The 72089-nt window shown below is 38.1% G+C and overlaps 3 protein-coding genes across 4 annotated transcripts in view; 2 read left to right on the forward strand and 1 right to left on the reverse strand.

Annotated features, from left to right (window-relative positions):
- Window positions 1-2460, forward strand: part of LOC146003713 (uncharacterized) — a 6507-nt gene extending 4047 nt beyond the window's left edge. Inside the window, exon 3 of the mRNA XM_083142099.1 lies at window positions 945-2460. Within this exon, the coding sequence (XP_082998225.1) occupies window positions 945-1878 (934 nt within the window). The 3' untranslated portion in view covers window positions 1879-2460. The remainder of the gene's footprint in view (window positions 1-944) is intronic.
- Window positions 2461-31870: 29410 nt separating this feature from the next.
- LOC146003714 (uncharacterized) lies at window positions 31871-47773 on the forward strand. Its single transcript, XM_083142100.1, has 3 exons — window positions 31871-32072; window positions 38399-38963; window positions 43573-47773. Exons 2-3 carry the CDS (start codon window positions 38446-38448, stop codon window positions 44450-44452), a joined length of 1398 nt encoding a protein of 465 aa, XP_082998226.1. The 5' UTR covers window positions 31871-32072; window positions 38399-38445; the 3' UTR covers window positions 44453-47773.
- A 15578-nt stretch (window positions 47774-63351) lies between these two features.
- The window catches only part of LOC146003716 (uncharacterized), a 10960-nt gene continuing 2222 nt past the window's right edge, over window positions 63352-72089 (reverse strand). For both annotated transcript variants that reach the window (XM_083142104.1, XM_083142105.1), the window contains exons 2-3: window positions 70301-70859; window positions 63352-67974 (exon numbers count right to left, since the gene is read on the reverse strand). In XM_083142104.1, coding sequence (XP_082998230.1) covers window positions 66837-67974; window positions 70301-70812 — 1650 coding nt within the window. In that variant the 5' untranslated portion in view covers window positions 70813-70859 and the 3' untranslated portion in view covers window positions 63352-66836. The remainder of the gene's footprint in view (window positions 67975-70300; window positions 70860-72089) is intronic.

Raw genomic sequence — 72089 nt, forward strand, 5'->3', positions numbered from 1 at the left:
ACCCAGGCAGGTGCATTTCACTCACTGCAACACACGGAAACACAATGCGTCTTACCGTACTAACAGTTCGGAGTGGTTGCGAGTTGCACTATTCCCATCCACGCCGCACCGCGGTGCTGCTGTTTCTGTCTGCTCTGATGGTAACGTCTCAACTGACATCTACCATGAGTCACATGCCAGGCACTGTTCCATATTTCACTGGTCAACTGGGGTGTTCCCAAACTTTTTTTGATGTGTGTAAAATGTACATATTGTAGTCATACCAAACAAAATAAAGTTTCCAAATTATTTGTGTAAATACATATTTTGGAGTTAATGCATACAATAGGCAAAATATGCGGTAAATTACTATTCAAATTTGGACTCCACAACATACCGATCACTGTTGTCGGTGTTGTTTTGTCAAGCATGTGGCAAGGTAATTCATGCAGACCACTGTTCTCGAGTCACCGAGCATTTGTCAGGAAACAACAGCAGCTTTACATGTGCGTTCAAGACAAGTGCTAATAGGAGCCCCGTGTTCAAATGAAGGACATTCTAAGTGTTCACAATATTCTTTAGATTTAAGCAGAACTTTGTCATATTACATACAATTTGCACCACCTGATGAATCCACATTACGTAAACACTACCTCCCACAACAGTTATTTGAAGAAACTTTGCAAAAAATTAGATCTGTGTGTAAACATGAAAAAGTGCAGGCCAGTTGGCCATTTTTTTAGGTTTAGCCACACATTTCTGCTAGATTTACAACAAAAAAATTAATATTTTCCAGTTTTTTAGCACTTAAAAATCTTCTCTCTACTGATCACTACTTCAAGGGCAGAGGTACACACATAGTGGTGGATCTTCTGCTTGGATTATTCACAAATACTTCTTAATTCTGTGAGGCATAGATTTTTGAGTCAATTAATTTTGATTTGCACCCTTCCTTTACATTACAGATTGACGAACAAACCAGCATCAACAGATCAAACGACAAGTGATACTGAGGAAAGGCAACCAGAAGCCAACACAAAAGGTGGAAACATGTTGCTCCAACAATACAACAAAATATTTCTTGCAAGAATGCAGCCTGCCGGCTTAACGAAGTCTAGAAGAAAGAGGAAATCACTCCATCCCCAGAAGCACGTAGAAAAGCATCCCCTCCAGAAGCCACATTCCTGTCCAATTTGTGAAAAGACATTTTCAGAGCGACGTTTGCTCGATGCGCACGTTAGAGGACACACCGGCGAGAGGCCATTTTCGTGTGAAATTTGTGAGAAAGTCTTTTCAGAAATAGGTTATCTCCGGAAGCACACGAAGCGGATGCACTGTTTAAAGCTGCATTGCTGTACGTATTGTTCGAAGACTTTTGCCGAGAAAAGTTCACTTGTGGCTCACGCAAGAACACACACGGGTGAAAAGCCGTTCGCATGCTCACTGTGCGACCAGGTTTTCTCTCGACGGGAAATCCTAAGCATGCACATGAAACGAAAGCATGTCGAAAAGCGCCATTGCTGTCAGTACTGCGAGAAGTCATTTGCGGAGAAGAAAGCCCTTGAAGCGCACATCCGAGGCCATACGGGCGAAAAACCTTTTACTTGTGAATTTTGCGGCAAATCTTTCACCCACAAGTGCGACCTGTACAAGCACATAAGAACCCACAGTGGCGAAAAGCCTTACACTTGCGTGTATTGCAAGAAATCGTTTTCGCAGAAAGGCCATCTAAGCATACACGAAAGGATACATACTGGCGAGCGCCCTTTCGCCTGCACGCAGTGCCCCATGGCGTTCCACATTAAGCATGCCCTTACAAGGCATATGAAAACACACATGGCTAAAGACAATTCACATATGACTATTATAAATAGTCATCACATTGCAAAGATTATGTAACAAAACAAGGTGTAGATTTTAAGTTGCATGTTGTGAAATATGTGTTTCAAGTTTTGGATAGAGCTGATATTTATCCAGAATTTTTTATTATGGGTGTGTGTCTGTTGGGGGGGGAGGGAAATAAGTATAAATTGAGCCTTTGTGAAACAAAAAAATAGGGGTGTTGAGGAAATTCTGTGGGTGTATGGATAAATCACTGGGATAGAGCCAAGTGCATAAGATGTGCATATGGCATATGAACCTGTGAAAGTATGGATGCTTCTGTGTAAAAATTCATCTTATCGAGGAAGAAAAGTGAGTTCCCAAAACCTCTGTTTTAAATGGATCCAGTGTTGACTAGCTTTACAAGAATATGTGCAATATATTGTCATACTTAAAAAAGAACTTTTATGAAAAATTAAGTTAAATTATTTTAAACTGCAACCCAGTGAAAAAAACTGACCAATGATCATATCAACTTCGTGATAATGTTTGTTATGTGCAATATATATATATATATATATATATATATATATATCTTAATTTTTGTATTATAGTAATGAGTTTTATTATTTTGTTGGTTATTAAAATTCATATTTAGTATTCAGTAAAATATCTAATTTTTCAGACACCCCAAGTTAACATTTTAATATAAAATTTCCACCACATCAATAGAATTAATCATAAATGTTAGTGCTGGAAACTTGTGGAAGTGATACCGAAAACAGAGATTTCATTCTTGTATTGTGATGAATATTTTGCCTACTAAGAATTTTGATTCTCAGTTTTGAGTTAGATTTAACTCCACATGTAAGTATTTAGAATTCCAAGGTTTTAAGTCCTGTTTTGTAACCAGTGTAACATTTAAATCAAGACGACTTAGGTGGGCATTTCACGTGGCACGAATGGGAGAGGAAAGAAGAGTTTACAGGATTATTGTTGAGAAACCTGTTAAGAGTTCTGTAGGAAGGTCAAACGGAGATGGAGGGATAACGTTGAGATGAACCTAAAGGAAATCAGTAATGATGGAAAAGATTGGATTGATATTGCCCAGGATAGGGACAGATGTAAAGCCTGAGTTGCTGTAGCCACAAACCTTCGGGTTTAAGAAGGCTAGAGAGTTAAAGTTCAAATCACCAACCCTGAGACCTTCTGTAAACAAAACCACGTGCATGCAGAAAGCATTGCAAACTCGTAAGTAAAATAATCCACACGAAAATCCAGCGTTGTTACAGGACTCATTATGTAAGGTAAGACAACGGCCAATTTGAAGTAAATGACATCTCACTTTAAACCCAATGCTCTTTCTTTTGTACTCATTGCTTTACCTTTATGGTTAAATCTTTGCGGTAACAGTTTAGTATATCGGAGACACATTTCTTCAATTTTACAGAAGAAACTACTTACGGAAATGAGTTTCTCCAAGGTTTACAATGTTCGTCGAGGTATTTTCTTTCATCGTGGAATATATTTGACTGGAAAATCATGTATTTTTCAAGAGAAATATCTCACCGATGCACAATTGCCATTGCTTTTATTTGCTTCCCCTACGAGAACCGGATGCTGCGTACGTTTGATGACGTAAGCCCCTGTCAGTGTCCCCAACCCCTTTTTTTTCTTAACTATGCTTGCCAAACCTAACCTTATCAGAAATGGTTTGTGGGGCTATCCGTCAGCTACCGTACATAATGGTTTGTGGGGTTATCCGTGCATAATGTACAATTTGCACACGTGACAAACACGGTAGTAGGTATTTTTCGGTGAAGAAGTTTGGAAACACTGCATACCCACAACTTGAGTCAAGATGTGCCCGCCATATTGTGTGTTAGGGAAGCGAAGAAAGGAATAAAAAAAAATCACTGTATGTGAAAAATTGTGTTAATGGCACCTTGAACTATGTTCCTCAATACACAATTGGTAAGTACAAACTATTTGAAACACAAAATATTCGACTTTAATGTGTCTCCGATATACTAAACTGTTACCATCTTTGCACCAGTAATCATTTCCCATAAATTTGGCTTCTTTCATGCATGCGAATTGAATATATTTTACTTGCATTTTTTTAGACAAAATGATATAACATGGTAATGTATATTTCTAAGGTTTGATATAGATAGGAGTGTATTTGACATTTGTTTGTAGATTTTATGTAAATTGTATCTTACGTAAATAAAATATATAATGGACATAAACAGCCATATGCAATGCTGTAAGTCCAATAAATATATTGATGATGATGAAAACAAGACAAAGAAAAGTTCGTAAATTTATTGCAGTAGGAAACTTTGATAAGCATCCTAATAACAATTTTTGTTCCGCCAAATATAGTGCACTTTGTAAAATAACTTGGTGACAAGGCAAGGTAAGTGTGAACATTTTGTAGGAATATGCATTGTAAGTTTCAATGAACTTAGAGATTTGTGTACATAATGATATTTTATAACATTGGTTATTTTCTAAAAATAATCATGTGAACAGCAAGGAAGTAGTGCCACTTTCAACATGGTGAGTTCTATGCGTGCGGGAAGGTTTCCCGTGTTCAGTGATACATCGAATCGGTGAGACGGTTTGTTTACAGAAGGTCTCAGCGTTGGTGATTTACACTTTAGTTAGCATCACATTCAGCTGCCAAGACTAGATATCTATGCTCCCAGACAATGCACCAGGGTTTTCGGTTAAAGCAGTACAGTTTGCAACACTGGCACCAGACATATTTGTGACACTGTGCTTAACAAACGTGCAATTTCCCATCTACTTAGTTGAAGCTGCTCTTGGCTTCCACTGTATCTTTTGCATAACGAATTACACAGTTTGCAAATCTGTAGTTCTCAGTTGAGTTGTAACAAATCAGGCACATTTGTCATTTTGTCCATACTGTTGTACAGGAGGGTACTTAATTGCAAAAAGGGCCTGAAGCACCTCCACCATGTTGTAATCCTGTTTTACCTGGGATCTGAGGTCACAGGGAAGTTTCATTTAAACATTTAGGTAGAGCTTAATAATATCTGTTGGCTGAACCTGCTCCGATTAGGAGGGTAGAGATATGGAAAGTTGGTGTAAAGGTTATTCACGCTTGTTCATACCTGGTAGGTGTGTGGTGTCTTGTCCTGATGCTTCTTGCAGACCGAATCGTGACAGGTGCCAAGGTTCAATCCAGCGACCCTCAGCTCACCAAACCGAGCAATCCCTTGCGACTTGTAGCATGCTAGGCAGCGGTAACTCCGTGTTCCATCGTCGTAATTCAGCAGTGTAATGTGTTGTAACGTAATCAGACTAGTTATCCATGTAACGTCGATGAGTGTCAAAATCCAAAAGAGAGCGAGCTCCGGGTAGGAGCTTGCTTTTATAATCTCAGGCGTCGAAAGGTTGTTAAACCTTTCAAACACGATGGATCCACGCGTTTGCCTTTCAGTTCCTTGTTTAACGGAAGTTACAAGTTAGCGCATTCTTGGGATCACTCGCTGGTCAGACAAGTTCAGGAAATAAACAAGTGTGAATATTAACATGACAATGTTTTCTCGGTTTAATAATCTCCATATCTCTACATTCCCCTTGTTGAAATAATCGAACCACTCTGTGATGGTCGACTACCTTCTCCGGAGTAGGTTATATTTAAAAATTATCATTTATTAACATATCAAACTCGTAGAAAACCAATACATCAATCCAATAACTAGAAGAATCACATCACCGTAAAAAAAAAATTGAAATCACCAGAATAGTCATATCATCAAAAATATCGTAGCACCAAACACCGTTGAAAAAGAAAAGAAAAAAATATATAAAACACGTAGAAAAAAAATTAAATTGCAAGTCAAAGCCTCAAAAGTACGAGCACCAGTAACTAAGTCTTGAGGCACATATAAAAATAATCGTGTTCTATTGACACATAACTAGGTTTTGAATGAACGATGACAACACGAAAATATAAAAACACATGTCAGCACATTGTGAAGAAACGCCGGAAAACGCACGTGGTTGTATTTACTGTTTGCGGAGTTCAAAGTACACTCGGCATAACACACATGAGGTTGGGGTGGAGCCTTGAGATAAAGTTACCATGGCAACGCTGTCGACTTCATGTCGCCATATGCTGGACGTCCTTTGCAGCTGACGATAAAAAAAAACAAAAGAAAGAGACGTATCTCTAATCCAGTATGGGCAGCACCCATGGGCACAAACTTTGGCACTGTAAAGGACATACGTGTGTACTAATTGCGTGTGCCTGACGGTAGTTGAGGTAGCTGAGCACCGGAACACTTTTAGCCGATGAAAAATAACATATGCGTAACATATGACGTCAGGACACAAGGGCAGTATGCACTCAGTGGGAGGGGCCTTGCCGATGTAGGTCGCCGTGACGTCATGGAAGGGCAGTCTGGAAGTCAAGTTTGCGATGGCGCTTCGGGGCAAGAAACGTCCTGAGTAAAGCGCTCCAGTTCTGCATCGCGGTCCGGAAGATGGGAAAAGTCAGCCATGGGGTCCAGATGGGAACGGGTCCTTTGGTGCTGGAATTCCACAAGATCGTCGTCGTTCTCGGCGATGAGCCTAGGTCTGTCGCTCGGTGGCACAAGCAGGTGGTCGTCATGAGTCCGGTAGCATCCGTGGCGATGAGAATGAAACAAGCGCAAAAAGGGAAAAATGTAGAAGGTAGTGGAGCAGATTTACAATAAATGATGACGGGTTATAAAATCGATAGAAAAGGGACTTTCAGATAAAACTGGTGAATTATTTGGGGGGGGGGGAGGGGAGGTAATATCTGAACGTAGTGACGGCGAAGGGGCGTTATTAGTGATATGACATAGAGTTTTTAAGGGGACCTGTTTATGAGTGTCAGGTTTACATGAGGGAAGTTCGCCGAGGGGGAATAGGTGGAATAATCGGCCTAGCCGGAATAGGGGCCGGGGGCGGCGGTGGCTTGACTTGAGGTGCCGGAAGTCGGCGTCCTTTCGAAAGAATGGTGGTACATTGAGTTGGATTATTTATTTGTTTCGTACCAGAGGTGAAAGGGGTCGGGGGAAGAGGGTGTGGTGTGGGAATGACTGTTGTCTCTGGGGCATGTGAAAGTGATTGTAAGGCAATTGGGGTACTAATGGAAGGTTTCTTTAATCGTTGTTGGGGTGTTGTGACAGGTGATTGGGGGAACAGCAGCAAGATATAATTAATAATGCCAATAAAATAAGTATGCCGAGAAGAGCTATCACGATGAATGCGATAATAGCATAATGGGCGGGAGACATCTTGTTGTAGGAGTCTGAAATGAGAAAAGAAAGGGGAGTTCAGCGATAATAGAACGAACTAAGTGATTACGAGACATTTCCTTCTGTAATATGTGTAAATGTCGTTTATAAAAGCAATTTCAAGAATTTTACGTGTATTGTGGACAAAGGTTTAAGCGCCTTCGATTCGCTGCTAATAAAAAAAATGAAAAAGAAGTGAAAAAGAGTAAGTAATATGTTTATAGAAACTTCATGGAAAAAGAGAGTAGGTTTTAATTTCATGGGATATAAGCTATACCATGTTGTATGCTATCAATATTTGAACTATAAAAAGAGAGAGTGGGAACATTTGCCTATATTTATTATATGCTTTGTTAACATATTTAGTGCATTGCAGCTTTCAAAGAAGCAGTTCGCGTTACACCTAAGCGTAAATAAAAAAAAAATTGCTATGGCCAAAAAGCCAATAAGTTCAGCAAGTTCTACGCAGTTCATTTGTTCTTTAAATCATTCATCTTGTTCTATCTTAGTACTTTCGTACCAGTAAATGGGGAAAAAAAATATTTGCTAGTTAGAATCATAAACACACTAAGTACTTATTAGTCAAGTCAGCTAAGTGATATGTTCTGACTATTACTATGCGTTTAATCGCAAATTATAAAATAACATTAAAATATCAGTAGAAATTAATTAATAGGCAAGAGATGTATCATAAATGTTCCGACGATTGAGATAGCATTCTATAATCCTGGTCTTGTTAAAAATAAAAATGAGTTCATTCTAACGCAGAAATGCAGTGCGAGCACGGGAAGTAGAAAGAGGGGGGGGGGGGAGTCGATGAGCGTGAGAAAATGCTGGATCATGGGATGTTAGCATGTGCAATGTACGCAACGAGGAGGCTAAAGAGAGTGATAACGGAGTGGAGTGGTAATGAATGTTAGCGTATATGTTAGTGGGGTTTTTATGGCACTAGTCGTAGCGGGCTTTAAGTCTAGAAATAGTAATAGTGTCAGATTTCTCCTTGTTTCTGCCGTCGATGTAAGTAACTTCGTAGGAATTCTCATTAACTTTGCGAAGAATAGTCCCTTTATACTTATAAGAGGACGCAAAAGCTTTTGACACGCCTGGAGTGGGAGTGGCATCTAGAATCCATACATGTTGTCCTGGTGAGTACTGTATTTGCCTAGAAGTGCGCTCTGTGTACTTTTTCTGCTGTTCGTAACGCTTGTGTAACTTGTCGTGAGCGGTCTTACGTATGGATGTCAGGAGTTCAAGTCTCTGTGCGTTTGTCTGGGAGACATTGTCGGGGTTCGAAGGAAGGACTGTGTCCGCTAAAATCCTTGGGTTGTATCCAAACAAAGTAAAATACGGGCTTTGGAGGGATCCAGAATGGATTGTAACGTTGTGGCTGAACGTCGCACTAGCTAAATAGTCACACCACGAAGCCTTCTTTTCTAACACAAAAACTCGCATAACTTTCTTTAAGTAACCAAGGGCCAGTTTTTCAATGTCATGTTAATCTTTCTGTTAACTAACTGCCAGTTGGAGATAACAGCCAGTCTTAACCAGCACCGGGTTTTTCAATGTGAAAGTAACTGCCAGTTAACTAAACCATGGTTCGTTCTCCGAAACAGTGTGTTGGCAATTCTGAAGCACGGAAATTACAGGAAATCGATCTGCGCGCCATTTGTTAGTATAGTTTCAAACCGCGTCGACTGGCACACAGCCTGGCGTTTAAATATAGAACTACAAGCACGCCGCGCTCGAAAGCACGTTATTGCATTGTGAAACGATAGGAACAATGGCTGCGCATCCATTTTGTATGCTTACGAAATAAATTAACGAAAGACAGCACTACAAATTTGGTTTTCTTCTAATAAAGGCCAATTCCACGTGGGAGAAATGATGTTATGAGGCGCAAGCGCAGATACTTTCTTGTAGAAGAAGCGTGAAGAACTCGAAAGTCGAGACATTAATAATAACGGTTTGTTGATATAAACACTATTATTATTATTATTATTATTATATGTAAATATTGTACATTTGACTGCATGCTTTGTACCTCTCTATCCATGTTGTTGAGCGAAAAAACATGAGCATGCTTTCTAAACTTCTAAAAATATGAAGGTACGAATAAAAATAATTTTAAAATTCACTCTAATATTAATCCGAGAAGATCATTCAACAATAAAGCGTGAATTAAATGCAACACACGTAATCAATAATTGACAAGAAAAAAAATACCCGTGACCAGGACTCGAACTCGTATTACAAAACACAACACGCTCCGAAAGGTTGTACTGCTAACCACTACACCAAATTACCGATTGGAGATTGCCCCGCCTAGTAGACCGGATATCGTGACCACAAATTCTCTAACACAACCTTACCAAACGAATTCTAGCAACTATGCTGCTTAATTTCCATATTTGCATGGATCTTGGCCAGCTCTGCCAAACAAAACGAGTCTTTTTCTGTACCAATTTAAAAGTTTTATGAATCATATCTTGTTTAATCTGACAGTGAAGTTGCGAGTGTGGAACTTTGATAGCTGCACGAGGCGTCCATGTTGCATCGCAACTTCCAGTTAGGCTGGTAACTGCAAGAAGAAGCACCAGTAAAGATAATCGCCACCAGAGTTCCAGTTACGAGCTAACTGTACATTGAAAAACAGAAATTTTCACTAACTTCCAGTTACGTGCTAACATGAACCTTAACTGAACATTGAAAAAACGGCCCTAAATGAACTTTCAACTAATCCATTCGTGAAATGGGCACAAGTATCTACATATTTTAGTTGTACGCCTGTAATATTAGCTAACTCTCGTAAGAGTAAACTTGAATTGGGTGTTGAACGATCTAAATAGATCGTTTCCGGGATGCCATGGACTAAAAAGACTTTCTCAACTAAAGCTGTTGCTATGTTTTGTGCATCATGATTAGCCAAAGGAGCTGTAATGACGTATCTTGTGCAACTATCAACTACTGATAGAAAATATTTGTATTTGTGCGTTTTTGAAGAGACTAAAGGACCACATACGTCAATATGAATTCGTTGGAAAGGAATTTGGGCTGGTTGAAATGTTTGCAGCGTATGCGGTTTAGAACCTTGTGGTTTCTTTGAGATCTGACAAGGGATGCAATGTCGAACCTTATCGTACACAAATTTCTTCATATTAGGGAAAAAGTAGCGCATAAGCATTAAATTATATGTCTTTTGTGCACCTTGGTGACTTGCATTCATTTTGTGTGCATGAATAAGATCGAAAACTTGATTTCTTAATGCATGGGGAATACAAAGTCTATCCCTATAGCCAGTTTTGATTTTATTAGTCCTGTATAAGACTCCATTTGTGAGTACATAAGAATACGAAAGCTTTTCTAGTTTAGGGTCACTAGCTTTGTCTTTGTTTTCTAAAACGTCAATGATGTCTCTTAAATAGGGGTCTTTACATTGTTCTGAACTAATATCAAAATCTGCTGCTTGTGCATGAAATAGTTGATGAAAGAATAAGTCATCATGATCATCATCTTTATCTTTCTTGTCATGATTAGTCTTGTCAAGCGGTAAACTTGCACGGGAGAGTGCATCCGCAAGTTCATTTTTACTAGCGCTGACATGCCTTATTTCGAAATCAAAATTCTGAAAATAAAGAACTCTTCTTCCTAAAATAGAACTATGGTGTTTAGTTGAACGAAGATAGGACAAGGCTTTGTTGTCTGTGAGAACCACAAAATGTTGATTCATAAGAAAAAATTGAAAGTTTTCAAAACATAATATGCACCTGCAATTTCGAGTGAAAATGTGTCAGCTCTTTTCTCTGTGTCTGTTAAGGCTCGTGATCAATAGGCACATGGATGTAAATTTCCTTCTTCATCAGGCTGTAACAATGCTCCTCCAATGCCAATTCCGCTCGCATCAATGTATACATATGAGGGGCGCTTAGGGTCATAAGGGCGGAGGATAGGGGCGGAAGTGATCATTTCTTTCAGTGTTTCGAAGCTTTTCTGGTGTTCATCAGTCCATTGAAACTTATCATTCTTTTTAAGAAGCTTGAATCAACATTCTGTGGGTCCTGCAAATCCTTGCACAAATCGTCGAATGAAATTTACAAGTCCTAGAAAACTACGAAGCTTGCGTTTGGTGGTAGGGGTGGGATATTCCAAAATAGCTTTAAGAATATGTTCTGAAATCTTAACTCCCTTTTGAGATACCAAGTTACTTTTACTTCGGTAAAAGCTAGCCTACACTTAGAGGGTGATAATTTAAGGGATGCTTGTCTTAACTTTTGAAACACTCTGTCCAGAATGTTGATCTTGTGTGGGAGATTTGAACTGTAAATAATAATGTCATCAGTGTAAACAGAAAGTTCTGAACTGTCTATTCCGCTAAGGGCAAGTTCGCTTACGCGGTTCATTACACCGGGGGATGTTTTCAATCCCTGGCATAACCTAGCATATCTAAAACTGCCAAGATTGTTAATGGAAAAGGCGGTAATGTCCTTAGAACGCTCTGTTAATGGAATCTGAAAGAATGCACTGGACATGTCTAAAATTGAGTAGTATTTCTTACGAGCCATCTCTGTCATGATGGTTTTTATGTCTGGGGATTGTAAGGAAATCGGAGCTATTATTCTGTTTAAGTCGCGGAGATCAGAAATAAAACGGTAAGTCCCATTGGGTTTCTTGACTAATAGAACTGGGTGTCGATAGGGACTCCCTTTACAGCGTTCTATAACACCTTGGTCTAGTAATTTCTGAACTTCCTGTTTCATGGGTTCTCGGTAATGAAAAGGAATAGGGTAGGTCTTGGCATACACTGGGGTGTCATCTGTCAGTTTGATATCATATTCCAAAACATTAGTTTTAGTTAATTTATCCCCTGGCCAGAGAAAAATATCTGCATACGTGTATGCGAACTTTAGGATTTTTTCTCTTTCTTCTCGGGGAATATCAGGGTTAACTGTGAGGAGGGAGGGGTCAAATTTCTTTTGACTTTCACTGATTTGTTGCTTTACTGTACTATTTTCATTACAAGAGTATGAAAATACATCTTCGCTTTTATGTTCCCAAACGGAAGTAACGTCACTTAAAATTTCACAGGTCGATATTTCGCCTAATATTGTGTCACTTTCCAAAGTGATTGTGGTTTCCGTAGGGTTATGTATGTGAATGACAGGTGACTGCGGGTTTACTGCAGCATTGGGAAGGACTACTGGATGCTGGCTCATAAGGGAAGCAGATGGTGTAAAAAGTACAGGCTTAGGGGTATTAGGTGTCGTAGTGGTAATGTTCAAATTGATATAAGTCTTGGATCGTGGACTTAATTGAACTGTGTTTGAAAGGGTAGCTTTTCCCTCATACACATTTACATTTTCAATTTGAGTGAATATGTCATGGGACAGCTGGTGAGTCTTGCAGTGGCGGCTGCTTAATACGTGCTACCGTGCTATAGCACGTTGCTAAATTTGTTAAAATGAAAAGAAGAAAAAAGCAAATCTCACAGATGCAAGAAGTTTAATGAAGCCCCAAAGTGAAATGAAACTTCTCATGTTAAGAGCCTCAACATTTACCAGCGGCGCCACGTATTTCCCTCACGCTGGCTATAAGGAATAGCGTACCGTGCTAAAATCTCAACAGCACGTTTTCGCCCCTTTTTCATCCCTCCGCGCATGAATACTGTACACCCCCACTCCTCGATTTGTACGGGGGATAGTGTCCCGGCTCTAGAAAAATCGTCTGCTAGCGTGCTACAGGAGGAATCAGCACGGTAAGTGTGCCATCTCAGGATAAGAAGAAAGTCTACGACAACCTATTGCCTCTGTTAGAACAACGTTTCTTAATGTAATTTTCAAACGTTCTGTACGTTATCAGTGTAGAGTTATGTAATGTTTGTAGCATGTCGTATACATTTGCAGCACCTGCAAAAAAGTTGGAACGCGAATTGACACTACCCCTTAGCCTTTAATCTATTTCGGTGGTAAGTTGTAAAGATTGCAACTCTGAAACTATAGTCCGTGCCTTTTTTGCTTCCGAAAGTGGATTCTGCTACGTAATTTATGTTCAGGAAATTCTAATTTTATATTTTATCTAAATTGCCTGTTTTTAAATGCTACATATTTCCTTGTGTTTATGTAGTACTTCAATAGTCAAGAAACAAACTTACAGAGTACCGTCATTTTTCCCCGGCTTCCAGATCCGAAAATTTTCCGCGCGGTTCATTGTGTTAAAATCGCGTGGCGCGTGAAGTGGTGGTCATTGTTATGAAGGATTAGCTTTTTGTTGTTGTTAGAAGTGAAAGTGACTGTGTGTGTGTGTGTTAGTGTACCATGAATTCTGTGGATTCTTTGTTGCAGCAACCTCTCTCTTCAAGAACACTTGAAGAAAAGTTGGAAATAAAAGCGTTAGGACGGCCGTTGCCAGATTTGGATCTATCGCAAAATGCAAAGGGAGGTAAGAACGCTACGCATAAAAGGCGATTTAATAGAAAACTGTAATATAGTGAACCATGGCTTTGTGGGTGTCAAATTCGAAATGCATTATTCTGTTTTCCTTGCATACTTTTTGGAAGTAATGATCCGTGGTCTGAAGGAGGGGTAAAAGATCTAGGACATTTATGTGAATATATGAGAAAGCACAGTGAAAGCAAAAAGCACATGAATAATGAGTTAAATTTTGTCTCTCTCGGAACTGTCAACATAGCAACGCAGTTAAGCCACGTTTATCTAACTAACTAACTAACTCTCTAGCCTTCTTAAACCCGAAGGTTCATGGCTGCAGCAACACAGGCCTTCCATCTGTCCCTATCTTGAGCAAGATCTATATACTCTTTTCCATCCCTACCGATTTCCCTTAGGTCCATCTCGACGTTGTCCCTCCATCTTCGTCTTGGCCTTCCTACAGGTCTCTTACCATCAGGTTTCCCAACAAGAATCCTGTAAACTCCTCTTTCCTCTCCCATTCGTGCCACATGGCCTGCCCACTTAAGTCTTCTTGATTTAATTATTCTAATAATGTCTGGACATGAATACAAATTATGTAGTTCTAAATTATGTAACCTTCTCCACTCACCTGTCTCCTCATCCCTTTTAGGTCCAAATATTTTCCTAAGGATCTTATTTTCAAATACTCTCAATTTATGTTCCTCTTTCAATGTAAGGGACCAAGTTTCACACCCATATAATACTACAGGCAAAATTACGGTTTTGTATATTTTAACTTTTAGTTTCTTAGATATTAAACGAGAAGACAAAAGTTTATGAAGAGAGAAGTAACATGCATTTCCTGAATTAAGCCTACTTTTTATTTCCTCTTTAATATAATTTTCATTTGTTAATATTACTCCTAAGTATTTGAATTTGGAAACTGGTTCAAACGAGTTGTTATCAATAATTAAATTTTGATTATTACCTAACACTTGTTATCGGCCTGTAAGCATATATTTAGTTTTCTCTTTGTTAACTTCCAAACCTATCTCTTTAGCAGTTTTGAAAAATATTTCAGCATTATTCTTAATTGTATTCACATCATCCCCCAGTAAGTCTACATCATCTGCATATGCTAACAACTGAGTCACACCATTTAATTTTAGTCCTTCTTTAGTTTCGTTTACCTTCCTAACAGCATATTCTAAGGCAAAATTAAAGAGCAATGGAGATAATGCATCTCCTTGTTTTAACCCATCATGAATTTTAAATTTGTCAGACATATTAATACCCACACGAATTTTACTTTCTGTTTCACTGGTGCATATTTTTATCATACTAACAAGCTTCTTAGGTATTCGAAACTCTACTAATATATTATATAATTTATCTCTTTTGACCGAATCATATGCTTTTTTGAAATCAATGAATAGCTGATGGACATTTTGATTATATTCCCACTTTTTTTCAAGTGTCTGTCTGACGTTTGTCTAGAATCTCATAATGAACAAGTTGAAAAAAATCGCCACGTCTTGTCAAAAATCATAGACTGCATCACTGTGGAGCTTTTGAGTTGTCCCTGCGTGGCCGGCCACGATGAAACAGATTCCTCCGCAAAACCTGGGGTATTTTTAGGGCTCCTTGATTTTGTCAGCAGTTTAGACAATGCTGTTAAAGAACATCTTGACAACAGCACTGTATTTAAAAGCACTCGATCTCGCCATCGAAGTTCCGGGTTGAAGTCTCGGCCCGGGTATGGGTATTCTTTGTAATACTTTGTAATAATGAAATTAATGAAGGGGCATTCACAAACAATACCCATACCCTGGCCGAGACTCCAACCCGGAACTTCGATAGCGAGATCGAAAGTCGACCACTTAACGTTCGTGGCCACAGAGCCGGCACGTATGTGTGGGTGGGGTGGGGGGTAGGGGGCATTATAAGTACATGAAAAACAGCATCAGTTGTAGCACGCATCTTTGAAAAGTCACGAGCCGCCGCTGGAGTCTTGTACTTTGATCTTAAAATACTATAATTTGGAGTACGTCCTAAATGATAAAGAGTTATTGTGTTGTCTTTTAACGACATTTCGCACCTCTGCGTTCGTAAAAAGTCATTTCCTAAAAGGGGAGGGACGTTAGTTGAATCTACTATTCTAAACGGGTGCAAATATTTACGCTTTCCAATTATGATAGGAAGAACTACAATTTCAGACACACTCAGTTTCGATCCGGACACACCTTGGATTGTGGACTTTACCTTGTATGTTTTTCTTTCAGTAGGAAGTAGGTGGGAGGGATAAATTGATATTTGGGAACCCACGTCAATAAGTAAATCTACTTGTTTCCCTTGTATGCTACTATTGATAAAATATAGGCCATTTCTCTCAATGATAGGAACTTTGTCTAATCTGGTATTATCTTCGATTTCGTTTCTGCAAGTCGAAGACGATTTTAGTTTAAACTACTGTCTCGTTGTGGCTTGTAAAAGCAGTTATCGCTCGTGATTATAACGACCACAGAACTTACAGGCTGATGTATTTGCTGCATCGCGATTACCCTGATCTCGACGTTGAAAACTCTTGTTACTATTACCACTGAATTGGCCTCGAGAGTTCGATCTAAAGTTACCTCTGTGATTAGCTCTATTATTATTATTATTCCTGTAGGAAGAGGAGTTATTATTCCCCTTGTTGAAAACTCTGTTCCCTTTGTCATGTGCGTGTTGATTAGCCGTTTTCGCAAATTCCAGTACATTTGAGCAAAGATTAAAAAGAGAAGTTGTGTTCATTTGCTCTTGCGAAAAGAGGGATATTTTCGACATTTGTGACGAAAGTTTATTTATTTCATCACTAGATGTAGCATTCTGAGCGTGTTCCACTGTGGCTACGCCTGGTGGCGCCGCGCAGCGAGCACTATCAGAACTCGGTACAGCAAACATGCCAGATTGTGACACTGAGAAACTGGGTGCTTGATACATGGTCTGGGAAGGAATTACAGGAGCGGGTTGTTGTGATTGTAGACTTTGGACTTGATGAGCCGATGGTGGGAGGAAAGGAGATGGACACTGGTTGTATGACACAAACTGCTGACTCGGGTTGTGAGGATTACTTGGGAGAGGGGAATAGACCTGTGCATGCGAACAGCTGTGAAGTGGCGTCGGGGTGAATGTCTGAGGCAAGCTTGCCTGAGCGATTGCCTGATCAATTTCCAATTTCTCCTCCATCATACGGGAATTAATCAATGACTGCTGGCGTTCGAAATTTTGTAGGTGGGCAATTAATTCTTCTGTTTTGGCAAAGTGTTTATTAGTTAAACAGCCAATGTATTTGGCTCGCAGTCCCGTGATTATATAAGATAAAGTTTGTTCTTCAGTGGCGTTCGGGAAGTATTGCTGGACTAATGCCTTCTTAGCAATAACGTAGGTGTGAATGGGTTCGGTTATCATTTGCTTCCTTTGGAGTATTATCTGTACGGAATCTGCTGATAGGTACGAGCCTTTAAATAAAGTGCTTAGCTCGTTTTTGATATGGGTGTATGTCAAGTCTACAAAATTGGGTCGTTTCTGTATGTCATGAAAATAAGTTAAAGCGGTGTCAGTCAAAAATAAAGGTAACATCTCTTTACGCTTAGCTTCCGACCATCCTGCGGCGTGTGCTACATTTTGAAACTTGAGGAAAAATGAGTCAATGTATTTTGGGTCATTTCCGCTAAATGGTGCCGGGTATAATGCAGTGGGGATTGGGGTGGCCATGTTAGTGGTGGGAATTTCTACAGTTATATTATCAGAGCTATTAACAGTGTTAGAGGGAGTAGGAACGTCACCTGGAGTACTTGCTAAGGGCTGAGGTTGGTTTCTGTCGGGTGTTTGCAGTCCAAGGACAAATTGAGGGTAATTTCTATTAGCAGACCTTAACCGTGTTAGCGGAGGGGAGGGAATTGGAGAGAAAGGACGTGAATTTGTTGGATTTGCCATAATTGCAGTTGCTAACTCTATGATTTGGTCGAGGGAGGAATCTAGGTGTTCGTGCAATGCTATCTGTGACGTATTCATAAACGAAGGTTCGTCGTGCTGACCAAAGAACAAATGAAAGTATGGGTATACAGTTATTTATGTCATTAATATATCGCTGGTCAAATAAGTATAAGCAAGTGTTCTCATTCCTGTGTGAATGATGCTTGAATACATGTTATGCAGAAGAACTAGATTTTGTTGGGGGGGAGACTCGGCATAAAAAGAGAAAAGAGGGGTGGTATTCCATAGGGTAATACACAAAATTGTCACTGGGTCTGACGCATCTTAAGCGTACTGTGGGAGTATGAGTTGGAATTACTAAAAATTTACTTTAAAAAAAATGCTCCCAAAGTGGGAGGGAGGGGGGACTAATTTAATGTAAAGCAATTCGTACAGGAGGGTACTTAATTGCAAAAAGGGCCTGAAGCACCTCCACCATGTTGTAATCCCGTTTTACCTGGGATCTGAGGTCACAGGGAAGTTTCATTTAAACATTTAGGTAGAGCTTAATAATATCTGTTGGCTGAACCTGCTCCGATTAGGAGGGTAGAGATATGGAAAGTTGGTGTAAAGGTTATTCACGCTTGTTCATACCTGGTAGGTGTGTGGTGTCTTGTCCTGATGCTTCTTGCAGACCGAATCGTGACAGGTGCCAAGGTTCAATCCAGCGACCCTCAGCTCACCAAACTGAGCAATCCCTTGCGACTTGTAGCATGCTAGGCAGCGGTAACTCCGTGTTCCATCATCGTAATTCAGCAGTGTAATGTGTTGTAACGTAATCAGACTAGTTATCCATGTAACGTCGATGAGTGTCAAAATCCAAAAGAGAGCGAGCTCCGGGTAGGAGCTTGCTTTTATAATCTCAGGCGTCGAAAGGTTGTTAAACCTTTCGAACATGATGGATCTTGTTTAGATCCACGCGTTTGCCTTTCAGTTCCTTGTTTAACGGAAGTTACAAGTTAGCGCATTCTTGGGATCACTCGCTGGTCGGACAAGTTCAGGAAATAAACAAGTGTGAATATTAACATGACGATGTTTTCTCGGTTTAATAATCTCCATATCTCTACAATACATATAAATGAAATAACTGTTTTGTTGAAAATAGGAGTTGTGGCAGAATAGAACACTTGGAAGCAAGGGGGAGGGAGAATGCAAGGGGAAACTATCCCCCAGTTAAGAACTGCACTGTCTTATAGTTGATCAATACAAGGACATCCCCCAGAAGCTCTGAATTTCCACTTCAGGCACTGTTGCAAGCAGAACTATATTATGCATAGGCGTATTGTCTTGACTTGTGAAGCATTGCTGCAAGATTCAATTGTCTAAACTACAAAATATTGAAAGTTATGTATTTTTACTCATTTCATGAGCACTTGCCAAAATAGATGCATTATTACAACCAGGGTCCTAACACAAAGGCTTAAAAATCCTGATACGTAACATCTCTGTTACATTGCATGAATAACTTTATGATCGATTCTACAAGGAACACAAATACTTTGACCTATCAGTGATCACGGAAACTACCACATCTCTATCATAACTAAACATAATATATTTTTACTGTTCTAGAATAGAAGAATAGCAAATTCACTAAAGTAGCAGCATAATGGATTGCTATAAGCACCAAATAAAATATTTTAATTAAATTTTGAGACTTGTGATTCCTAATTGTCTGTGCATGTCCAGAAGTTGGATGCATCTAATTGGTGTGCTTCAACATTTTTTATAATTAAGAATTGTGGAGTAAATTTAGTGTTATAGTAAAAAAGGGACAACAAAATTGTCATGAATTTATTTCTTTCAAGCACTCGCCAAGCTAAAAAACACCCACGTCCACAATACTCCATTGTTCCACAACCAACACTCACGAATGCAACCATCCAAGGTGCAAAACCTATCCCATTCTCCTGATTCACAGCAACAGGCAAATTTACCCTGTACCCAAGAGAAAATTTGTCACATCCGACACCTCATCTATATCCTCACATGAATTTGTGAGGTGGCTTTTACCGGGGGGGGGGGGGGGAGAAACAGCCCTTAACCTCACGATCAACAAACACAGCTCAACCAACCAAATGTAGGACTTCACTGGCCGTGTCCGAAAGGTTAATTGAGTTGATGTTTTAAGTCCACTTTATGCACGGTAAGGCTAATCGGGACTGGGTCTACAGTTAAAGTGGGATCCAAACCACTATGTGCCTCCACCGGGTATCAAAGTGCCCAAAAGGTGCAAAACTGTATGTGAAGTGAAAATCCTTTCGAATTGCACTTCAACTGCAGTGCCAAATATGGTCAGTAGTTAAAATTAAGGACATGTTGTTTTCTCCACATTGAAAACACTTGTTTTTAACTATATTGCATAGCATTTTAAATGTGCTTATACTTACATTTCCACACATTTGAAGAACTACAACCAACATCTGGCTGACTTCAGGCTACCATGATTTTAAACAAATGAACAAGAAGTGCACAAGCCTGCAAGGATGTGTGCTCCATGCTACGGTCTTGATTGCTCATTTAATTGGTGCTTTTAACTCCCACTAGGTGGCATCACTTCTGACAAGACTGTACCAAGCCTACTTTATGGATCTTTTGGACAGAGCCACTGTTGCCATCCGTACCAACAGCCACAATATCCCTTTCAACTTCTTGGTACCGATCATCCACCCTTTACCTAAATTCACCAACACCTCAGTACAAATATGCTGGGAGAGGGCCTACATATCAGCCGTGAGTACAACCACACCACCTGGCCTGAACCATCACCACTCCTCATTCCCAACCCTCTCCTCTTTTCCTCAATACCAGTCTCACATTTTGACAAGCCAACTGAATTTTCACTCTGTACCTGGCAACCTTGCAGATCCAACACTTACTATGATATCAGCCGTAATTTCTTACCTTGCAGATCCAACACTTACTATGATATCAGCCGTAATTTCTTAACGTCAAAATCATTGCTAGGGTCTCGGTCGCACTTTTTCCAGAGATTTGCACAAAATTTGATGCACACTTGCTATTTCTATCTTTGATCTATCGCAAAATCACCCAACACTACATAACCCTCTTGCATTACATGTTGTAGACAGACTCCCAAGATATGCAAGTACTACCATCTACTGTTGCATCATGCTACTACAACTGCTGTCCAGAAGGCATGAAAATTCTGGATAATACCTCGTATTTACCGTGGATGATATTGTGTAGTGAGGCACTTAAAAAAAAAAGAACTTGTAGTAACAAGACCATGTTCATGTCCTACCATCAACATTCAATACACTCTTCTACTGAGGTGCCAGTGTTTGAAATCATAATATAATTTTGCCACAATAATGTGTATCAATAAATGCCAACTCTTATCTTCAAAACAATCTTTTTTTTTTCATATTCCAAAAATTCATTCAATCTCAATATCTGTGCAGATAACAAAGTTAGTAAGAAAGTGTGTTTTATACAGCGTATATTGATACACTTGTAGGTTTAATTGTATCATCTGCAAATATGCTGTATAAAGAAACAAACTGCCGGAGTACTAAGTGAGGTGAGTGTACTATGTATACTCATCTAAACTACATTTCATAAATAAGCAATTTTTGAAAATCTCCAGAAATCAGATAAATTTGATTTTTTAATAAAATGCATATCCTTACACTACTTGCTTGATCTGATGTGGAAAAAGATATGGAATTTCTTTGCAGCTTTCTTGTGGCTATTGTCTTATTTGAATTTCTCCCGCCCATCTTTAATTTTGCCAAATAGTGTCAAAAGCACAAAAAATGAAAAATATTTATATGGCAAAGGAAACCTGAAAGCAGTGTCAAACTTGTCAAACAATAAGACAGATTTATCCTTATATTAATGAATTTACCACAAAATTATTAAAATTTGCAGGTTGCTGCTACTGCTGTGTGTACCAAACACTTGGTTAAATAATATCACTCAATTTATTGCATTGCAGAGACATACCTTACAGTTTTTTTTTGCCCGAGAGTAGAACACTATATTACACACTACATCAACATCTTTGAACAATGTACCAATTCTGTTGTACTCAGTTGCATGTAAATTACAATATAGGAGCCACAAACATTTTTAACTCATTTGAAATTTTAATGTTCATTTTATTTACATAAACACATCCAAATTTTAAAACAGGCCTGGAATAATACCATCACCTGTATCCTAAGGTGAAGGTACCCTTCAATGGTAATAGGGCTGGTGCACCACCCCAGAGTAATTTTTTTGTTATGTTGGTATATTCCTGCAAACATTTTCAAGCATGATTCCATAATCTTCCTCTGTAATTAGCTTTGTTAGTAGATGCAGTCAGTTGATGGAAAGAAAATTGTTGGTGCTAATAATTGAAGCTCTGGGGTGGTGTATCACCCCTGTTACCTTCCACGTGAACGAAAATGATTTCTACAATTATGGAAAATACCATTCAAAATGATAAACTACCATGAATTCACTACTTTTGTGTATTATTTGTGTATTTTTGAAAGAAGGGGATAACTTTGATGACTACAGAGAATCTGAAACTGAAGAAGAGGATGTGAAAACTCTATCTTGAAGTATGTATGGATCTGGTTGTAACACAGTCTTGTTTAACTGAATGATTTTATTTAATTTTACTTTGAAAATTGTAAAAATTAAATAAATTACAATAAAATAAAGTAATGCACCACATTTAATATTTAGGAAAACAAGTGGAATGTATTATCGTATTTAAATTGTGTAGGAAACCTCTGGGGATGAAATTTACGTTACCAGGTGAGGGATAAGATTAACCGTATTTTGTACTATAAGCTACACCAATACATATGTTTTTGAGGTGACCGAGATGCAAAAAACTTAAAATGCATGCAAATGCAAAATCAAGGTTCCACTAACTGGACTTTGAATTGTACTTCATATTTTTATTATCTAGCATCACTTTTTGGCTAATCACAATGAGGAGGATTAGTGATTAGATGAAACTGATAAATGGACACTTACAAAGAACACCCATGCCCAGGATCACTCGATGGAACCTTTGGTGGTAAAACCAAAATTCATTAAAATACTTGTCCACTAAGATAGCCAGGCACGTCGGCTGATAATGTTCGCATGAGCACGTGAATACTCATGTATATGTCTTAAATTACGTACATATGAAATCCACACACACATATATATTTATTCAAAAAATTACTTTACGAATATATACACACAATTTACTCTGGCACGACTTCTTTCACGTCTGATAACTTTTCTAGATAGTTGGTAACACTGACTCCCATGGTGGCTGGCTTACAGGACACCACAACAACATTTTCATTGAATTGCGAATGTTTGAAATATGTGTTTATTTTCTTAACTAAAGGCAAACCTTACAAGTAACCGAGTGTTGAAAGTCTTGGATAGGCTTTCATTCTGACTGCCACGAAAAAATCTTGAAACAGAGGGAAGAAGGAATATAAGCAATGTCACATTGATACTTCAATCATACGCATCGCAACAGAGTTATTGTGGGCGGGGGTCATTCTGTATAATACCCAAATATCTCACACACACACTTTTTCTGGACTCTTGGGAGGACGCGCCCTTCCCTCTGTCCCGCTAATGATGCACGTGCTTTCAATTCTGAATGCATGGTTAACATAACAGTTGGGCTGAAAAGTTCATAGGCTGACTCATAGATGGCGTTACTAGAATTAAATCTATGTGATTTTTACTTAGTACTAACCTTCAAAAGATACGTGTATAAATTTCACAGCTGCCGGATAATTAGTTCGTGAGATATAGCATTGTGAGTGAAGCAGCTTTTGTTATTGTGAAAAAATGGAGAAAAAATAATTTCGTGTGTTAATAAAGCATTGCTTTTTGGCGAAAAAAAATACTGTTGAAGCCAAGGCTTGGCTTGATAAACATTATTCGGACTCTGCACCAGGAAAATCAACCGTTGAGAAGTGGTTTGCTAAATTTAAACGAGGCGAAATGAGCATCGAAGACGATGCACGCAGTGGACGCCCCAAAGAAGCTGTTACTGACGAAAACATCAAAAAAGTCCACAAAATAATTTTAAATGATCGTAAAGTGAAGTTGATCGAGATAGCTGAGACTTTAAAAATATCAAAGGAACGTGTTGGACATATTGTGCATGAATATTTGAACATGCGAAAGCTGTGTGCAAAATGGGTGCCGCACGTGCTCACAATCGATCAAAAGCAACAACGTTTTGATGATTCGGAGCAATGTTTAGCGATATTCAACCGTAATAAACACGAATTTTTCCGTCGATATATTACAATGGATGAAACATGGCTCCATAACTACACTCCAGAGTCCAATCGACAGTCAGCCGAGTGGACTGCACGTGATGAACCGAATCCAAAGCGTGGAAAGATGCAACAGTCGGCTGGCAAGGTTATGGCATCAGTATTCTGGGATGCGCATGGTATTATATTAATCGATTACCTCAAAAAGGGCCAGACCATCAACAGCGATTATTACATAGCGTTGTTGGAGCGTTTAAAGGATGAAATCACGAAAAAACGGCCCCATTTGAAGAAGAAAAAAGTGCTGTTTCATCAAGACAATGCACCGTGTCACAAATCAATGAAAACGATGGCAAAATTATATGAATTAGACTACGAATTGCTTCCCCATCCACCATATTCTCCAGATCTGGCCCCCAGTGACTTTTTCCTGTTTGCAGACCTTAAAAGAATGCTCGCTGGAAAGAAATTTAGCACTGATGAAGAGGTAATCGCCGAAACTGAGGCCTATTTTGAGGCTAAAGAGAAATCGTACTATAAAAATGGCATCGAAAAATTGTATGACCGCTATAATCGTTGTATCGCCCTCAAAGGCAACTATATTGAATAATAAAATCGAATTTTGTCAAAAAAATATTTTTTACTATGTTAGCCTACGAACTTTTCAGCCCAACTGTTATAGTAGATTGCGAAGTATGGTAGTATTGAGTTGTACAGTGGGATCTACGAGTATTACCATGCAAATTGTGCATGACTATTTTAATTAATTTTTGTCTTCCATCCTGTGTGTTCTTAAGCGATGGATTTTTATATATGCTGCACAGCTTGCTTTTGAGTTTTCTTTTAATTTGTGAAGTTCACATTGGTTCAAATACAGTGCACGAACATGGGTGATGGACAATTTGCACCTTCATTATTACTCATAGATCCCACTGTACATACCTGAGATTGCATGCTATACTAATTAGTTTGGACTAGCCATTACTAATTATAAATAACATAATTAAAAGTGTGTTAGTTGTATTAAAAAATCTTGAAATACTTCAAATATAGTGTCAATTGAAGATGAAGTTACAAGGGAGAGGAGTAAATCTGCATTCAGTACAAAAGCATTATTGTGAACACTCGTATGGGAACTGCATGCACTGAAGCTAGCAATTGGACTTTGAAGTGAAGAGTTTTGAATATTAGTAAAATATTCAGATTCTGCTTTGATATCTTGTTCAGATAAAAATAGTTTTTATCAATTTTGTTTTTTCCCTTTAACAAAATCATCCTTGGATGAGGTGCAAGTACTGTGTCATGAAAGACTACACAGGTCATATAAAAGAGGTTATCAATTTTGGCCATAAACTGAGAGTACAGGGGAGAAAATACTCTGTCCAATTTATAAATTATCTCAAATTATGGAGCCTTATGGAAATTTACTTTTGAGATCACCCCCCCCAAATAAGAGTATTTTTATTACCAAAAAAAAAAAAAAATGTTCGAAGAGTGTAGAATGAATATGCTACAAACATAGGAACGTAACGTTTTGATTGTCTATGCTTTCTCTTACAACCAAGATCATCTTACAAAGATATGTTCATTTCTTGTGTTTACACAATTTGGGAGGGGGACTAAAAATAAGTCTGCTGGCTGTTGCCACCTATTTCAAGCATGTGTTTTGAATAAGAAAGTTCAGGCAAAAATTCAACAATAGACTGCTGGGAGTGTCAAGATTGATTGATTTGGTTTATTTTACTTCACTTCTTTGACACTTTTGGCTCATCACGAAGATGAGGATGCGTGATGGTATGATGAAGGGGCATCACAAAGAATCAGGATTAAAAACGGCACCTCTGGCATTGAAGCATGCTGTGATAACCACTCTGCCACAGAGGCTGGTGGGGGGTGTCAAGAATATTACTGTGTTTGTGTATGTGTGCCTTCTTGAAGCTATGACAAGCAACATATGGGGCTGTTCCTTTGGAATAAGAGTTTATTAAGATTGTAATACACAAATTTTTATTATGTTATGATAACTAACTAACTCTCTAGCTTTCTTAAACCCGAAGGTTCATGGCTGCAGCAACACAGGCCTTCCATCTTTCCCTATCTTGAGCAAGATCTATATACTCTTTTCCATCCCTACCGATTTCCCTTAGGTCCATCTCGACATTGTCCCTCCATCTTCGTCTTGGCCTTCCTACAGGTCTCTTACAATCAGGTTTCCCAACAAGAATCCTGTAAACTCCTCTTTCCTCTCCCATTCGTGCCACATGGCCTGCCCACCTAAGTCTTCTTGAATTAATTATTCTAATAATATCTGGACATGAATACAAATTATGTAGTTCTAAATTATGTAACCTTCTCCACTCACCTCTCCCCTCATCCTTTTTAGGTCCAAAGATTTTCCTAAGGATCTTATTTTCAAATACTCTCAATTTATGTTCCTCTTTCAATGTAAGGGCCCAAGTTTCACATCCATATAATACTACAGGCAAAATTACTGTTTTGTATATTTTAACTTTTAGTTTCTTAGATATTAAACGAGAAGACAAAAGTTTATGAAGAGAGAAGTAACATGCATTTCCTGAATTAAGCCTACTTTTTATTTCCTCTTTAATATAATTTTCATTTGTTTATATTACTCCTAAGTATTTGAATTTGGAAACTGGTTCAAACGAGTTTTTACCAATAATTAGATTTTGATTATTACCTAACACTTGGTTTCGGCCTGTAAGCATATATTTAGTTTTCTCTTTGTTAACTTCCAAACCTATCTCTTTAGCCGTTTTGAAAAATATTTTAGCATTATTCTTAATTGTATTCACATCATCCCCCAGTAAGTCTACATCATCATGTTATGATGCCTTGTTTAATTAAAAATTAGTGTTTCATAGTGCCAACAATTCATTCTTCTATCAAGCAGTGACAGTGACTCAATAACTTTGTTCTTAAACTCAATCCAAGTATGGCTGGCTATATCCACTCACTTCCAGCTCCGTGACGTCACTGTGACGTATCCGGCTTACTTGGCTTGTAAGAATTGTAAGCCGTTCTCAATGCGACTGAGTTGGCTGGTTGCAGACGAAAACTAGCACAAAATACGACGCAGCAGCTTTCAATGGCCGGCAATAATTTATTTGATGCTTTCGTAAGTCAGACAAGTCAACTGAAGGAAAACGTGTAGTTAATATTATCTTTTAATTCTTTTTGTTTTTAAAGCCATTGCATTTACCATAACTCAACATTATTAGTTGGTGTTAATACACGGTACAATAAACTAAATTCACCAACCAATAAAGCACTACAAAATAATTATTTTTTATATGTAGCACAGCCATGTATATAGGCATACAGTTGATTCGGTTTTTTCGGTTAACTTATTCTTTGTGCCAATTTATAAAATTTGTCAAAATATTATATTAATTTCTATTGATGTGGCGAGCTTTATATAGAGGAGAGATTTAGTGCCATTTACACCTAATACTACTTCCAAAAGAAAGTCAACTGCTTTTAAACATGCTCAAGAGTCAAGCAGACGATCCACCATGCCATAATCCACGCTGTTCGTAAACTGCAGCAAGGAACAGCTTCGCTAGTGACGTCGACATGACGTTTCCTATGACATCTGCACAATCCACCCATAAGACCTGGGCTGAGTTGGCTGGAGTTTACAAAGGACAGTATTGCCAAAAAATAACATTTGCTGTTACTATCACTTTGGTGTTTTAAAGTAACACAGATGTTAACTTTGGGATGGCACATGCATTCCATACATATTTCATGACTTTTTTTTTATGCACAGCGGAAACCTTCACTTTATGGTTCTTCAAATGTTGTGAAAGGGTATATTTATAACATAAAATGACTTAGACAATGGTTCAGAAACAAATGTTTGTCACCTATATGTTTTCTTACATAGAAATAGACTTCTTGCAGTAGAAGCACGTAAAAGGTCTATTCCCATTATGAATTCTAACGTGGCTGTCAAGTAAACCCTTGAAAGCTAACCTTTTTTCACATAATTTGCATGGAAATCGTTCCTCTCTTACTTCTCTCAAAGATAAACATGCTTCTTCCAAGTTACCATGTGTTTTCAAGTGGTGCCTGAGTTCCTTATTGCTGTAGAAAGACCAAGAACACTGTGCACAAGTATATGGTTGTTTAGCAGTATGCATTTTTCTCACACGTATCACCAAGTAATTCCTCACTGCAAACGCTTGCTTGCAGTGCGTGCACATGAAACGTTTTTTCCGAGTGTGTGTTCTTAAGATGTTTATTTAACATGCACGGTTGCACGAAATCCTTTCCACACAGTTCACACGACACTGTTTCCTGCACTTTGTGTGACTTCATATGCACTTTAAGTGATCTTTTATCAAGGAAAGACACCTCACAACAGGGGAGGGGGTCAACTTGCCTCCATTCATCGAGGGCGGCAATATGGTCTTTTGCCCCCCCAAGTTGCACCCTAAAAGATGAGGCTATATTTTTTCCAACTTATTTTTGGTTCTGAAGAACATTTGAGAAAATATTTTTGGACTCGTTAAATGAACCTGGCATCAAGTTTCCGCTAACAGCAAGAAGAGAAAGTACGTGACTGGCAGATTAGGAATGGCAGTTTGGTCTTTGCAAATCAAGTGCAATGTGAATTGTCCCCTAGGAATTTGCTACTTCCGTTTCCAGTTCCACCAGGTTTTGTACAGGTGCACTCGCTTGTAACAATACTCCGAGGAGGGGGGAGGGCAGAGGTCGGTGCACTGAAAACTACCTGCAGTTCCTAAATAGATACTACCCGACACATTTCTGCGAAACAGGTGTCGTGGAGGAACCAAATGTCATTTGACGAATTCCTGGCCTCTTTCTCTCTGCATGCCTCATGCCCGCAACCTGTTTATCAGGAGAATATGATGGTTAAGTAAAAGCAGATGCGCGTTTCCCACACATTGTCTTGAACTTTTCAGTTGAAGTTTGGTGTTGGTTTGGCCAGTTATCTGTCGAGAATCGCCCCAGATTACCGAAACATTGCCTCCGGCGACCTACGTCGTATCATTATTAATATGTCAAATTTTGATTATGAAAAGGTAGTTGCAGGGGAAGTGTGGAAGAATGGGTACAAAGATGTATTTTTTTAGATAAGCAGAAGAATAAATTTTGCCTTGTTCATTTACACCAGGGGAAGCGATTGTAGTAAAACCGCCAAAATTAAAAGCTTAACAACAAGATGTTCGATTTCTGGGGAAGCACACACATGATTTCTTCATTCATGATTATCATCATCGTATCATTTAGTAATTGCCCAAACTTCAGTAACAAGTTCTAGAGCAAGTTCTCTGTGTGAACGTAAGACATTTAAAACGTAATGTAAAAATGTGACCGCACGATGCTGTAACACATCACACCAGATTTTGTGTCGCACTGGCTGGAGGGAGGGGACTCGCCAGATCACACTTAGGGGATGCAGGGGTAGGACCCTACACATTCTCGATGTCAGTCATTTTGGAGGTGATTTGGGCTCCATCTGGAAATCCTCCACCCACGATTTCTACCACATTTCAAATCTTTTCGTCCAAAATGAGGTTTCTTCTAAGAAAGGATGTTTCTAACTAGTGCTTAAGGAAATTTTTAGAGATCTACGTGCTACGAAACTTACATTTTTGTAATATTAAAATGCCTTACCTGCGTAACGTCATTACTGTTTTTCAGGGCTTCCATGATGGATTCATGACACAGGCGCATGTCTACACACTTTCTTTTTGTTCTTATAAATGACTTGTGGATTGTGAATGTTTAATTTTTTGGAACCTTCCTATGTTTGAGTGAATTGTCGAAAAATAGTGTTGAGCAGGTTCTAACATGCTTTTAAAGGGACTCTATAGAAAAGGGCAGGTAGCTGGAGCAGAGGCGGGGCTGCGGTAGGTCAATTACCCCAGGGGCGGAGCCTGGAATCAGCGGGCAATTTTAATGAAATTTCGGTCTTGTTTAGCCTGAAAAAACTAGTTATATATCCATCGGTACAGGTGCAGGTGGCTGCTACGAAACTGACATGGCCGCAAGTAGACTTCCACCTCGCCAACTTTAAAAGGCTGTATCTCCACTTTAAACGGCTATACACTTGTAAATATTTGTTTCCGCGCTCCAGAATTTTGTTTTTCACAATTTGCAACACAATCTTTCTAAAGAAAAAATCACTACCGAAATCGAGGGTGGAGGATTTCCGGATGGACCCGTGATGTGATCAGCACCACACTCCAGCTGCCATTACCCCAAGGAACTTGGGCCATAATATACATTAATCATTCACTTTGACATTAACATTATGCAGGGATATTCAAATTTAGTTACCTGAAACTAAAACTAACTAACTCCGAAAGCGTTATTCAATATTAATTCAAATGTGGTTTTAAATACGTGCCATACCATGAAGTTTCATTTCTAGGCCACCAGAGGTCAGTCTGCATACAAATAATCAGAAATGTCCATAGTGTGTAAGTGCTGTCAATAAGTTAACAGCTGATGATAATAATAATAATACTTACCTCTATTTCTGCATGTTATGGTTTGACGTATTAAAATTTTCAAAGCCAGGAAACGGATTTCTTCAAATTTACAGGAGAAAGTACTTACGTAATTGAGGTCCCGGGTTCGATCCCCGGCCGGTTCAAATCCGGGAACTTTTCTAACGGTGAAAGCGGCCCCGGCGCCCACCCAGCGTCGAATAACATGGGTACCTGGGGGAAACCCTGGGGGGTAAAGGCGGTCAGGGGCGTGATGCTGATCACATCACCCCCACTCACGACCGGATCAAGAAAGTGTGGGGCGTTACCCCCACACCCCCTATACGCCTTCATGGCGTGGTGCTATGCACAGGGGAACACTTTACCTTTTTTTTTTCTTTTAGACTTGTGATAGGTCGTACACGTGTTCTATCTCATCGGTCAAGTTATTTCACCGTTAATTCATGTTTGTAATGTTTATTATTCACCGCATTGACGTTAGCCCCCAAAACCATCCATGGGTAGCCCCGCAAACCATTGACGTTAGCCCAAAAACCATCCACGGGTAACCCCAAAAATTCAAGATAGCCCCACGAACCATCACGGGGACGAGGTATGCCTACGAGGTTTGGTTAGGCCTGTTAGGTTAGGTTTTATTAGCACTCATTTTCACCGAAAGGTGAAAAAACGAAATGCCACCTTCAAGAATCCTTAGGAATGCAGAATACGTATGTATCAAGTGAAAAATAAGAAAATAAGGGAATTAGAGACGTTTGGTGGTTACTGAAATTTTACCCACCGAAAAATACCTACGGAAGGGGAAAAACAAGGAAGATTAATTACTCGATATCTCGAAAATGGAAATTATTTTCGTTAAAAAAAGCCAAATCCCCTTTGTTAAACAATCTTTCGCAATGCAGAATAGGTAATTACGAATGTCAACAATTACAGAATAAACGAGTTACAGACGTTTCCCGGCTTTGAAAATTTTACCCATTTTATCCTCGAACACATTAACATCTCTTCTTAGATTATTTATAGGAACCGCACATTTTTTTCGGTTTTCTTTCTCAAGTTTGAAGATATTATCAATGCTTGTATTATGTACCTTGCCAATTTTTCCCACCCTGTGTGAATTTTATTTGACTTAAAAAAAACAGGGCAAAATTGATACAAGCTTGCTCTCGTGCACACAAACATCATGGTAAAATTCACTAACTTTCATTCAATGTGGATATAATCTTAATTTTTACTGTCAACTGACTGCAAGATAATAATATTAAAATATCATGTTCATAACACAACTTACAAAAGCTCACTGGTGCTTCTGCTTTACCCGCATCGTGTTGCATCTTGGATGCCGCGCATTCATTATTTCATCAGTGACTTCATCACATTCGTTCCTTCAAAGGAATCATGGTTCACATCTTTTTCACACACAGGTTCTTATGAACGTGATGGAATATGGATGCTATAAAAATCATCATTCATTCTTCTTTATTGTCGTGATTAGCTTTATTAGAAAGTTGTGTTGTCGTCGTTAAATATTAAATAATCAAATGCTAATGCATCAACAAATTTGAGTTTTGATGCTTGTTTCACCAAATCTGATGACACGCTGATGAATTCTGGAAGGCGCGGCAAAGCTAAACTAAATTGTTATGTTTTTGTTTTTGCATATGGTCGGAGTTTTATTTCTGAGTAAGTGAATGCCGATTCCTTGAATTTATTACCAAAAATCATGGCAGCATGGACAATATGAGCAATAGAATTTACTGGTCATCTGAAACCACTTCGGATGTAGTGAAGGTAACTTACTAGCTTCGTAAACCCGTTATGTCACCTTTTTTTCCAACGTAGAAAACAATCATAATATGTGAATAAAATTTCAATATGACCTGTGTGTACACCACAGGAACAAATGCTAGAAATAGTGTGTCATTTATGGTCGACTTGCATTCCATGAGAGTACTCCGTCAGAGGTTAACACTTCGTGCAAATAATTTTGAGTTTAATTTTGTTTTGAGGTAAGCGCAAAGTTTCTCGGATAATTTTTAGTAAGTAAGTGTCGGTGGCGAAGCAACAGTATTAGAGAACTTGTATCATTCAAAAGCCTGCTTAGTCATTTCATTCTAAGACAAAACAATTATCACTACCATGACGGCGCAAGTTCAGATTGTTTAATTTCGAAATAATCATAGCGCATATGCCATTTTTAACATGGTTCTATTTCTATCTATGTCTCTTAACATATATTTCATCGGCCCAGTGGCGCAAGAACGGGGGGGGGGGGGGGTACAGGGGTACATGGTACTACTTTACTATACCGGAGACACCTATCAATGATTTATTTCGCAATTTTTTACAATGCTAACGTACTCTTCTGCATTGCGGAACATTTCTTTAGGTGAAATAATGAATTTATAACGAAAATAATGTCTATTTCTTACATTAACGAGTACTTACTGTTGTACCTTATTTTGGTAAGAATTTACAATATAGAGAAAGTCTCCAATTTTGTTAATTTTCGGTATACTTACTAATTTTGGCCTCCTAATCACGAATCTGTTGTAAAAACCCGGGGGTCACGTCTAGAACTTGTACATTTTGATGAAACATTGTTCATTAGCCCCAAAAACCATCCACGGGTAGCCCCACAAACCATTGACGTTAGCCCCAAAAACCATTGATGTTAGCCCCAAAAACCATTGACAGGTAGCCCCACAAACCATTGACGTTAGCCCCAAAAACCATCCATGGGTAGCCCCACGAACCATTCACACGAGGTTAGGTTAGGCCTGTTAGGTTAGGTTCCATTAGCACTTATTTCACCCCTAAATTCATCGAAAAAATAGGGTTTGTACTAGAATTGATCATCATAAATCATTTTCTTGTAAAACAACAGTGTGGTTGGAAACAATGACATTTTCGTTCGTAAAACTACGCATATACACCTATATATATATATATAAAAATCAATCTGCTGTTTTCAAATTTCCAGACGTGACCCCCAGTTTTTTACAACAGATTCGTCATTTGGAGGCCAAAATTAGTTAGTATACCGAAAATTAACAAAATTGGGGACTTTCTCTATATTGTAAATTCGCTCCCTTATTTTCCACAAACCATCCATGGGTAGCCCCAAAAACCATTGACATTAGCCCAAAAATTCACGATAGCCCCACAAACCATCACGCGGACAAGGTATGCCTACTAGGTTAGGTTAGGCCTGTTAGGTTAGGTTCCATTAGCACTCCTTTAGTTCAATTTAGCATATACGGACAACATCATGGCAGCAGCAGCAATAGTGCATCGGAAATAGATTTTCGTAGAAAACCACATGCATTCGCATTAAAATGGATCAAAACTACATTCCCGAACATCAACAACACTACAGAAAATGATTTGCGTAAGTACTTTCTCCTGTAAATTTGAAGAAATCCGTCTCCGGTATAGTAAAGTGTTACCGAGGTACTTGAAGGGGGGTACTGGACCCCCTTAAATTCATAAATCCCGTTGTACCCCCTGTACCCCCCTTAGATAATTTGACAGACGCAAGGTGCTACTGTTAAAGAAACATATTTTCAATTCGCTCAATAAAAAAGGTTTAGGTATATTGTTTATAACTTACAAGGATTATCTAATTTATCTTACATAGCTACCACAGAAATTCAAACCATTGTAAACTTATTCTACTACATTGTGCTTGCTACTATGTAGTCAGTTCATTGACCTGGCTTCTTGGAAACCTCTTTAAGGAGATGAAAATTGTGTAAAATTTCTGTGAAACAATTTGAATCAGATAAAGTTTACTCTCAGAAAATCACGCTCCAGATGAATGCTCCTTTGCGTAAAGGGGGGGGGTACACTTTTCTAAAGAAGTGGTAGTGTCGATTCAAATATAATATATAAATCTTCATCAGAAGAGTATATGACTGACCTTTTCTTTTGAATTTTTCAAATGGAATTTTCCGAAACGAAATACTTACACAAATGAGACGAGATATTGTGGGGTACAATGTACTCCTGTACTTCATAACTTTGTAAGAGTGAAAAGGAAAACTATACTTAAACCTATATATTAAGAGATTTTTGAACATAGAAATGATACTGATACAAGAAAAGTCTGTGTTTCCTCTCAAATTTCGAAACGAGACTGAGACTCTGCAAAATCAAAACGAGGCGATACTTGATGTCCGAGATGATCTCGTTCGAAACTCTGGTGTCATATTTGAAGAAATTGGTAAAAATAAATTTAAATTACTGTCTCTCTTATCAGACATACCAAGCATATAATTTATTGACTTCTTTTTTTCAAAATGTTGTGAATTTTGTTTACTGTAATTGTAAAGTTAATGCATTAGTAACAATTGTGAGCCTGTGCTGCCCAGTTTAATCTATTTATAATATAATTCCGTATTTCGACTGTTCACAGCATCCAAACAAGATATAATGCAGAAAAACGTTAAGTAAAGTTTTGCTTTAATGACATATACGATGTGAAACTTTGAGTGGTGACACAATGTACGTGTTGCTTATACTACTAAACATTTCATGGGTCAGGACGAGATATCTCGCCTTCAATTACACAATTCAATGCACAGAGCTTTGGATTCCACTTTAAACTGCAAATTCAGTCCCGATTAGCCCATGAAGTAAATATACATAGAATAAGGTTTAACAACTTCTGAGGGGACAACAAAACAAAAGAAAAGCACAAACAAGACCGAGAAGGACCTCACCACACAGAAGGGCCTCCCCAATGGCGCAGTGGTAGCATCATCGCCTTGTAATCAAGGGGTACCGGGTGGAGGCACAGTGGTTCGGGTCCCACTTTAAACCATAGGTCCAATCCCGATTAGCCTTAATGTGCATAAAGTGGACATTAAACACCAAATCAAATAAACTCAAACTCACCATACAGGAGACGAGATGAGGCTGTGACAATTCTCGACTCGTCTCATCTCGGTGTCATTCCTAGGTCAAATGAAAGGTTCCCCTTTCCTAGACATTAGAACAGGGTGCATTTTGTGATTTTATCAGAGGACGACAACTTACTTTTACCTAAGTATTATATATAGTACTTAGAATTGGACATTAATCGCTTAAAATCTAATTTTGATGTCGAATGCAACACAAACACAATGCCATTTGAAGTTAAACCCTCAAGTCAAACTGGAAGAAAATTACATTAGTCAAATGAATGCACGGGATAAATGAGACTCACTGCAGGTCCTATGGTTTGCCAGTTGGCTTGTCAAAGCCACTGTGTTTTCTAGACTAGACTTCATTCAATTTCTTCCAAATATTTCTGCATGAAAGCAATGCACTGGGGGTATAAGGAAAGTAAAAGTGTGTTTAAAACTTCTAAATTATTTTTCTAATCAGTTAAGGTTAGGTTTAGGACATTTCACATTCGGCTGGTAGATATTGGTAGATTTTTGATTGAATTCACAAGGTCTTTGAGCGAGATGTTAATGTTTGATTGAGTGATTTGGTTTATTTTACTTCGCATTTCTGCCACTTCTGGCTAATCGCGAAGATGAGGGTGAGTGATGGTATGATGAAATAACACCCATAACCAGGCCGGGATTCGAACCAGGGGACCTCTGATGTCATAACACACTATGCTAACCCCTCCGCCACAGAGGCTGGCGAGGTGGGAATGTGTTTTGGATTTTTTTTGTAGATGCGAAAATCTTTAACTGTGACGTGCACATATTTTTGCTTACATTAAAGTTCACCTTTTTATGTAAACGAGGAATTGACAAGTCACCTTAAAACATGCATGTACATACATTTAATACTACTAAATACGAAAAGAAACCTTGGTCGGCTCTTCATATTATCCACCGAAGATTGAAAATAAAAATAAAACAACTTTCAAACGTTTGGCTTTCCTTGCTTGCTGTGAGATCTGAAGGATTTCGGTTTTGTATATGTAATGATATACTTTCGGTGCTTGAAGAACGTCATTAGGTACAAATAATTATGTTACAAATAAATGCTTTGTCAAATGTTTTACAAATATTCCAAACTTAGACCTCTTACGAGTTGATCGGGAACCATCTCAACTCAATATTTTTTTTAAAAAAATACAACACCCTATAGATGTCTGAGGAAATAGCGAATACATTGTTTTTAAAAGGCATTAGATGTGGTACACATCTGCCATAATTTGTTTAAAGATATTTTTATGCTTAGCTATGGGACTTTAAAATTAAAATGAACTGAACTGATGTGGACTCTATAAGTATGATATATTCAATAATGTGGTTTCTATATCCAGTTGGTGAGATACGATTATTCCTGGTTGGGATGGCTGAAGATAGAAGAGAGGGGGGAATCTTCCTCACACCCTTTAATCTCACCCTGCATTAAAAATCAAGATATGTATCTTTGTTTGCAATTTTCACATTTTGAACTCCTCATATTCCATTTCGTTAAATTCAAAATGAGCCCATGAACAAGGTCCAGAGCTTTATATTTTTTGGAATTGTTATCTGGTTAAAATCTGTTTTTAAAATGACCATAAATACTAAGGAAAACAAAGAAATGAAAATTGTTTATGCCAATTTTTAATTTTAAAAAAACAGGAAATTAGTGTGCTGTTCTAAAATGAAATATTTTTGATGCCTTCACATCATACCTTAGGTACTACCTTTGAAGTAGTATATGCGTAGTATATATATATGGGAGACTGAATTTTGTACCCCCCCAAATGAAAAACGTTCCTACGCCACTGCATCGGCCTAGTGATTACTTACTACATTTTTCTTTTAGATAATCAATTTTCTTCCATTTATTTATTTATCCACTGTTGTTTTGGATGCTGCAGTCTACTTCACGTTAGTGGTGTGCAACAAGCTTTCTGCTTTCGTTGTTAGGTTTGGTGGATTAAGTTACATTAACTTTCCAAAATATTTGCATTGTTAGACGTGTCAGGTTTAGGGCTCTTAGAATGAAAATTATGTCCCTAAATGGTTTCAACAACTGATCCTGTGGGTTCTAGTTTCAAGCATGACACATCTTCAGACAGTTTTGAAAGAAAATCTTGTGTGCGCTTTTTACGGTTTTTAAAGGCATGTTTGTGTTTTGTTGGGTCGTTGAAAAAATATGTACATCCTGTGCAGGTCCCTTTACACCTTGTGCTTGTAACCTTTCTCACGGGGCTCTTTACACCCCTTTTTTTAATGTTAAGGTAAGGTTTTTTAGGTAAGAGGATTTTTCCTTCTACACTTTGAAGGGTGCCAAATGGCCAGTGGCATCACGTGCGGTTCGCATACGAGCGTTCACAATAATGTTTTTGTACTGAATGCAGATTTACTCCTCTTCCTTGTAACCTCATCTTCAATTGAAAAGGTGAGAATAACAGTTCAATTTCTTTTCAACAATTTCCCCCCAAAATCACGCTATATTTGAAGTAATGCAAGAAGGACCTAGGGGAAGTTGTCCCTCTCCCCCTTAAAATCCGCCAGGTTTAGCGAATTCTCTCTAAAGTTTGCAACTATGTAGCACAGATATTTTCGAGTCCCCCTAGACATGCCTTGTATATGCTGCACTCTGGTGCCGAATGTAAGAAGTATTTCCGCTTGCATCAGTGTTCGCACAGCGAAGTGAACATCTTCTGGGTATAGTGGCCAACAGCCCCTTAGCTGTCAGCTCTATGCAACACGCACAGCAATTGTGTTCAACGCTCTCCGTGGAACACCGTGGCAGTCAGTGTTACCAACATCTAGAGAAGTTATCAGACGTGAAAGAAGTTGTGTCAGAGTAAATTGTGTGTATATACTCGTACATCAAACATAGTATTCTTTCGAAATATACGTATGTGTGTGTGCATTTAATATGTACATAATTTAAGACATATACATGAGTGTTCATGTGCTCATGCGAACATTATCAGGCGACGTGCCTGCAAATGGCCACATGTGTGTATGCACCCAGAACATTTTAATTCATTCATTCCAGTGGAAAGGAGTGGGTTCTTTTCTGTTTTTCTCTCTCCCAACCCCTGCTGTCAAAAAAAAGGAAGCTGAAGCTGGGGCTTGGTGTTTGCGAACAGCTTTTTGTAGGCCCTAGATTAATGCTTAGTTATGCAGTAAATTATTAACTTGTCTTTTTTCTGTTTTTAGATTACACTGTATGTACACATCACCAAGCTGTAACCAATTAATCAGGAATGGAAGACTCTAGCCTAAAGAAAAGGCCAGTCCCTTCAGTCTCAAATTATGTGGATCATCCTATGGAATTTGTGGACATTAGAATTAAAGTTGAACCTGATGATGAACCTGCGATTGAAAATGAACCATTTTATTTTAAGAATGAAAAAACACTTGCCAATCCCATTGAGTGTATAATACCAGACAAACATCTAGTAAATAGTACACAAGTACCCACTGAAACTGAACGCTTGGTACACATTGTCAAAGTAAAGTGTGAGCCAGATGAATGTTTAGACCTCAGTTTGAAAAGCAATCCATCCGAGACGCAACAGGTATCATGTGATCTTGAAGGTAACAATTCTAAACATGTAAATGTAGGAATATCAAACAGTAATAATACATTACAATCGGATGATGAGGCCAGCTGTCAAAGTGATGAAGACAGGGAAGAGCTGTTGGTTGAGTGCAATGTAGATGACATCACATTAAATGTGGAGTGTAAGCTTGAAGATGATACAGAGGCTTCATATATTAGGTTAGTACCATGATACTAGTTATATAATTTTCATGTTAATAACAAGGGTATTTTGAGTGTAGCATCCTGCACTGTGTGGTCTGAGGTGCAAGCTTTGGGCTCCGGCAAAGGGAGCAGTTTCAAGTTTCCCGGGAAGAAGTGGTTTCAGCATGTGTATGGGACCGTTGGCCATCCACAACCATGAGGGAATCATGAGCGTAAGCTGGTCATAGAGAACCTACAGCAATAACCGGGGCGGTAAACTTTCCGTATCCGGAAAACTGGTTTCTTAAAATTTACAGGAGAAATTACTTACCGAATGAAGTTTCTTTAGACTTGTGGAAGTTCGGGGAAGTGTTTGCTCGCATCGTTCATTGAATTTTGCTTGTATTTCAAGTATTTTTCAATATAAATGTGTGACCGATGCACGGAAGCTGTTGCATCCATTTCCTTCCAGCCAGATGTTGCCTGTGCGTAATGACGTAATCCCGGTCAATACCAGTCAGTGTTTCCAAACACGTGTTTTTGTGACTGAAGAAGGTTCGTTTCCGCAAATGTTTATGGGACTATATGTCAATGGTTCGTTGGGCTATGCGAAAATGGTGTGTGGGGCTATGCATTTTTTTCTAAACCAATTTTTAACTATTGTAACCTAAACGTGACCCAACCAAACCTTACCGGAAATGGTTTGTGTGGCTACGTAGGTATTTTTGGATGGAGTGGGGTGGAAACACTGCATGCTGACTACGATAGTGAAACTGTGACCACCATTTAGCATGTTACAGAAGGGGAAAAGAAATTAACAAAACTTACTTCATACGTCGAAAATATAGATTATTTCCGTGAAAAAAGCGAAATGCCTCCTTCAGCAATGTTTCTCAATGCAGCATACGTAAGTAGGAATATGGAAAGTGACATAAATAGCGAGTTTCAGGCATTTTCCGGATATGGAAAGTTTACCACCGGGGCTTCGCTGTGCTCACCACACATCACCCTATAACCGGTTGGTTCATCTGGCGGTTGGGAGGTAGGCACTGGTCCTCACAGGCTATTATTATTATATCATATATGTAGCACCCATCTAGGATGGGAATATATACTGAATATAAGGTTGTATTTGTGGAAGAAGACTATTGATGACAACAGGAGGGGAATAAGTAATAACATTATAATTATTCCTGCTACATGGGTTATTTTGTAAATGAGTCATATTCTCCATTTATGGGAAATTTATTGCTTATTTTGTATTGTGTACCTTAGTGTTTTCATTACTAGCTTCTTTACACATTTTATAAATGCCTCATCAACGTTGGCCTTATTTTGCACAAATGTCAGTTTTTTCGCCAACTATACTTTCTCATGTTAGGTCAATTTGATGAGAAGTAAAGTTCCTGATTAATATTTTATGCACATTATTATAACATATAACAGTAATGTGCATAAATCTTAGGTACTGTCAGTTCAAAGTCGTATGCCAATCTAATGCTTGTCTTCATGTAAGTTGAGCAGAGAATAAAGCATGTGCTCTCTTCAAAGCTTTTGCCAATGAATGAAAACACCCATGTGATGCCTTAGAAAGTCAGAATCAAACTTGAGCTTAACTTGAGGGGGGGGGGGGCAGAATCAAAGATGTTTTTACCTCATTAAAGTAGCATACAGGATTATTTGCTAAATACGAGGGTAATCCCAAAAGTAAGGTCTCCAATTTTTTATAAATACAAAGAAACTTTTATTGTCAATAATGTTTACATCATTTTAAAGCTTGAACATTTATCTATTTTTCTACATAATCACCATTTCGGTCGATGCATTTTTGTAAGTGCTGCAACAGTTTTTGTATGCCCATGTCATACCAGCTCACCACCATGTCGTTGAGGAAGCATCCAACATCATCCTTCACCTCATCGTCGTTGCTGAAGCGCGTTCTGGCCAAATGTTCTTTCAACTTGGGAAACAGGTGGTAGTCACTGGGTGCCAAGTCCAGACTATAGGGTGGGTGGCTGATGATGTCCTATCCAAACTGTTGCAGGAAAGCGACGGTTTGTGGGGGTGAGCATTGTCGTGGAGAATTCTTATGCCCTTGCTCAACATTCCTCTTACAGGTTCTAAATGCCCGTCTGAGTTTTTTCAGTGTCTCACAATAACTGTCAGCATTTATTGTGGTCCAGAAGCCATGAAGTCGACCAACATTACCCCCTTTCGATCCCAAAACACAGTTGTCTTGACTTTACTGATAGACTGTGTTTGTTTGAACTTTCGCAGCTTGAGCGAAGAGGAATGCCGCCACTCACGTGTATATCGTTTTTTTTTCTTTGTTTCGCTTTTATTCGAGCAATTTATATTCTGCCATCGAACAACGTCAATCACACAAAAGAAGACCAGCAGTGATTTTTTATATTTAACTATCTAAGTATTTATACACCACAAAATACAGTATTAATATTTATTAAAGGCCCAGGCACCTAACGTCTGTGGTTTACAAACGATTCCGGAATGCACAGATTAGTCAGCTTCCGGTGTGAATTTGTTGAGATAGACCAAACTTAGTTCTTAGAGGTTATTTCACAGAGTACTTACGTCTTCGATGTAACTACTTCGGTATTTACTTCACTTGGCGATAAACACGCTGAAAAACACTAACGTTGAACACAAATCTTGCTGATACCGAGTTCGATGTCTTCAATCTTCTAATCCTCCTGTCGTTGGTTCATAATAAACATGTAGCCTCTCTTCTTTAGTAAACTTTTCTCAGGTTCTGGTAGAGATACTGCACAGGCCGATAGTTCACTCACAGTTTATTCTTTAGACATCATATCTCTTTTCGGCTGAGATTATGGCCGATAGTTCACTTACAGTTTGTTCTTTAGCCTCTATCTCTCTTTCTGGCAGAGATCATGGCCGTTAGTTCAATTACAGTTTTTCACAGCCCGCGAAACCAGTAACCAACGTAACATGGATCCTAACCGTATCAATGCTTGACTCGGACTGTCTTCTCTGCAACGCACATCAACCGTTCACTAGAAAAGACGTTAGCTTTTCTTGCCGCCCTTTTCTCGCCAGCGAGGGCGGGTCAACTTTTATAAGGGGTGCGTTAAGATTGGTTACACGTGATTGTTGTTTGGTCTCAGGTGTGAAGTGGAACAGCCAGGTTTCGTCACCTGTGACAATCGAATCCAAAAAAAATGTACTTTTCGTCTGCATACTGGCGAAGAAATTTGCGGGAAGAGTCAACTCGTTGCTGTTTGCGTTCTTCAGTGATCTTTCGCGGGACCCATCGTGCACACACCTTCCGATATTGCAACTTTTCCATCACAATCCTATGAATGGTGCTTCGGGAAACCTCAGGAACCAACGTACAGGGATCATCCAGAGTGATCCACCGATCTTCATGCATGGTTTGCTCAACCTTTGTGACTGTCTCGTCAGAAATTGACGGTCACCCGCTTCTTTCTTCGTTGTGAATTTCAGTACGACCACCTGCAAACTCCCTACACCACTTGCGAACATTTTTGACATACATGAACGACTCGCCATACAGTTCCGTCAATTGGCGATGAAATTCAATCTGTTTAACGCCTTTTGCGTTCAAAAACCAAATGCCATGCGCCTTCTTGGTCTCGTATACAGATTTAGTGAAATTCAAAACCCATCATCTCTTGCCTTATTCTTTTAATCTTCCATCTCACCCATCCTTGAATACTGCTCCCCTATTTAGGCAATGGCCTTAAAAACCAATCTTACCAGAATAAATTCTGTTCTCAGTTTCTTTCTTGCCATTCTTCGCCATAGAATACCATCTTTCCGACATCTATCCAAATCAGACACCATGGCTGCTCTGAATATTCACTCTTCATCCTTTCGTCGTGATCTAGCTGACATGAAATTTTTATACAAGAGAATAAATGGCAAAATCAGAACTGATGTACCCAAAAGCAAACGTGCAACCTGCAACTCTTCCACAACCCAACCACTAGGCTATCCCTTCTACAACGCTCCTTGTTTTACAGGTGTCAGAAATCTACAACAAACTTCCCCTGGATGTAGATATTTTCCTTCCAGAAAGATTTTTTTCTACATTACTGACCAAGAACATGTAAATCTATCCCATCTTGTTATTGTTTTTATCTATTGTTATCTTTGTTTCTACTTTATGTTGTTTCAGTGTAAAATGGCCAAATAAGACTGTATCTGAAACTCTGAGTAAATAAATAAATAAATAAATCAACTGCACGAAGTTCGTACTTGGCGGTAGTGCCGAGTGGGAGTTTCATTACAAACATTTGCCAAGCCAAGACAGCATCCCAGCGAGGTGCACACGGGCTTGTTTGGGAGTAGGGGAAGCAACCAACATAACAGTGTTGCCAACTGCCAAATAAAAAGTTTCTTTGTATTTAAAAAAATAGGAGCCTTACTTTTGGGATTACCCTCGTAACTCTTACATTTGCGAAATCACAAATATTGGCTTTTATTACTTCACTCGTCAGGTCTCGGGAAGTTAACAAAGGTAAATAATAACTTGTGAACTTTTAGAAACATGAACATTTCGGGATGGGGGCAATGCCCTCATCAAGTTGCACCTATGCCTACTACACAACAATGTAGATTTTACTTCATAATTTTGTTTCAACAGGTCTGAAAATGAGCCAGTTGCCCCAGTGGATGAACTTGGAGAGTGCAAGGAGAGAGATGCAGTGGATTACCGTGAATACATGACAAGCCTAGGACTTTTGGATCATCTGAAGAAAGTTGAAGAGAGAGAGAATTTGCAATTTAATACAACCAGTGAAAAAAGTTTTATAGAATCGCAGATTAGGACGTATTGCAAACTTTGTGAAAAGTATTTTCCATGCGAACACTCAAAGAAACGCAGCAAGGCCCGTAGAAAGAAAGTGCATATCTGCAACGTTTGCAACAGGGTGTTCATGAAACTCAACAATCTGAAACGTCACATTCAGGTACACACTGGCGAAAAGCCTTTCATGTGCCAACTGTGCAAGAAGTCGTTTTCACAAAACGGCTCCTTGAAAATTCACATACGATCCCATACGGGGGAGAGACCTTACGTGTGCCGATTTTGCAACAGGTCATTTTCCGAGAAGAAAACATTGAGATGTCATGTCCGAACACACACGGGTGAGAAACCTTACATTTGTCACACGTGCAATAAATCGTTCGCAAAACGACAGAACTTGAAAGGTCACATTGTCACACACACAGGAGAAAGACCTTTTGTATGTCAAATGTGTAATAAGTCATTTTCAAAATGCCAAAATCTTAAACGTCACATTAAAAGTCACACTGGTGAGAAACACTATACATGTCATTTGTGTAACAAATCGTTCTCAGAGAATCAGACACTGAAACGTCACATCAGAACTCACACTGGAGAAAAGCCCTTTTCTTGCCATGTCTGTAGTAAGTCTTTTTCAAAACAGCACAATCTGAAGCGTCATGAAAAGATTCATGTAGTTTGCAACGAAAGTGATGATAAATCATCTTTAGAAACCTGATGATAGAAGTACAATTTCTATTGTGTTACTTATTTGTAATTGGGTGTTTACTTGGCAGGCATAAACAGTTTTGTGTGTCCAGGGGTGTTCACAGGGAGAGGAAATGCCACAGACCCTATAACATTTTGGGTGGGACATTTTTTCTTTTAACCGCTTGCCTTATTATCCCAAGTATAATCGAACCAAATTACGTTTTTCCTTTCAATTTTTTTTATACCGTACAGACTTGTGAGAATATAGAACAAAGAAATGGGATTTAAAAAGACCCAAAATTTGAAATTTTGGAAATCAATTTGTAAGGCAAGGGTTAAGGTTAAAATGCTTAACTGCTATGGACCATCTCCCAGACCACAATGAATTTCTCGCACCCCTCCAACCACAAGTGGACCCTTCTCCATACCTTTCAGTTGGGGTGCTGGCTACACACTGTCAAGGTGATGAGGTTTTGCCTTGTTCAAATCTTATTCTGACAGATGTATCTTAGTAACTTAGTAACAGATGTATCTTAGTAACTCTTTGTAACTTAGTCCTTCCAATGGCTCATTACTGATTTTCAATTTCAGCAAGAGATACATATGATTTTGAACAACATAAAAATATAAATTTTAAGGATTTGGAATTTCACAAAATAAAGTCGTAATAATTGTTTTCATTTTTGGGGGGCTGGTTTTTTTCCTCTTTGCAGCCTCCCAGATGGTGCAGGGTAGTGTCGTCATCTTGTAATCAAGATTCCCTGTGTTCAATACCTGGTGGAGGTACATAGTGGTTCGCAGTGCTCGAAAAATTTTCTTCAAAGCTAGGTGCCAGCTCTGAAAATGAGGTGCCAGGAAACCACCTACTAGCAATTGTGCATACTACAGTATGTTTCAAAAGTCACGCAATCCAAACTTTGAAAATGTATATCATGAAAATCGTAAGATATATTTACACCGGGTTTTATGCACTAAACTAATCCTGTAGGCTATCACTGGGTTCATAAATTTATGTTAGCATCTATCTAAATAAGAGCAATTACATTATTTTCAAATACATTGTTAATTTGGTGAAAACATCTGTGAACTGATTTTCAACAATAAATACCAACTCTTAAACAATTTGTGGGATCATTTGTTGGTGTTTGACTGGTTGTAAAACCGTTGCTTTGTGAGGTACATCAGAAGCAGGGTATTTTTATCGGAAAACCTCTTGCACATGAGTGTAAGAATGAGTAGTAAAATACTCTTCAGCAATGCACACACACTGCTCTAATGAATACACCATGCTGAATCAATTTAAAAAACAAGCACAGTAGTGTCGAAAGTGAGCGAAGAGAATTCAATGTAACCAGGGGCAGCCTAGGATTTTCTCAAGAGTCCAATTTCTGCACAAAATCTTGATTTTTCACGTAAATGTATAGCCAATACTTAGACACATGTTGCATGCGACTCTTGGCAATATTTCGACCTGCTAGTGTTGCCATATACGGAGATATGTCCCAAAAATGGCACTTGCCACTCAACCCATAAAATCGCGAGTTAAAAATTCATCAAATGTTGCATATGACCAATTTGGTCGCAAAATACAGACTGACATGGCATCAGTCATCAAATGTCTAATTATGACCCTTCAATAATTTCTTACATATTTTTCTTACTCAGAAGTTCATTTCTGGAAAAAATTGAATGCTGCTTTCCGTCAGTTATTAATTTATATAATTTTCTGTACGGAGTGAATGATAATTTTAAGCATTGAAAAATATCTCGGTGGATGAGGCTTTATAATGCAGAAAACCTGGTGTAAATATCTCTTACAGTTTTCACGATATACATTTCCAAAGTTTGTGTTGTGCGACTTTTGAAACACTGTATAAGATGCTGAGCATCATGGTATTCAAAACATCGCTAAATTATTTGAGAAAGGCAGGAAATGGGGTGTTGGAAGACAAAGGGTAAGAAATTGTTACAACGTTGATTAAAAAAAAAAAATGCTAACTTACGCTGTGCTGCAACGTACATATTACAGCAAAAGATCACAGTCGCCAGGCTTAAATTTTTAGTCGCCCTGGCGACCAGGATTTTTCGAGCCCTGTTGGCTCGGATCCCACTTTAAACTGTAGATCCAGTCCCGATTAGCCTTACTGTGCCAACTCAATCAATCAATTTTTTCCTCTTTGCATAAATTATGTTACCTTTCTTTAACTTAACAATAATTCATAATTTGAAGAAGAGACACGTGGTAGTAGATAAATACGGAGATACTAGTACTCACTTTATCCGCAAAACTGTTCCTTAATTTAAGTGGTCATTGCCAACAGTACAAGTTCCAACGAGGATGGCGGCGATTGCCACTGAAATTAATAGAACAAAGAAGAAAAAAACAGTTTCGCGAATAAAAGTGAGTACTAGTTTCTCCGTATTTAAGAATAATAATCAGAAACTGCTTTACAATAGGCTTCTGTAACCATGCAAAGTCACGCGAGATGCATCAGAAATTGAAAATAGCAAAACCGGTAGTTCAAAATGAAACCAGGGATCAGACATACCCCACCATAGTACTTGTGTGGGCTAATATAACATTCAACGTGTATATTTTTCTAAAATATGTCAAAAAAAAGTTTACACCTTGGCACCATGTGCGATGAGGTAGGAGAAGGTATAAGCAGGATATACATACTTCCTACGTAGCTTATTTACTTTAGCTGGTTTGAAGTCACTTTTGCTACTAGGTGCACCATACTTAATCTTTAAAATGTAGCAAAGGGAGAATTTAATGTGGGGGCACATCAAGTAAGGTGTTCAGTAAAGCTAAAAAGTGTATTTCAGTAATAGGACAGTAGCAGACAGGCTGTCCTAATGTTTATGGAAATTATATGATATAATCTGGGGGGATGTGCCATTTGGCTTGAGGGGGGAGGGATGTGCACCTCTGGCAGTGTCTACTTCATTATAATAGTCACTAAATAGTTTTTTTTTAAGTTTTGCCAAGACAACAGACAAGCTCTTTATTTATTTAAACATTGTAGTGTACCTAAGTGTCCCTAAAATTCTAATTTTCAAACAAGATTGGAACTAAATTCTTGTAAAAATTGAAAGGTTAGATTTGGTTATTTTGTTGCTTTTCAACCTCTTTAGAAAATCACTAATTTTGATAAGGAAAACTAATTTTTAGAAAGATATTTGTTAAATTTATTATTTTACATAGTTGGTGTGAACATGTTATATTACAAATTATTTATTGCATTTTTCTATGTAATCTGAGTGTATTCCTGATTTTGTTACTAGATGTGTATAGTTATATTGTTCTTGAGAAGTTTACTTTTAAAATCTATTGTGTGTATCTATATTAAACAGTTATGGTTACAGTGCCCTGTTTTAATGATTAAATGAGTTAATAGCTATTTTTTGGCAGTTAACACTCCCTTGTACTTTACCATATTGTTCACTGATCCTGAGTACACTCAAGGTTTTTGTGTTGGGGAGTTTCTTGGCAATTGGGTCATAATGTTTGTGTTGCCTATTTAGCAAACCGGCAACGGCCGAGGCATGATATACAACACCATGTGTTGAGGTTTGTGAATGTTCTGCAATGGATTCAGTCTGTTTAGTATTCTAGTTTCCCACACATAGCATAAGACTTATAAATGTGATTCAAATTTAATGAATAAAAAAAATACAAAATTCTGGTGGTATGGAACACACAGTGCAAAAAAACTGAAAGCTTCAAAACAAGAGAAACTTGCTACTTACATTGCAACCTTCCAGACAAGTTACGGTTAAAGGACCTTGTACCGTACCTGCTTCAGTCGTCCAAAAATTATTTTCTCTAGTTTCAGGGGTGGTTCAAATATACTTATTTCTTTACTACAGAAAGGATGTTGAAGAGGTGATGAACTGATGATGATTCGAATTGAGAATGGGCAGTAAAAACGTACTCGAAAGAAGGTGAAGTTGCAAAAAAAAGCCTTTAAGACCTAAAAAAAAAGGCTTAAAAAGCCCATAAGCCGAAAAAGGCAAAAAAGGACAAATACAACCCACCTTTTTTTGCCCTGCAATGACCCAAAATGAACATATATTATGTTGGGCCTCGTTTTCGGACACTAGGGAAATAAAGGATTTTTCCTCAACTTCCGAGCCCTAATTATGAATAAGAAAAATATTACAGGAAATAAAATCCAAATGAGTGAAGAAAACTTGTAGTAGTTCCCAAATGGGGAGAAGCAATAAAGGGTCAAAAAGATGGGGACATTTTGAAACAGGTATAGAGAAGAGATTTAATCATAGAAATGAATAATACAGTGGATGGATGCCATTACATACCGCTGAAGAGATGGGTAGGTTTACATATTACGTCCAGTAGATTACTATTTCTGCGCAAACATTCCTGTAGTCGTCGAATGACATCCTTTTAGCTCTAAAGGAATCTGGGTGATTTCCTCACGGATCCTTTCGACTTGACTTACTACAACTGAAGAATCACTCCGAGTCCTGTAAACACGTTTTATGTTGAAGTATGCAGAATACCCCTAGACTACTACAGGAATGTTTGCGCAGAAATCTATCCATCTCTTCATTTGTATGGAATGGCATCCTGTGTAGTATTTATTTCCATGATTAAATATCTTGCAATTATTTATTCTCTTCTCTATAACTCCATTTCAAAATGTCCCATATTTTTTGAGACATCCTTTACATACAGGGTGTCACATCACTTTCTTCAATATTTACATTCAACAACCACCACATTTCACAATGAGACTACAAAATAAAAAAAGTACTTATGAGTGGTTCATGTTCTTTTTTGACATTTCGGCCCTGTTTTCAAGAAATTTAAAACAACACCATTGCAACGCCCCTTGTGGGTACGTACTTACATGTTATTTACCACGGCTACAGATATCTTAATCTCATGAGGATAAGTTCTTTGTTTGAGAATTCCAAATAAAAAAGCATTTTATAGCCAAGAGGATATAGTAAAATGCGGATCTATATTCTGAGAACTTGACAAAATACAGAGAAAATATATATATGTATATGTATAATCAAAAAGGCTTCTTCTTCTTTTATCATCAAAAAGGCTTCTTCTTTTAATATGGAAACGGCTTCTTTTAATATGGAAAAGCTTCTTCTTCTTTTATTATGGAAACGGCTTCTTCTTTTAATATGGAAAAGCTTCTTCTTCTTTTATTATGGAAACGGCTTCTTCTTCTTTTAATATGGAAAAGGATTCTTCTTCTTTTATTATCAAAAGGCTTCTTCTTTGATAATCGAAAAGGCTTCTTCTTCTTTTCTTCGTTTAATTTATTATCTTCCTTTAAAGCGTAATCTTATTTATGTGCTCGCTTTCCCCCCGCTTCTTTGTCAAACAATACAAGCTATACTTGTAGAAAGAGTAGGGTCGACTAAACTGACAATAGCGCCACCTCCTATTTGACGACCAAAGGGGAATAACCAGGATCGCTAATAAGAAGCGCTGCCAATGGCCCAGTGCGACTAATAAAGAGCGCAACCGAAAGGTGCTTCGGGGCGTCTAATTTGACACAGCGCCACCGGGGACAAACAACCAAAACACTGACGATGTTCTCCTCGTCAGGACAATAAAAAGAGATAGATTTCTGAATTTGTTCGCTTACTTAATAACCCTCCTAAACGTTTCATATGCGGCCATATTCTTAATTATTTTAATTTACTATATACAACATTCTATTTATTTCTTTTATAGTATTTGAACTCTTCTTTTATATATTTCTCAATTTACTATAATATATATTATCCCTCTTCTCCGCTCCAAGTTTTTTATAATTTCCTTTGCTCCTCTTTATATAGCGTGCTGCCATCTCTCGTCGATTCCGAGAAACCATTCCTCCTTGCAACCTTCATTGTGTCATCGAAACTGGCACGTGACACAATATCCCCCTCCTTGAGGATGAAAAATTTATATATTGGAAAGTTCATTTGTAAATTTATAAATTTTTCCCTCGTTCTATGTGACTTCTCTTACTGTTTCTATTATTCATTAACCAAGCTCTTTTTTACTTCCTCCGTGCAGTTGTATCTCCGGATATTCTCCAGGTTCTCCCTTCTCTCTATCTTTGTTTCTGTATGCTTTACTACCACTGTGTTCTGAAACAAATTCATGACTTCGTATGGACCTTCATATACGAAGAACAATTTCTTGATTGCTTTCTCTGATGCTTTGCTCATTGGGTGTGTTTTGCAAAATACTAAGTCTCCCTTTTTCAATTTTATTTTCATACCATTCTCTGCTTTCCTGTTCATTTTCTTCATTCTCTTAATGTATATGTCTAATAATACTTCCTTAGTCTCTTCTTTGGATATTACTTCCCTCGGCCAATCAAATTCCTTGAAGATTCCGGGTTCTTCCATATTTCCCAGAAACAGTTCAGCCGCACTCTTCTTTGTTTCCTCAGATATAGAGTTATTTATCCATCTTATGGCTCTGTTAACTGCTGTAGACCACTTCGTATGATTGTCATGACATAACATTCTTAGAATTCTTACTATTTCCCCGTTATATCTTTCTATCGGGTTCGAACTTGGATGATACCTAGTAACGTTTATCATCTTAATTCCTTTAAACTTCAGGTAATCTTTAAAGTATTCCGATACAAATTGTGTACCATTATCCGTTAGAATTTTTAATGGAACTCCATAGTGTTTGACAAATCCTTCTTCTAAATATTTTACTATCTCCTTTGCTGTAGCCTTCTTGAGGTTATAACATATTACAAACTTACTGCACACGTCGACGCATGTGAGAATATATGTAAATCCTCGCGATCTTGGGAGAGGTCCAATCAGATCAATAGATATCATATCTAGAGGATTTTTTGCAGTTACGTGTAACTCTTCTCTTTCCATTTTTAATTTTGAAGGTTTAGTTTTTATACATAACATACAATTTCTTACATGATCCACCACGTCTCTCTTCATACATTTCCAGAAGAAAAACCTCCGGGCAAGTCTCAATGTTTTATCAATCCTGAAATGTCCAGACTTCTCATGCACTTCTTCCAGTACTTTTTTAATTGGTGCTCCAGGTACGCAGAGTTGCACTTGATGGGATTTCTCTATGCTTATTCTAAAAATCATTCCTTCCTTAATTACATATTTTCCTTCTATCTTCGCTCTTCTCATTTTCTTTTCGTTTTCATTTCTATCTCCATTCAAGACATTTAAGATGCTGCTTAATTCATCATCTTTCTTCATGCTTTCTATCCATTCCTGTCTGGATATGTTCCCGAGTTCTTCATCCATGATGGCGTTTATGGATAACTTCAGCACTTCCTCTGGTTCCTGCGTCATATGTAAAGGGGATCTACTTAAGGCATCTGCAATTTTATTGTCTTTTCCTTTAATATCCACTACTTCGAAACTGTATTCCTGGAGAAGTAATGCCCATCTTGTCAAGCGAGGATTCCATTGCCTTGCCGAGTTTAACCATATAAGACTCTTATGGTCGCAAAGAATTTTAAATTTTCTTCCTTTCAAGTAAACTGCAAACTTTTCAATACCGAATATAATAGCCAAACATTCCAGTTCGCTAATGGTATACGCCCTTTCGAACGCCTTCAGTGCACGGCTCGCATATTGAATTACAACATCTTCTCCATCCTCGGTTTTCTGAAAGAGATAGGCCCCTAGACCTATATTCGATGCGTCTGTTCCTATGATGAAAAGTCTTTTAAAATCTGGCTGGCCTATAGCTGGACTAGATGTCAGGTCTTCTTTTAATACATTAAAAGCCTTTTCCTCCTCTTGTGCCCATTTCCATTTCACATCCTTTCTCAAAAGATCGTATAAAGGCTTGGCTTTTGAAGCAAAATTCCTAATAAATTTGCTCCTCCAATTGCATATCCCTAGGAATCTTTGCAATTGTTTCCTGGTCGTAGGCTTTGGAAAACATTTTATAGCCTCATTTTTATCGCTACAAAGTCTTACATTTCCTCCAGACACTATATGCCATAGGAACTTGATTTCTTTCTTTGCAAACGAACATTTTTCTAACTTAACAGTAAGTCCTGCTTCTTTCAATTTACATAAAACCCAGTCTATTTTGCTTATATGATCCATCCAGTCCTTTGAATGTATACACATATCATCTACATATATTGCTAACCATGACTTTGTTTCTAGACCAAATATTCTGTTTAACGCTGTGGTAAACGCCGACACCGATGAATTTAGTCCGTAAGGTAGTCTTTTAAATTGCAATAACCTGGATCCATACCTAAATGCTGTGTATTTTCTAGACTTTTCTTCAATCTCAACCTGGAAGTATCCTAGCGTTAAATCAAAAGATGTGAAGTACTTACTTCCCGCAAATGAATGCAACAACTCATTAATTTTTTTTTCTACTTGATTTCGTGGTAGTAATACATGCTTATTTAGCTCTCTCAGGTCCAAAACAGGTCTCACGCCTCCGTTTGGCTTATCCACTACTTGCATGGGGCTTATGTGAATACTATTCGAATCTTCTATGATATCCCAGTCCAGCCATTTCTGTAGTTCTTCTTCAACAGCTTTCCTCTTGGTAAACGGTATAGAATATTGCCTAGATACTATGGGCTGATTTGTGTCGACCTCTATTTCATATGAATACACATTCGTAAGTCCAGGTCGCTGGCTAAATAAATTCCTATGCTTGAGAAGTACATCTCTCAATTCTCTTCTCTCCTTTTCAGAGATTTCTATGCATTCGCTCACTTTATCTTGTATTTCTTTAACGGACGCCACATATTCATTTTCTTTTTCCTTTATTTCTCTATGTTTATCTTCGTCGTATTCACTTTCTTTATACATAACGTCCCTTTTATTAAGCACAAGACCTTGTTTTCGAACACACATTTCTTTTGTTGACTCGTCACACATTGTCTCCATAGGAATATCAAGTCTACACGACTCTTCCAATTCAACATTTAGCCTTCTCTCTTTGACATGAATGTGCCCATCATACTTTTCTAGGAAAGACACTCCTAAAATAATCTCACACCGTAATCCTTTCACCACTAGGAAATTTACTGAGAAATTTTTACCTTGGATATTCATCATGATTTTTATCGATCCCTGTATCTTGTATTCATCCTTGCCGGCTGCCATGACCAATCTAATCCTGTCTTTCTCGCATGTATCTAATCTAGCTTGCGGGTACTTCTCTCTTATTTTCTTCCAGCATTCGTAACTCATGACTTCCACTACGCTTCCACAATCTACCAAACATTTAACTTCCAGTTCTATTATTTTAGCTTTAACATAAAACGTTCTCCCAGGTTTTAGTCTTCCAAAGTCTGGTTCTCCTACTAAACATAATTCTAAACTGTCACTGTGTTTCTCTATTGTTTCTCCCCTCATTTCATGTTCCTTTTCATTAGCTCTCACACCTGGGGATTGCTGCAAGAGCATTACATGTTTGACGCTCGATTATTCTGGGCATTCTCCAAATTTTCTCCTCCGTGCGATCTTTCTTGGAACCTTCTTCCATCATTACAATAGCTTCTTGTTAGCTCCATTGCCTCGTTTCTCTCTTCGTCCTGAGATATATTTCTTCTCTCAGTTTCATCATTGGATGCTCGTCCATTCTGCTGTCTTTCTTCTCTTTCCTCTCTCCATCTCGGACTTCCCCTTCTGCCATATCTCTGGAATCTATTTCTGCCTCTATATGTCCTATCATATCCCTGGTATCTTCCATCTCCAACACACTCTTGATTCCTGACGTAATCGTTCCTATTTCTCAAGTTGGTTCCTCTTCCTCTTTCCTGGTCCTGACCTCTCAAATCCAGATTTCTAACCTCGAGCTCTTGTCTTCGGAACTTTTGCCTGTTACTATTATCCTCGTCATCATAACGTCTCTTTGAATAAGGTCGACCATCCCTGTCATTCCTCTCTCTATCCCAAGAGTTTTGAGTTTTCTTTAACATATCTTCTGTCCTTAGGTATTCTATTAAGTCATCCACTTTCTTTATTTTCACCGCTGCTATGGCTCTTTGGATTCTTACTGGTAGCGTTTGGATTACTTGTTTCACTAATTCCTCTTCACTGCATCCTTCTTTCAAATTCTTAAAGCTTCTCAAGGTTTCCCATGTACGTTCCTCCAGACTTTCAATTTTCGACCAGTCGATGTGTTTTCGTTTTAGGGCTTCCAATTGCCTTTCCTTAATGTCTTTGCTACAATAGTAATCTAAAAACTTTCTACTGAATTCTCGAAAGTCTTTGAATTTGTGTTGGTTTAATTGGTACCACCCGGCTGCTGACTGTTTGAAACACGTGTCAATGAGACTAAGAGTCATGTGATCTGGGATTCTCATTAAACGTATGTTCATGGTAAGCTCCTTCAGGAATTTCCTTGGGCATTTTTCTGATATATTTCCATTAAATTTAGGCATATGCTGTAATTCCTGTGGTCTTGGTATCCTTGATTTATATCTTTCACAGCCTTTGTATTCTTCTTCTAGCGTATCTAAAAATTTCTCATTATTGCTTCCTTCTTCACTACTCTTCCACTTTCTCTTTCTCCTTTGGTGAGATCTTTTCCCATAATCTTTTTTCCTTTCTTCTTCTGTTGTAGACTCATCGCTAGAGCTTTCTTCTTTTATCTCGCTGCATCGAAAGCTGGATTTATCTTTCCTTTCTTTTATTGATATATTCCCTAATCTTCTTTCCACTTCTTCCATTCTCTTCTCTGTTTTATCCATCCTGGATACTGTTCCGTTTATTTTTCTATCCATTTCCTTTCCTCTCTTATCTGCTGCATTCATTTTGGTTCGATTCTCCACAATCTCCTTTTCTATTCTCAGAGTTTTTTCTTGAGCTTCTTGAAGTCCATGCGAGTTTTCTTCTCTGAGTTTTAGAACTTCCCTTTCGATTCTATTATTCACTTCCAAACTTCTATCTTCTATCAAGAGCTTAGCTTCCTCTATCTTGCTTTTGTTTTCTTTTATTCTTGAAACGGCTAATTCTATTTCAGATTTACTTTCAACCAGCTTTCTCTCCAAATATTCGTTTCTTTGTTTATTTTCCTCTCTGAGATTCGAAACCTCCTCTTCTATTCTTCTATTTGTATCTAAACTTGTACTCTCGATTAACAACGTTGTTTCTTCTATCTTTCTTTCCAACGACTTTCTATTTCCTTCACACGTTTCATTCAATCTCAAGAACATCTCATGGGTTTCGGATCTCGAGGCTTCCAATTTCCTACTGTTTTCATCTATCTTTTCTTCGAGTCTTCTATTATTCTCTTTTGCTTCTCTGCTACTTTCTTCTATCTGCATCGATAACTTCTGGAACATTTCTGTCATGTTCACCTCTTCTGTCTTCTTTGGTTTTTCCTTCTTTTTCCCTTTTCTTCTCTTCTTTTTCATTTATCCTTTCTTCCTTGCAATTTTTGCATACAAAATCTCCTCTTTCACTTATTCCTATGTACTTTTCTCTTCTTATCTTCTCACATAGCCAATGTTTCATTTCTTTGCATGAGCTGCATAGGATAGTTTCTTCCTTATTTCCCTCTTCTCCACAGCAGTTTAATATTTCCTTTCTGTCTTCCATTTCCTCCATTATAGTTTCTCTGTCCTCGTCCTCGACTTTATTTGCTTTCTCCATCTTGGCTTTCTCTCTCTTTGCTTTCTCAGTCACAATTCTGCTAGCCGCAATGTTGGTCGCCACTAATGCAACGCCCCTTGTTGGTACGTACTTACATGTTATTTACCACGGCTACAGATATCTTAATCTCAGGAGGATAAGTTCTTTGTTTGAGAATTCCAAATAAAAAAGCGTTTTATAGCCAAGAGGATATAGTAAAATGCGGATCTATATTCTGAGAACTTGACAAAATACAGAGAAAATATATGTATATGTATAATCGAAAAGGCTTCTTCTTCTTTTATTATCAAAAAGGCTTCTTCTTCTTTTAATATGCAAAAAGCTTCTTCTTTTATTATGGAAACGGCTTCTTTTAATATGGAAAAGCTTCTTCTTCTTTTAATATGGAAAAGCTTCTTCTTCTTTTATTATGGAAACGACTTCTTCTTCTTTTAATATGGAAAAGGATTCTTCTTCTTTGATAATCGAAAAGGCTTCTTCTTCTTTTCTTCGTTTAATTTATTATCTTCCTTTAAAGCGTAATCTTATTTATGTGCTCGCTTTCCCCCCGCTTCTTTGTCAAACAATACAAGCTATACTTGTAGAAAGAGTAGGGTCGACTAAACTGACAATAGCGCCACCTCCTATTTGACGACCAAAGGGAAATAACCAGGATCGCTAATAAGAAGCGCTGCCAATGGCCCAGTGCGACTAATAAAGAGCGCAACCGAAAGGTGCTTCAGGGCGTCTAATTTGACACAGCGCCACCGGGGACAAACAACCAAAACACTGACGATGTTCTCCTCGTCAGGACAATAAAAAGAGATAGATTTCTGAATTTGTTCGCTTACTTAATAACCCTCCTAAACGTTTCATATGCGGCCATATTCTTAATTATTTTAATTTACTATATACAACATTCTATTTCTTTCTTTTATAGTATTTGAACTCTTCTTTTATATATTTCTCAATTTACTATAATATATATTATCCCTCTTCTCCGCTCCAAGTTTTTTATAATTTCCTTTGCTCCTCTTTATATAGCGTGCTGCCATCTCTCGTCGATTCCGAGAAACCATTCCTCCTTGCAACCTTCATTGTGTCATCGAAACTGGCACGTGACACCATGTACATCTGTAAGAAGGTTTAACAGAGCATTCATCAGGGTGCTACCAATCCCCAACCATCCTTTTTTAACCCTAGCTTACCTATGCCAGTACAAGAAACTTTCTTGCCTGAAAGGGGTGGACTCCGAGACCCACACATATTTTATCACTAGAATTGAAGAAACAGTTATTAACAAGAACCAATTGTTCACTGTCTTTTGCATGTCATGTTGGAACACACATGCGGGTGGATCTGATAGGTCCACTGTGTGAATTTTGCCCCCTGTGTACATTACCTTTATGATTTTATGAACAAAAGTAATACGTGGGAAGCTCAAATGACAACATTAAAAGTCCGATAATTATATGACACACTGTATACAGATCAAATTTATATCAGGTGTCAACTGTTATTTACAAAACAACCTCGAGGGTGCAACACTGATCGAGTGATCTTTACACCATTTTAAAAGATGGCACTTCCACACACTTGCACCAGTGAAGAGCAGTGGTTTCTTGCCCGCTGGAAGCCTAAAACTAATAGAAATTCTCTGACAAAATGAAAATTCAATATCTCTATGCATGATTACCACACCAGCAAGTTTACAAATGGTGGGAGAGGTAAGACCATGGCTTCCGTTTGCAGGCAATGGGTGGAAATGCCTTCGCAATGGGCCACAAGTAGGCTGCGCGTGTATCCCAAAGATTCTTCTTCCCAAGTTATACAGGCACTAACTCAAGATTGAAAATATATGTGGGTCAGCAATGGATATGTACTAAAATGCATCAAACTTGTGTAAATCTGCATGCAGAAATCTACTAGATAAAAAACAAAATCAAATTTAAGTTATTTGACTGTCCCTCTTTGTAGAAACATTGTGAACACCCTAAGAAACAATGTGATTTATTTTCAGTTTTTTAAACAAAAATGTTCAGAGGTGCTGATCCCAGCTGCCCCCCTTTCTCCCTTGGGTAACCTGGGGTTAAACTTTTTTACCCCTTCATCTTGTTCATCCTGTGATAACCTGAAAACTGGCCTGCAAATGCAACTGACATGTGGAAGAATTTTTGGGACAGGAACCACTTTGCTGGCTAAATGTTCATATTGATCCAAGTTTAAGTTAACCAACCAAAAAAAACTTACATTTGGAAAGATTTGCACTTATCCAATAATAATAACTCAACTACTCAGTCAATTTCACCTGATTTTTCATTGTCGCTGTTTTACTTGTGTGGAATTTGTCACTGAAATTTCATCATAGTACAGGGTCTCCGAGAATGAATGGTGGAGTTTTATGAGGTCTCTGTGAAGTATGTATTCTGTGTAATGGATTGAAAGTACTTTTATTTAATACATTCACTCAAAAAGATTACGTCCATGTGTTTTTATTTTCTGTCATTGGTACTGTCACAATAAGAAAGTCATTATTGTTAAATTTATCATTTTCTTTCGGCCCATTCCTTTTTGTTGAAACTAACATCAACTCCACTGCATGCATGGACATGCTACAGAACTTTGTTTTTCCGGAAATGGAAGATGCAGAGTTGCAGATCTTCTTTCAACAAGATAGAGGACTGCCCCACTTTGCTAACCATGTGTGATTTTTAGATCGGTGAATGGACAGAAGTGGAGCCATCTCATGGTCTGCAAGCAGTCCTGAACTTACCTCATTACTCTTCTTCCTCTGGGGCTATGTCAGAAATGAGGTTTACAGCGAAAGAATTGATAAATCTTGACCACCTCAAGGAAGGAATCGGACAAGCAGTTCCAAGTGTTACTCCAGACGTTCTTGCAATAGTGTGGACTGAAATTGTTCATAGCTACGACATGTGTCATGTTGATAATGGTGCACATACTGAAACTTACTAATGTAGTTCGTAATATTTTTGAGTGATTGAATAAAATAAAAATACTTTCAATCCATTACACATGAAACCCCACCGTTCGTTCTTGGAGACCCTGTACATCTCCTGTGTGGGTCAAATCTTGAGGTAATTTACATATCTACGCTGGGAGAAACCAGGCACCATGAACATCAACCATCTCCAAGGCAGCAGATCATGTTGCAGTAGCACCCACACACAATTCAACAAAGTTAAAACAGGACAGTGAAAAATCAGGTGAAGCCAAGACTGGCTTGCTAGATATGTTAAAGCAAAATGTTACTACAGTTGTTCACGTTGACATTCTTTAACTACAGTCCGTGTAAACATGTCATCGCACCAATGCCAAAAACCGTGAATGTGCTAATCTTACTTTGAGATAAAAGCATTTTAACCTTTTGAGTCCCAAGGCCTTTTTCACATGTAAGCCTCTCGGTCCCGAGCCGATTTTGAGCAAAATGAAGAGTTTCAATTAAATGAGTGTAGATCGGAGACTAATTGCCCTAGAGAGATGAGTGATATACCGTTGTACGCGGAATGAACCAGAGATTCAGACTATATGAAATTTATGCAAATTCGGCGTATATGTGGCGGGGGGAAGGGGGCAAACTCTCAAAATTCCAAAATTTCGGAAAAAAAAATTTGGTTCCCCCACCCTCCCCTCAAGAAAAAAGTACACGACAGTGTCGACATGCACATGGAAATGATCGCTGACATGTAAGGAACACAAAAATATTTGCATTATTATCATATGACCAATGTAACTTGAGTTGTACCCCCAAAAGGAATGGTCGGCACGCTACTGATTCAAGCTTCAAAATGCAGCGGTACCTTGAAATGACTTTAGCTCAGAGACTATTTGCCCTGGAGATATGAATGGTATACCGTTGTACGCAGAATGAATCACAGATTCAGACGATATATAATTTATGCACATTCGGCGTATATATGGAGGGGGAAAGGGGGGAAATTCCCTGAACATACTTTTTTTAAAAATGGGGTTTCTCCCGCCCCCCCGAAAAAGGATATGAAAAGTTCAAAATGCACCTAGAAATTATCGCTGGCATGTAAGAAACAGAAAAATATTTTCATTTTTGTCATATGACCAATATTACGCGAGTTGTACCCCTGAAACGAAAGGCTTGTATGCCACTGTCTCAAGCTTCGGAATTGAGCGAACTGGAGTGTTACATTGAAATGACTATAGCTCAGAAACTAAATGCCCTAGAGATATGAAAGATATACCGTTGTACGCAGAATGAATCACAGATTCAGACGATATATAATTTATGCAAATTTGGCGTACATATGGGGGGGGAAATCCCCTCAAAAATACTTTTCTTTAAAAAATGGTTTCTCCCCCCCCCCCGAAAAAATGTCAAAATGCACAAAATGCAAAATTTATGCAAATTTGGCGTATATATGGAGGGGGAAGGGAGAAAACCCCCAAAAATTATTTTAAAAAATTGTCACTTCACCCAAAAAATGTCCTCGCACTTGGGCACAAAACGACACCTACGAACAACATTCACGGACGAAAAGCTAGAATGCAGTGAAAAATGAGCGCCGATTCTTGCAGATGCTTGAAATTCTATTTTTAGACAATGCAGGGTAACCCCTGTTGCAACTTGTGGACACTTGTGCTAAAAAAACAAAGGTTTCCTTCAGCGCGCTTCGAAATTCTATTCTCACAACGCAGATTCAACAACCAGTCTTCCCCCTCCCCCTGCTTGCGCCCTCACGGAAAACTTTCATTTTGACATCGGATACTGATAAACAAGCTTCCTTCGAATGCAGTTAACAGGAGGGAGTGAAAAAGCATTGCTTTAGAACAACAAAGCCGGCCTTCCTTTGTCGGCAAAAACTTGACCTTGAAAAGAGATGCAAAAGAAAAGTCCCTTTTCCCCTCCATTTTCATGGACAAAAAAAATGCAAAAAAAAACCATTTCTGTTAAATACATGTGTTAGGAACAATATAAAAAAAAATCTAAATTCTAGCCAAAAATAGAAAAGTTATAACGTAAAAACTACGACCTTGACAGTGTCTCGATCGAGATGCTTGGGACCGTGAGGGTTACATTTGGGTATCTCGATCGAGACACTTGGGACCCAAAAGGTTTTAATACTCAATTTCCTGGGGAGGAAACAGTTTTTACATTTGGATAAATGTGAACCTACTTACGACTGTTTATTAGGTCATATAAGTCAGCATAGGAATCTACCTACAAAAAGTAGTCAGAATTTGCACATCCATGGTTTCGGCAATGAAGCAACGATGTGTCTTATCTGAGTATTTGTGATAAAATCTCATTATATGAATAAAAATTATTCGACAAGTGATGCTCAAGGATTATATTTTGTTGAAACAATTGATATATTTTCTTTCCTTTACTTTGCAAAAATCTGATGATTCATTGACTTAGGTTATCATATTTAACTTTTGGCTAATTGCGATGATGAAATTTATGAACTGACACTCACAAAGAACACCCATGCCCAAGCCAGGATTCAAACTCAGGACCCCTGGTATTATAACATGCTGTGATAACCACTCCAACATGGAGGCCGGCATGAAAGTCTGATGCAAATGAATTATACCAGTTCTACCCAATCCCAACCACTAAAAGGTTGCAATTTTGGGTTGAGAATAATGTGCACAGTTGTGGTTCAACAACACATGATCTACAACAAACTGATCACAAAAATCAGCAATTTACAAAACATCAAATCTGTTATACCTCACGTCGCTTCTCATGTGAGACGAGCCCAATTTTTCCAAATAATTTAATATTTCAGTTTATATTTTATATGTATTTGTTTATTTTAATTGAAAGACTGTTATAATACGAAACACAATTATGGGCTGAAACTGCCAATTGAGCAGTATCTACATTTTCTTCTTTATTTCTTTATAATTCTTGTTGATTTTAACAAATGAAGTTCAATATGTGTAACATTGTATGAATGTGTAATCATGAAGCTTAATAAAGTGTTTTGCAGTTTCTAGAAGAATGGTTTGATTTAACTATAAGATTATAATTGTTGTTTATATAGCTGAATCTCCATGGCGTGGCGTGCATGTAACTGGTGCTACCACAGGTAACAGAAAAATGTAAAGAAATTAAAAAGTTTTTCTCAATAAAATAACAACATTGTTAAATAAGTTAACAGACAGGGTTGCAGTTGAGTGTATATTGCAGAGGACATTTTTTCTGCAGCTGACATAAGCGAAGAGACAGGCCGTTCCACTACCCTCAAGAGGCAACAGGAGGAAAGGGCGCCAATGCAAGGGAACGGAAGGGAAAGACTTCAGGAGGCAAGTGTGCTAGGGGGTTATTCATATGCCTATTTAGGGTCCTGTTGCCACTGCGGCCTACAGGATCAGCAAGTGTTGTCACATTGGATTTCCAGAAAAGAGCTAAATCCCGCCTAAAATGGGGATACTGTCCCTAAAGCAACAAGAGCTAGACTGCAAAGCCAAAGCTGGATTTAACTACAACTGAAACCGTTTACGTAATAGACGAAAATATAAGTACTTGATGCGATTCGTGATTTGGACAAACCTTGCTCCAAAAAACTAAGTTGGCAACAGTAGAACGTACATCTGGACTTCCCTTCCACCGCTGGAGGAGGGAATTCTGTCATCTGCTCACCACAGAAATGTCAAACTGACCCGAATGTGAGGTTCTTCTTCCCCTTAAACAGAGATGGTTGACAAGGCTCGACCAATATTCACTGGATTTTCGCGGTAACTCTCTCATGAGTGGTAGTTCTTTCTAGAAGTGATTGTGGCTAAATAAATCACTGAGCGGATTTTAAAAAAAACAAAAAAAAACGAAATGAACAAAAATCCAGATCAAAGGCATGTTTTTTTAGGGGGGTAGGGTGGAGATGATAACTTCTGATGACCGGTAACACTTTTGAAAAAGTCACGCCACGCCACTGCTGAATCTTCTGGTCAGTTAGATAAAGATTATTAATCCTAATATTCTGCGTTGATAATCTGAAAGTTGGTGTTACTGGGATAGACATTGCTACCATATTTTGTTCATTTTTATATTGCTTAGTTCAGTTACTTTAAAAATCTTAATTATAAATCATTTGATGATATTTTAATATTAGTCATGTCTCACATGACATTATCAAAACAATAAAATTGAATGCTTAATCTTGTTTGCAAGCAAAATAAACATGTAATATCAAAAAGAGTGTTGAAACACAACCACCGTCCTATGAGAACAGCTGATAGTTAAAGTTACTAGTGGATATTTGTAACCGTACATTACAAAATTAGAAAAAACTTCAGAGGAATTGAACATAATGCACATATATTATTGCAAAATAAATAAGATGCTGTACAGAATAGAAAAATCATAACATTTTAATTACTGTAAACAGCGATAACATAAATATATCCAAGACACCCAGGATCACACTGGTGGAACAGGCAGTCATTTTGTGCCAAAGAACAGGTCTTTATATCCCTTGCAATCATTGTACGGATTTATATGTAAATACAAATCTTCATTGTGATGCTAAAATTGATAATATTTTGTATTATATTTGTGAATCATTGTAAGTAAGCTTGAAAACTGCCACTTTTACTTTTAGCACATATATTACACATAATTTCCATATTTTCAAACATTCACATATTATAAAACCTTTGTCAGAAAAGTTCCAGGACTGATTTTTTTTATTCTTTACCTATGATATTCAAATACAAGAAATGGGTGTTATTCAGTTACCTGACATGTGTTCTGAATAAACATGGCCTTGGAAGTGTTTCCATGTAAACTCACTAGGTGGCAGGCCTGTGCTTTGCAACCCACTGTTCGGCTTGTTGGCACATTTAGTTGGAAGTTACTCGAGTGACGTGATAGACGTGGATTCTGAGCAGAGAGTTAACATTAAGTTCTCTGTTAAGCTAGGAAAACCTCTAGTGAAAAATGGAATATGATACAGCAAGTATCGAGAAGCCGTGCCTTTGATTGGCACAAATGGTTTTGGGAGGGCAGAAATTCAGTGAAAGACGATCCAAAGACAATGTTGATCACATTTGTTTATGCTAAAGGTTTGATGCACCATGAATATCTGCCTGAAGAATAAACGATAAATCAAAACTTTTATATTGACGAGATGAAACGTTTTTGCCAAGCAATTTGGTGGTGCCACCCTGATTTGTCGGCATCTTGGCAGTGGTTCTTATTGCACGACAATGCAAGGCCCCATATTGCTTTATCAGTCCAGGAAAATCTGGCCAAGCATCGTATTCCTGCTCTACCACATCCCGCATATTCACCCAAACTGATTTTTTTTTGTTTCCCCCATGTGGAATAGCCGCTGAAAGGGAAATGTCATGAAGATATTGTATCAATCCAAACAGTTTTGCGACAGATGTGTTGAGAAGCATCCCGGATGAAGCTTTCTCTGCTTGCTTCCATGACCTACAGAAACGGTGGCAGCTGTGCATAGGTAGCCGAGGGGAATATTTTGACAAGACCTACGACCATTAGTCTGTAAGTTGAATCAATTATTTTTTACGAGCTCAGTCCTGGAACTTTTCTGACCAAGGTTGTATATTCATGCTATTACTACAATTTCCCTTCTGCTGTTAAATACCAAAGATTTTCCATTAATCTGTTTGTTTGTACATTTAAAGTAAATAGAGTTGTTACAACCCAGAAGTGTCCGTGACTGTATTCTGTTTATTTTAAATCTTGACAATGGACAATGCATACTTGTCAACAATATGCAAACTCAAGCTTTCATGGTAAAATCCACTGCATATTTTAAATATACTCCAGAATACCATGGGATGCTGAATGCAGTTTCAGTCAATATAAATCTGCCTTTATGGACAACAGAACGAGGTTAATGTTTTAGCACATAAACAAAAGTTTGATAATCCGTTGTTTTGACAACAAAAAAATGACGGACTTTTTGTATTTGAATTTTACATTACAATTAATTAATTACAATTAATGTCATGTAAGCCTAATGCATTTTACTTAGCCAAATGAGCTGTTTGCTTAGAAGCTATTTTTCACAATGGAAAGTCACACATCTCTGTAGTGGAATGGTTAGCAGAGCATGCTACAATTCCAGGGGTCCCAGGTTCGAATCCTGGCATAGGTTCCTTTAATTTATTTCATCATTCATCCTCATCTTCCCAATTAGCTAAAAATGGTAGAAAAGCAAAGTAAAATAAATCAATTGAATTCCCACATTTAATTCCATATTTTGATTAAAATGTTTAAATATATATTTACTTATCAGACTTTTTAGTACATATAAATCGATTTCCTGCTTGTAGCCTATTTTAAGTAATTTTCAACTATGTTTTAGCCTTTTACCACATCTGGCAACTTTCACAACCTTCAAAATGGAAGATCGATAAAATAAAAATTAGGACAACAAAAAGAAGGTACATGTCGTGACTTTGTACATGCTCCTTTTCTATGAAAGTGATATTTTGTCTACTTAGAAAGTAATTTAAAAATATATACAAAAATTTGAAACACTAGACTTATCTGGTCACTTTTCATTGCATTATACCTAGCCACAAGTCAACTCCATGAGAATCTTATATTGGTTTAATTAACAGCAATTACTGGTACCATTAGGAAAGAGAATGAGGTGGTAGGAATACTGTAGAATGGAATCTGTTATACTTTTATCAGCACAATGTTGAGTTGACACATGGAATCAATCAAAGTAAGAACACTTGCATTAACACTGCAGTGGTTGTGTGAAAAAAATACTAGTCATTGGTCACATGATTCACTATAGTTTTTACCCATTGTGTGTCGAAATTTATCTTTTCTTTTCTTTCTTTTTTGTAGCGAAAATATCCTTTTTAAAGTATTCTGGATCACTTAACAAAAAATAACAAGACATTACAGGATGGAGGAAATACTAAATCTAGTGAATTACATTTGAATGTAATGAAACCAAACAGAAATACTTAGAATCTTACTTTTCTTATTCTTTTTCCACACAAGATCCACAAACAGTTTCTTGTGGGCTGGACACAGCCTCTTCATGTCCATCCCACATTTAAATTCACTATAATTTTGTAACGGACAGATATATTCCAGTAAAATAAAGTTTGTACTGCACAGCAGTTTTTTGAAATTTTACCTGGCAACATTGCATGTTGACTGCAAGCGAAAAGGTGATTCCAAGATGACGTCGATTCAGAAGGCAGTTTAATTGACTGCCATGGGCCCACATCATGGCCCGCAAGGTCGCCAGCCTGCCTCCGTGTGCCTTTTGGCTGTGGGGATATGTCAAGATGGAAGTGTACGTGGAAAAGCCAAGAGATCTGGATGACCTCAAAGCAAAGATGTCTGCAGTCATCGCGGGCATTTGGGATTCAGGACTAGATTGCAGGAATGCATCAATATGGATGGTGCCCGATTCGAGGTGTGGCAATGAGGATGGCAGACACGCAGTGCTGCCAGGTAAAACTTTAAAGACGGCTATGCAGTACAAACTTTACTTCACTGAAATATCTGTTTGTTACAAAATTATAGTGAATTTAAATATGGAAAGGACTTTAGCAAAACCCTAAAAATGCTCCCATCAATGATCACTATTGTGCTCCACTGAAATGTGAGCTCTATAACAAGTCAACAATGGATCTTTTTCAAATAAAAGTTGAACAAACAGAGTTCCCGAACTGGTCCAGGAAGGTATACTCGGGGTAAAGGCCAACAGTGCTGCCAAACGTCAGTAGCAAGTAAATATAAACGAGTGGATCACTATTGTGATCTGCACAACCACTGCAGTGTTAATGAATGTAGGAAGGTTTGGGAAATATTAATCTGAGGAATGCTTCCGTATGTGATTTGAAAGCGAATCACTTCTTGAAAATGATTTGCTGCATATGTGGCACATGAAAGGCTTATCGCTTGAATGAGTACTAGCATGCTTCTTAAGAGTCTGAGTATCTGTGAAAGCTCTGTTGCACACCTCGCATGAATAAGGCCTCTCTCCAGTATGCGTAACTATGTGTCGCTTCAGATTCTGACTCTTTGAAAACAGCTTGTTGCATATGTGGCACGAATAAGGCTTCTCACCAGTGTGGGTGCTCAGATGTCCTTTTAGATTCTGGCTTTTCGAAAATGACTTTTCGCACAAGTGGCAAGCAAACGGCTTGTCTCCGGTGTGTGTCCTAACGTGATTTTTCAGCGAACTGTTTTGCGAAAACGATCTACCGCAGAATTCACACGAGTAAGGTTTTTCGCCAGTATGTATCCTCACATGCGTCTTGAGATCACTGCTTGTATAAAATGCTTTCGAACAGTAGGAACAAACATAAGGCTTCTCGTTCGTGTGGGTCCTAAGATGCTTCCGTAAACTCCATGGGTGATTAAACACTTTGTTACAATACTGACACTTCAATATCAGTTTTTCCCCCATGTGGTCCTTTACGTGCCTCGCAAGATAACTTTTCCTTGAAAAAGATTTTTCACAATACTCACACGAATACAACCTTTCTCCGTTATGCGTCATGATGTGCATATTCAAAGTGCATTTATGTGAGAAGGACCTGTCGCACAAGTGACATGGAAAAGGCCGCTCGCCTGTATGCACTCGTTCATGCGAAACCAAATGCCCGACTTGCGTAAACCCCTTTGAACAATATGTGCAAGTCATTGGCTTCCCACCACAATGCGTTCTCCTGTGCTTGCAAAGAACACTCTCGTCAGAAAAACACTTGCCGCAAAATCCGCAGGAAAATGGCTTGTCCTCAGGATTAACTCTGGTTTGTCCTTCAAAAGGACCCTTCTCGGGAAAATACTTATCGAGTTCTTTCTGACATTTCTTTTTTCTGTCCCTTTTCTCGCCATTTAAGATCTCAAGTTTCAGAAATTTGTAGCAATCCAATACGTCTTCCTCGGTGCAACCTTCCATTATATCGGAATTTGAAGTTGTTGCCTCCTCCTTATCAGACCTGAAATCAAATAAATTTATCAGTCTGCTATTAGGATATAAAAACATGAAAGCAATTCTATACCACAGTTAGCACAAAGTATAATAAGGGACTATCTCGCTGTGTCAGTTAACATTATAATTTTGCAGCTTATGTGCACGGTCATTAGAAATAACTCTGTGCTGATCTCCCTCCTTCCAAAAAAATACTAACACTCACACAAGTCATACATGATATGTATTTAGATGTCAGAAAGATCTCTTTTTGCATATAATTTTCTGGTATTTATTAAGTATTTCCTTAACTTAGATTTATCTTGTATTTCTGTATTTAGATCTGGAGCAAGGGTTGAAATAGTTCACCACAAAAGAGTTTTATCTCACCCAAAAGCTTACATGAGAGTTGTTTCACACAGTGGTATGCGCAAGGGAGGGGGGGGGGATGGTCATGGCCATTAGCCCCTCCCTTTGGCCCAGTATTAAAAAAAAAATCAAAGGCAGGAAAAATGGCAAGATGAGGGGCGACTACTAAAATAAGTATACGTAACCCCCTCCCCCTTTTCGAAAATCTTGGACATGCCACTTATACCACAACAAAAATCTCTGCTGATGATAGCACAGGGTCCAAGCATGGAATGAATAGCATAGAATTTAATGGTACAACAAAACAAAGCAGCCATCCGAGTTCTGTCTCAAAGTCATGCCAGTGTAGAAAACAATCAATCAAGCAAACAGGGTTTCCTCTGCTCAGCAAAACGTAGAATAGAATTCCAAAGGGGGTGGGGAATCTTCCCACCACCACCAACAATCTTGTCCTCTAAATCCCTGTGAAATAATTGGTTCCAATGGATTTTGAAGAAATTATGGGTCCATTGTAGGTTTGATCCCCAAAACCAGAAAACAGGCATTTCTTCAAGATGAGAGAAGAGGTACTCTCGTCAAATGTGTTTGAATAGTAGTACAAGGGATAAAAGTCCAAGGGACATTCCAGCATCACTAAATTTAAGGTTCTAGTCATGAGATTGGATTTAAATATTCACAATGAACAGATTTCATACAATTATGAAATACTTTCGGGTGTCTGATAACAAATGGAAAAACTTGAATATGATGGCATAGGCTGAATGCATGAAAAGCATTAACAAAAGAGAGTTGTGTGTGTGATGCCTTAAATGTAGCAAATTTTGACTTCATTTGTCTTTGAAGCATACAGGCAACAGATTCTAGTAACTTTGGTTTGATTTTCCAATACCAGAAAATGCCATAATTTTGTTAATAATTCGAATACTCACTAATTATGGAGTCCTGATGATGTATCTGCAGTTAAGATTTGGTGCTCAAGTGTAGAAATTGTAAAATAACCTTGTCATTTACCACGATGATCCTCGATACGCAATGGAAACCATGTTTTCTGATATGAACAAGTGATGTTCGCAATTCGTTATGCTTTGTCACTCAAGTGCTATGAAACTGACATTTTTTGACAGTCCATGGTTGCAATTAGCCTTACACCCCTCGAAACGATGCATGGATAGCCCCACGAACCAGGCACGGTTAGGTTAGGCTAACCTAGTTAAAATTTGGGGTCATAGTAATATCAGGAATATATATTTTGTTCTTTAAGTATTCAAAACACAAAATTTTGCGATAAACATTGGTTTTCTTGAGAAATCGAGGGTGTCTGTTGCAATCACAGACCCGCTTATTTTGCAAGTTCTACACGTGAGCGCCATACCGGCGCTCTATACCGGAGACGGATTTCTTCAAATTTACAGGAGAAAGTACTTATGCAAATCATTTTCTGTAGCGTTGTTGATGTTCGGGAATGTAGTTTTGATCCATTTTAATGCGAATGCATGTGGTTTTCTACGAAAATCTATTTCCGACGCACTATTGCTGCTGCTACAACATGATGTGTCGAAGATGCGTCGTGAAGTTGTTGCCGGGTGTGCAACATGCCGTGGAATTTGTAATTCCGATGCTGTCCGTATATGCTAAATTGAACGAAAGAAGTGCTAATGGAACCTAACCTAACCTAGTAGGCACACCTCGTCCCCGTGTTGGTTCGTGGGGCTATCATATGTAAGAAATAGACATTATTTTCGTTAGAAATTCATTATTTCACTTAAAGAAATGTTCTGCAACGCAGAATAGTACGTTATCAATGTAAAAAATTGCGAAATAAATCATTGATATGTGTCTCCGGTATAGTAAAGTAGTACCGCGCCAAATTTTAACTGCAGATTCGTGATTACGAGGCCTAAATTATTGCGTATGCGAAATTGGGGACGGTTCCGGTATAGTAACAGTGCTCCAGCAATTTACATAACTAGTATCATGGTACTAACCTTACATATGAAGTATCCGTATCATCTTCAAGTTTACATTCCACATTTGACTTGATATCATCTACATTGCACTCAACCAACGGCTCTTCCCTGTCTTCATCACTTTGACAGCTGGCCTCATCATCTAAATGTAAAGTATTATCACTGTTTGCTATTCCTTCAATTACATGTTGAGATTTATCTTCAAGATCACATGATACCTGTTGTGTGTCTGCTGGATTTCTTTTCAAACTAAGGTCTAAGCATTCATTCGGCTCACACTTTACATTGACAATGGGCACTAAGCATTCAGTTTCAATGGGTACGTGTGTAATATTTATTTGATGTTTATCTGGTATTATACACTCACTGGGACTGATAAGTGTTTCTTCATTCTTAAAATAAGATGCTTCATTTTCAATTGTAGGTTCCTCATCAGGTTCAGTTTTAATTCTAATGTTCACAAATTCCATAGGATGATCATCACTTGAGACTGAAGAAACTGGCCTTTTATCTGGGCTAGAGTCTTCCATTCCTGATTACTTGGTTACAGCTTCGTGGCATTTACATGCATCATAATCTAAAACCATAAAAAAGATAAGTTAGTGAAAATAATTTATTGCAAAACTAAGCATTGAACTACTGGCTATAAAAACATATTAACAACCAAAGTCCTTTCCTTAACAGAAGAGGGTGGGGGGATAGGTAGGGAGAGAAACAGAAAAAATAAAATCAAACCCTTGTTGTTACTTTTACCCTGATAACAGTTCACTATTTCCCTAACAGTAAGGCAAGAAGCTTATTGTTTATCCAAGAAAATATGATGTCAAAAGTGGCCCACACAAGCACCTGCACTATAGGGATATAATTTTAATTCTAAGAATTCTAAACCTAATCCACTTAACCTAACAATGAAAGTATGTTCAAAGCCGAAAACTCTTTAACACCCCACTCATGTGAAGTTGATGGTTTGATTGAGTTGGTGTTTTAAGTCCACTTTATGCACAGTAAGGCTTATCGGAACTGGACCTACAGTTTAAAGTGGGATCCGAACCACTATGTGCCTCCACCAGGAATCGAACCCAAGACCACTTGATTACAAGGAGACGATGCTACAACTGCGCCATTGGGAGGCCCGTGTGAAGTTGATGGCGATGGCAGTAAATGGATGGGTGCTCATAAACTAATACACATATACAAAAGCAAAAAAATCCTCCAGAAAATATGCAGTAAACAGTCACTATGCCAATGAAGCATGTGTTAACAGATATACATATGGTACCAGTTTGATATAGGCAAAACACATTTCACTCGTCCATTTTGTCATTATTTACATTCGTACTTACCTATTATGCATTGCAAAACATTATTTAAGGTGGGATTTTGCTTTTTCACTGAAATAATCGTAATTTTTCACATTACGAATATTCATTGTTCATTGCTTTTTCGCTTCCATTACATGCAATATGGCGGGCAAATCTTGATTAGCATTGTCTATCATCTGTGGTGTTTCAAACCTTCTTAACCGAAAAATTCCTACTTTCGTGTTACATATTTTGTATTTTTTTCCAGGTTCCAAAACCCGGTACTATTATCGTATGAGGGAAAAACCTATGAATCATATATTACGGACTTCTTTACATTGCTAACGTGTCATTTTCGAATGTGGAACATTTCCTAAAGTGAAATAATGCATATCAATGTCTATTTCTTAGATTTACGAGTACTTACTGTTACTTGTTGTTTCGAATCTGTAACACATTATGGCCGTGATAGCGTACTGGTTTAGGGGGCGTTCTGAGAGTGTTTT

Source organism: Lepisma saccharinum, chromosome 20 (genome assembly GCF_977018435.1).
Source record: "Lepisma saccharinum chromosome 20, izLepSacc3.1, whole genome shotgun sequence".
In the NCBI taxonomy this organism is placed as follows: Eukaryota; Metazoa; Arthropoda; class Insecta; order Zygentoma; family Lepismatidae; genus Lepisma; species Lepisma saccharinum.

Coding starts and splice junctions, on each gene's coding strand:
- LOC146003714 (XM_083142100.1), top strand. CDS start 38,446: ATGGAAGACTCTAGCCTAAAGAAAAGGCCAGTCCCTTCAGTCTCAAAT. Junction 38,964..43,572: donor ACAGAGGCTTCATATATTAG/GTTAGTACCATG, acceptor TTGTTTCAACAG/GTCTGAAAATGAGCCAGTTG.